The 72,089-nt window shown below is 39.2% G+C and overlaps 2 protein-coding genes across 4 annotated transcripts; one reads left to right on the forward strand and one right to left on the reverse strand.

The window, feature by feature from the left end:
- Nucleotides 1-285: 285 nt before the first annotated feature.
- On the reverse strand, nucleotides 286-20,563 carry LOC112565844 (zinc finger MYM-type protein 4-like). Its single transcript, XM_025241673.1, is given in 21 exon segments — nucleotides 286-2,764; nucleotides 2,766-2,823; nucleotides 3,096-3,225; nucleotides 3,652-3,816; nucleotides 3,819-3,905; nucleotides 4,633-4,758; nucleotides 5,415-5,888; nucleotides 6,662-6,868; nucleotides 8,036-8,165; nucleotides 8,757-8,935; nucleotides 10,042-10,207; nucleotides 10,820-10,893; nucleotides 11,230-11,301; nucleotides 11,858-12,068; nucleotides 12,564-12,926; nucleotides 13,261-13,515; nucleotides 14,084-14,464; nucleotides 14,674-14,735; nucleotides 16,863-16,914; nucleotides 17,447-19,318; nucleotides 20,473-20,563. Coding segments are annotated over 20 exon segments (5,187 nt in total). The 5' UTR covers nucleotides 19,310-19,318; nucleotides 20,473-20,563; the 3' UTR covers nucleotides 286-2,632.
- A 124-nt stretch (nucleotides 20,564-20,687) lies between these two features.
- On the forward strand, nucleotides 20,688-53,081 carry LOC112565845 (non-POU domain-containing octamer-binding protein-like). Of its 3 annotated transcripts, none has more exons than XM_025241674.1 (11): nucleotides 20,688-21,110; nucleotides 22,195-22,496; nucleotides 22,867-22,962; nucleotides 23,127-23,323; nucleotides 23,656-23,743; nucleotides 24,013-24,220; nucleotides 24,702-24,896; nucleotides 25,662-25,844; nucleotides 51,176-51,887; nucleotides 52,444-52,610; nucleotides 53,025-53,081. In XM_025241674.1, the coding sequence occupies exons 1-9, from the start codon at nucleotides 20,754-20,756 to the stop codon at nucleotides 51,608-51,610; spliced, it is 2,061 nt and encodes a 686-aa protein (XP_025097459.1). In that variant the 5' UTR covers nucleotides 20,688-20,753; the 3' UTR covers nucleotides 51,611-51,887; nucleotides 52,444-52,610; nucleotides 53,025-53,081. The 3 variants fall into 3 exon arrangements, with proteins under 3 accessions (XP_025097459.1, XP_025097460.1, XP_025097461.1); XM_025241675.1 differs by having other exon boundaries at nucleotides 24,043-24,220; XM_025241676.1 differs by lacking the exons at nucleotides 51,176-51,887; nucleotides 52,444-52,610; nucleotides 53,025-53,081 and adding an exon at nucleotides 31,710-32,780 and having other exon boundaries at nucleotides 20,690-21,110.
- The last annotated feature ends 19,008 nt before the right edge of the window (nucleotides 53,082-72,089 follow it).

The following is a 72,089-nucleotide window of genomic DNA, read 5'->3' on the forward strand; positions in this document are numbered from 1 at the left end:
TGTTTTCGTTGCAAAGTGCAGTCTGCTCTCATCACCCTATCTCTTTTGCAATAACTACAGGATTTTAAAATATTTCGTCAGGATTTTCCATTACACAAAGACACACCTTCCCTTTGGACAGTTTCAGAAGGCCTCTGGATTGCAAAATAGGCCCCAACAGATTTAATCTATCATTATCAAAAGCAGTGTGTGTGTGCATGCAAGTGTGGTGCTGGGGATAACCTAGAAAAAAGTATTACATCAAAAAGATTTTAAAACTATATATATACACACAAGGATGCAATAACATTTCATTTTTTTAATGTTATGCTCAATGAAAATAATGTATCATAAAAATTAGACAACATACAAGTCAACCAAAAAGTTACTTCAAACTATTTACAACTAAGTAGTTTCCACATTTATGTTAGACATTTATGTAGGTGTAGACACCTCTGTAGAGTGACCATTTTGTGTCCTGTTTAACACGAGACATTCTCTGGGATATAATTTAGATGCTGAGCTGCATGTGCACCTGACAGAACAGCAGCATATAACATAACAAAGCTGTTTTACTAGAAACTAAGTGTGGTTGTTAAAACACACAACAGGCCTAAGCTGAAAGACAAACTAGATGAAGTGTCTAAAGCATAACATGCGTCAAAGACTGGTACATATCAATATCTTTTTACTCAACAACTTGTATCAAAAAGTACAAACTTTATTGTTAGCTGGGTCACAGCTACCAGCTTAATCAAATGGGTGATGCAGAAAAATAGGCTGTACAAAACAAATAGCTGCCTTTTAGTTAGCTCTTTTTTTTTGAAGGTGTCTTTCAGTGACCTAACCCATCACCACCAACTAACAAAAGCACCCTGTAAAAATTGCAGATTACGTTCTGACAAAATTTGTAAGGTGATAGATACCAGAAGCATCTGGAAACCGTTCCCAAACAAAGAACTGTTGATACCTTTTCATATACTCAATGTTCAGTACTTAATACGGACATTACCGACTTAAAAAATTGTATTAAGTAGAGGATGTGCCGAGCTGAGAATGTGTTAATTTATTCGCACCAGTTTTGTGCTCATGTCCAAACCTCAGTTCTTAAAAAGGAAAGTTAAATGGTTAGCTAGGCTTAAATTAAAATTTTTTAGCCTTAATTGTTTCTACACAAAATCTTGGATTATAAACTGTTTAGTTATAATCACTTCTTAATAATTTTGCAATATATCAAGGACTAATATGTTGGTTTTTTTTTTAAATCAAGCTTAATTATGCAGTATGGTAGTTATAAAAGGGAGACAACCTTTTTTTGACAAATCTTGGGGGAATGAAGTCTCATATACAAGAAAATCTGTAACACCATAACATTGTTTCCATTTGTCAATTATATACATTAATTATTTGAAGGTCTGATTTAGTTTTTGTCAAATTTACTTGAATGCAATAAGGACTTTCAGAAACACCAGTTACTATAACATTTCGAGGACACAAATGCATATTCCTAGAGGAAAGAAGCATCAAAGAAAAACAAAATAAACAATAGAGGGCCTTTACTCTCTGTACTGTTATCAAGCACCAGAGCACATTCACTGTAACTTTAAATATATACTTAAAGACATTAATTCTGTCACAACAAGTACAGCATACACTTTTAGAATGTCATGTCTGCTCATACACATATAGTAGGGGGACATAATCCATTTTCATCACTGATGTTCCCAGAGTAATAATAGTCCTGCTAGAGAAGGACACCTTCACACTGTGGGAGATTCCCATTTAAGTGGTCTCACTAAAGCGGTTACTCAGATGTTTTCTTGTCATTCTGCAAGTTTAAGACCATGCATCTCTGCAAACCAATGGTCTTTCTCTTGAGTTTCTTCTGACTAGCTTTCAGATGCCTCATTATCACAATAATTAAATCTTGGATATTCACGTCTGTTTTGTGCAAACTAGAAAGGAGGAGAGAAAGGGAGCCCGTCACTAGAGGAAATCAATGGCAGATATTGAGTTCTGAAAATCAGTCAAGCATCTATTCCCAAATTCGTAAAATCAGCAGGAATTTAATGCAGAAAGAAGCAAAATTACTCTGACACAAAGATCAACTTCCAGCTATAACTACATACAGTCACACAAAAATATTTATTAAAAAAAAAAAAAACCTCCATAACTTAGTGGTCAGATAATGGCTCAGCTTATAAAGTGCTGCCAGATATTGATGACTTTTGGCAGTACATTGAACACATTTATTATTTCAAAGATTAATAAAGTAAAGAGGAATATCCCCCAATTCACACACACACAGTGTACATGCTCACACATATGCATACAGCTTATGAGATGTGGTATGATACAATACTTGAAGGCAGTTCTATAATACAAGCATGAAATGAGGCTTGGTGGTAAAGGTTGAAAAATGAAATATAAAAATGACTGCCATTAACAAGAATTTTTGAGAAAAATTCAGGAAACTTCTGATGTAAAAGCTGTAATTTTCTAATATACACTGGTTACAGTTTCTTTAAGAAGTCACTTACAAACACAAATATCAAGAAAATGATGCAGTTGGTCTGGATACAAGCAGGTAAGTGTGAACACATGAATGCAAATGTATGAAGCAGATTTGCACCAACAGGTCTGTGACCAGCAGTCACACATAAATAGGTTGTGCATGAAGATGAGCTTCTTGAATCTCCCTCACAAGCAAAATGCGAGTTAACATTTTAGTCATTGTATCGACTCCTATGGGTGTAGTAGAGTACCAGACAGGACTGTCTGGCACACAGCTGCGCTTCAGGTATGGGGTAGAAAATGTCACTGCGGTTTTTTATGCTTTCAGGGCTGCACACAAAGATAGCCACAAAATGTTAGTGATCACTTTACAAGGTAAGTGATACAATCATCTATTTAGACAACACTTAATGAAATGTTATGGCATTAACTTCATTATTACTCAAATCTGCAATCTGAAGATTGTAGAGATAATGCATTGCTAGGATTAGCTCATTAAAAACACAAGCCTAGATCTCGGAAACTAAAATGAAAGGTAAAGGTTTAAAAAAAAAAAAAATCAATATGTGTGGGTGGTTCAAACTCTGTAAGACAAGGCTTACCATTTAGATAGATAAAATTCATACAGCTTTACAGGACAGCGAAGTGGGTTTTCCTGATTCTCCGTAACTTCATAAACTGGGATACCTTCCTTACTGCCTTTCTTGGTTGTACTTGTTGGTGCTGAACCATCTGCACATTACAAAAACTTTATGAAAATATGTAAGAGATTACAAAGCAACTCATCCACGTGTACACCTCATACTCAAATAAAGCTGATTCCTCATTTCTTGGATATCAAGTATATAAAGGTCCAAGCAGAGAAACAAAAATTCAATAACCATAAAGATTGGATGAGCTAGCTCTTGGTTAGTAAAGTTGTGGATATGACAGTGCATCCCCAAAATTAAAATTTCACAGCATTGAACCTGGGTCCAAGAGGACTCATTTCCCTCTAATGCGCCACATGTACCCAACAGTACCCATTCATTCCTGCTTGTTTTAGCATAATACACATTTACTTAGCAATCAACCTTTACAATGTTACATGATCAATGGTCACCCTAAATCAACTAGGTGTTGAGGTGTTCACAGCTAAGCAGGCTGACTGGTACCCACCTTTTTTAGCTGTACTGACGCTGTAGTAGCGGAGTGAAACACTGCGTGTTGGCTGTCCTCCTTTACCTGGCTGTCCCTTTTTCCAGTATTTCAGAATGTGCGCAAAAGACAGCTTCATGTGATCCTCTGGGGTCTTGAGCATGAAATACTTGGTGTGGAAATATATAAGGTGTTAAGAAGGACATACGGCGAGTGAGCACCCAGCTGTTTGCACTCCCACAAGTGCTCTTCTTCTATGCGGCAAACCATTTGACCTTTGAATTGGATATGCAGAATGTCAGTATTTAAGTATAAAGAACTGCACGAGATAGGCATGCTTTCAACATCCGAATAGTCCAAACTGTCTCTCATTCTCTCTCTATGTATGGTATTGCTGGCACCTTGTGAATGGTGCACTAGTGTAACGTAATATACTGTTAACGATGCTCATTGATCACAGGTGTGAATCGTAGCGGATAATTAGTGATGGGTTTTGGAGGCTGAAATTTACAGGTTAGCTTTATATCACCTATATTTACCAATATCTGAAAAAAAAAAATGCAAACTGTTTAGGTTGGTCTTTAACATTCATCAGCAGTAATGCTCTATTTAACAGTTTAGTTGTTGGGAAAAACTTTGGACGAATGATTTTCTTTATGTCTGACTTTGGGAGTTCTGTGCAGTGTATCCCAAAGTGCATGCATCCACGTATATGCTCGCATGCATGTTACTGAAATGTGGATGATGCATAGTCTATGCATGTGTGTGTAAGTCCACATTCATTGGGGGTAAGCAGAAGACACATTTTACACATATACATAGTGCATGTAGTGGTGTCTGAAAGTGAGTTGGAAAAAGTGCTAACCATAAAGGTTTGTTGCTCACGATATGCCACTAATCTTATCACCAATATGTTACAAATTCTCATCTTCGGTTTTTGAAGGTTTAGAATGCTTTTGCACATGACAAAAGTTTGATAAAACTGTTGAGTGAGCTTCTTACCTGCTGCATTGAACTTGGGTTGACACCGTGACAGGATGTCAGTCAAGCATTCTGTAAATTTTTCATAGTACAAGTCTGTGAAGATGTTGTCAATGCGTCCATTCTCAAAAAGATACTGCTGTATTCCTGCACCAACAAAACATTACAATAATCTTAGGACTAAAGGACAGACATGCTAAAACTTAAGCATGCAGTTCATCAATATCAATGGCTTGATCAGAAGAGACAGATAAAGTTAAGCAGAAAATGTACTGTTTGTATTTTGTGTGTTTTAAAGATTGGAGGAGGAGAGTAAACAGGGGAAAAAAAACTGTTAAAGGGTTAACCCTTGTCAAACATAAAATTAACCTTAAAATGCTGTTGCAAGTCACAAAAATGTATTGCAATATTTTCATCATTTGACAATGTATAAGCAGTGTCCCAAACTTACAGATATACTAACAAAGTGTAGCTTAACAGTAAACTTACTTTAGTTATGTAGTAAAAACTAAGGTTCTGACATACTACTACAAAGCAAATTGGGAATTTGATGTTTGAAAGTTTGTATTAAAAACAAAACTGACTTAAAAGTTATTTCCTCATATTCTGGACACAATCCCTTCCTTTGAAGAGTTTCCCCATGTTTTTCCTTTATGAATGTCCAGATGCTTTAAGAGAAAAGCCAACGTACAGATGTAGATAGGTAACTAAAACATTTATTAATTAATACAAATCCACCTATGCATAGATATGTTTGCTTGAGTACAATTACCCCAACTTACAAATATGTGAAGTAAGCTCACCTAAACAAAGGTAGTAAATGCTGTCAGGAGAATATTCATCTCCGTTAGGCTTGCGGACCTCCTTGACAAAGAGACACAGGGAGTAATTGAGCTCATCTGCTGTGCATTGAAGTATGTCGGTTTTAAACAACTTGATCCGGCCGCTCGCACGCTTGCCTGCCCGTTCTAGCTGCGCATTTTTGAACAAGACCCAATGTCTCCAGGCATTCACACCATAGGTAAATTTGAGATGATAGTTAGCATCCGCAGGAGGAAGTTGTGGTGCAATAGCTTCTGGAGGAACAGGAGTGGAGTTGACCTCGGGTTGTGGGGCAGTGACTCTTGGTCTCTTTGGTGCTCGACTACTAGATCGTCGACTGGTGTTCCCTCGCTTGTTGCCCCTACCTCGTGATGACCGTGTTTCCATGAATTCTTGTTCTGTCCGAGACACTTGCTCTGCTGGAGATGGAGTTCGGGGCGCAGCAGGTGGAGGCTCTTTTGTAGATTGAATAAAAGCAGTAATGCCAAGGAATCAATAAAAATATATATAGATTTTGATGACTTAGCAAATAAGACCAGCTTCTGAAACTTATTCACGGCCACATTTTAAAAATGAGTTTCATACTCTTAACTCACCTAAGACCAGATACTACTACTTCTAATAATAGGGACTTCTACAGAACAGCATCACACCATATAAATACTAAATCTAAGAACTTTTTCCTAAGCCTTTTATAATCCTCAATAAGAAATGCTTCACCATAATGGAATGAGCTCTGCAGACCGAATGATCTCTACAATCACAGAAAGATTTTTTATGCCCAGCAGTCTCATTTATTACCACAAATTTCCTAAAGTACACCTGATAAGATTTCCTTTCACAGTGCATTTAATCCAGTGGGAAATACAATGTGGCTTGTCATACAGAATATATTTTGTTGGATGTACAAATCTTAACAAAACTGCAATGAAACGAACAAGCAATTTATAGCACTGCTGATTTCCCCTGGCGAATACAAGATTTATGTCAAGGGTTTTCTCAGTGCTGGGTACATCTCTTAACTTTAAGCTACAATTTTTACTTATTTTATGTGTTATGTGTGGATATGTGTCTAGAAAAAAGTTGTGCTTACACAGTTTGTTCTGTTTAGTATTGTAAATTGCAGTGAAAGTGTATGAGGTTGCACTGTGTGGATATCATATATTATCACAGTGGACCTATTTGGGAATAGTGCTATATATAAAAGTACTACCCTGAAAAATCTCACCTGTATTAATGGGAACTGCTTCCACTGCTGACTCTAAATCTGCAATAGGACCAGACATTTCCTCTGCCATACGTTGAGCCATCTGAATCATATCTTCTTCACCCCCAACTTCTCCCTCTTTTGGCCCCGGTAATGGCATTACATCGGCATCATTATCATCATCTTCTTCATCATCATCACCACCACGAATTGCTTTTCGTTTGGATCCTGGAAAAAAAAAAAAATAAATAAAGCCTGATCAGGAGCTTAGGGGAAATAATAAAATATATTGAGAGTTCTGTCTCTTTGCCTAACAGGGTGAGGGATCTGCTCTCCTTGATTTTGTTTCTGTGTTGTGGTCATGCTATGATTTGAATTGAAGTATTGGACCTTCATGTTGTGTGGCTTGTGATGCGTTTACGCCACTCTTCTCTTTTGCAGCTAGATTGTATACGATGTTATTTTGACGTGTGAAATGACTGGATCCATTGGATGGATTTTAACTTAAGCGTGCTTCACTCACTTCAGCAGTGACCTTGGAGTTGTAGGGAATAAATTGAAGTGAGGATACTTTTTGCAGTTACATATGATAACATTTAATATTCTCAAGATTACTCAATATATTCTGAGTATTCTCTTGCTGCTTGCTAACCCTTGTTCTCTGGAGTCATTACCATTACATCTACAGAATGCAGTGAGTCTTCACATCATTCTTCATTTTACATCTTTGTGACCTTTACGTGGATTTTGTTCAGTGCAGTGAGCTTGAATTTGGCTGCAATATTTCACTTTATAAATAATAACTTATTACTATAGCCCCTGAAAGAACAGTAACAGTAAAGCAAAAATGTTAAAGGTATAAAACATAACATAAAATGCATCAAATAGTGAAAACATGCATAATTTATCAACAAGTTGTACTTGACTGTTGAGGCTCATACGTACCAACTCACATCAAATATGAACTGATGAATCTCGAACTTCAGGCTCTTCTCCTACCTCAGACAATATTTGTAAAGCGCATTGAGTCTACTATACAGTGGAGAAATGCGCTATATAAATCTCCATCATCATCATTATTATTTATTAAAACTGGATCAGTAGTTTAGTGGCTATAATAAAATCCCGATTAACAGCTTAGGGGCTATAATAAAACCTTTTAAGTAGCTGTCTAGTTATAATAAAACTTAATTAGTAACTTGGTGGTTTTAATAAAACCCGATTAGAAGCTGCTTTTAAAAAGCAAAATGAAAGATTTGTGTCACTCTCACTAAATATCCAAGGAATAACACTAATGTAACTGTACGAAAGATTCTGAAAGCAAACATTTATCATTAGGATAGGCTACTGCCCTGTCTCACTTGAAAAGATAATTTCTTCTGTTAATTCAATTACCTATATCTTGAAGCATATCATCATCATCTGAGTCACTGTCAGAGCTGTGCTTGCTGTCTGTTGCCACGGCAGCAGCCATCATAAGGATCTCGGCCTCCAGGGGATCTGTAGGGATTTTCTCCTGGATCTCCTGTCACCCGTAATATAAACCACAATAAACAATCCCTTTCCTAAATCACAATAACGCTAACAAAGGTACTTATCTGCCAATGTCATGTCAGGTGTTTAGTCACAGGATCAATGTAAACGACTCATCATTAAAAACATATATGTATCAGCTTTACCAACTTGTAGGTAGCGACAAAACAGTCATAAATCTCAACATAGAACAGATACATGAATGCATTTTCTCGCAGGATGAAGAGTGTTTCCTGATGTTTCATATCATTAAATATCCCTTCGTGTTTCCTAATCTGCTTCTTTGGTTAAATTTTACTCTGATGTCATGGAAGCTTGGACAACTAATGTTGAGGTATAAATATATTAATGAAAGCTAGGGTTCAACTTTTAAAGACAATTGTAAGACAAATATTGCAATGAGCTGATCACAAGCATGTTTTTAACAACTTATTAAAGAACTTCAGAGCAGAAAGAGTTATCTGCCACCAATTTAGAATTATCAACATTACTTACAGATTTAGAGCCAAGAATGCAATGTTTTACCATTCTACAGTGAGAAATTAGCACAAACTAAAATAGAAACCAGCTAGTAAAGTGCTACCTTAATATGCTTCATGATGCCATTGGCAGATCGGCGTGTGGTGGGTATAAAAACTGGAACTGGAATGGGAATGGGCACAAAGACAGGTGTTGGTGTAGGGGCAGTATACATGGCACAGGGCACAGGTAGGTAGACTGGTACTGGTACTGGAATTAGGATAGGCTTGCTCTTCACTTCATCTATCACACAGAAAATAATGATAAAAAACTCACAGTAAATGAATTCAAATTTTTCTTATTTTTATTTCATAACTCTTTATTTCGTAAAGTTGATACAAGTGACACTGATATTAAGAACTGTTTCCATTATCTTCCTATGGAGGCACTGACCAATGACCACAAGAAGTATTACATAGCATATTTCTGCACCTCAAGAACACGAGTTGCATTGACTCAAAAGGTATTTAAAAAAAAATTTCCAGAAAGAGTGTTACAACAAGAAAAGATAAGTAACCATATGGCTTATCTACCCAGCATTCAACCACCGTTAGACAGGACACATTCAAGGGCATGACAAGACATTCACGCATCCTTTTCACTGGATGCCTACGGTCTGTCTACATGTATTGCTGTGACCCAGAGGACAGTCAGTGTCAAACAGGCTGGAAGTGTACACACTGCAATAGTGTTAGTCCACTATGGCAAATCTACAGCCTGATCAAACATAAAAAGTTAATTATGATAATTTTACATGGCCCATGAATGATGTTATAAATATGTGGCTCTTGGCAGAAAAAAGGCCCCCATTCGGATAAAGGCAAGAAAAGAAAAAAAAAAGACTCTTTAAAAATGTTTAAATTGCTAAAAAATCTTTTTGGTACATGGTCTACAGGGCTGAACGCATGCACACTAGCTAATTTGATACTACTGTACCACAGCATACTTTCAAGAGTTAAACCAGTTGTGAAATGGATACCTGACACTGCACAGGGTTGGACAAGAAAAGGCAGTGACAGATGTGATGAGCAACCACTTACTTTATAAAATGGCTCTAAGAAAAGTACGGCCTCCAACCCTTTACTCCCCTAATGACTGAATGACTAGGGACTACCTTTATTTATATCATATCAGCAAAAAGTTTTCTGAAGCTGTTCAAAACGAGTGAAAATTCTATGCAATCATCATGCCAATGCTGATGGGACTAATGTGTTCATGAACTGCCACTGTCTGGGTCCCCAAATCAACGGGTGGAGGAAGGGAAAATACTGCAACAGGCAGACAGATGAGTTTCAAAGATTAACAACGGGAATGCCTTCTGGCAGAACATTTTTTTCAAATTAACGTACCAGTTTGACACTCGCGTGTCTGGGTATGAGGACGACAGGAAGTAGCTTTGGTTTGAACGTATGGTTTGCACAGCAGTGATTTATTCTTCACCACTTTTGGAGGTGGGGGCTGGATTATAATCTGCTGCTGCACTAGGCCTCCTGCTGTGCTTGCAACACCTGTTGCCTACAGGAGACAAAAAATAAATAAATAAATAAATAAAAACAACAAATAAACCAAATTTTACAAAGCATTTAGGTCTTTGAATCTTGTTTTTCACAGATAAAACTTGAGTTAAGATCTGTGAAGATGCTGTTTCTCCAGATCCTTCTCAATAATCCCCCTATTCTCAAGATGCAAGGCCAAGAACATTACCAAACAGGAAAAATGTCAAAACTATTAAAAATATAAGTATATGCTTATGTTATCAATGCTATACTAAATGGAAAATCTGGACTAAATGTTTATGGGACTTTGAAGGCATCACATTTCTGATTTCTTTCCTTGTATGATCTTCAGAAGGCTAGAAAATTGTAACTCCAGTTTGGGAAAATAGCATCTTGTACTAACTTGTACTAACTCTAACCCTCTGGTCATTAAAGAAGAAGAAGAAAAAAACCTTTACTATCATTTCTAGCGAGATCTAAAGCAATCATTCATTCACAACCAAGACTGATGGGACCATGACAACTGATGACAACCAAGACTGATGGAAGAAATCTGACAAGGGAAGAAAGTGTGCAACACCAGTGTGTCTCTTTGAAAAAGAACCAACATCAAACAGCGAGTTGTACTCACTTTGACACTCTGGCTTGACCCACTGACCACAACAGGTATGCCTCCAGGTGATTTGATGTTTACTTTCTGCCCTCCTGTCAAAAGCAGCAGTAAACAATATTCATCAGGAAGTGCATCCAGAAACTGGCAGAACTTACAAGCAATAATTCACTGAAAATACAACAAATGCCAAATTTGAAGACCCCTCATCTTTCAATGGATTATTGCTATCAACTTTTCTACTGACCTCTAACTGCATTATAACACTTCAGAAATCACAAAATACATATATGTCAGAACTCATGAAAATGATATTGCTCTGTATTTTCTCATGCTGCTTCTTTTTTTTTTTTTTTGGTTGCAAAATTAAAAAACTGGCATGTATTTATTTTACAGCACACTGGGTGTGCTAACTAAAGGATGGGATTTACCTTGTGCAGCTAAAGACACAACATTAGAGATGATTGGGAATGATGGCTGATTCACTGCTTGCTGTGTGTTACCTAGGAAAGAATAAAACATTTGGTCAGCAGCACAAATACAGACTATACATCTTAATAGTATGTATCCTGGCAGTGTTGTATGATGCGTGAAAGAATATCAAGTAACACACACTCATATTATTGAAGTACTAAACACAATACCATGCTGACCAACACACGCGTTGTGAAGTGGAACTTAGAAGTTTGCTGTAAACAATAGCACATTGATCTGAAACTAATAGACAGACCTTGGCTGGCTCTGCTCAAAGCTGCTGCCAGATTCACATTCAGCAACACTGTCAGTATCATGAATAACCTACTACTGCATTTTCAAAACACACACTCAGTGCTGCTTTTTATTTTCTTAGGTAGGGTTAGTGTCAATCTCTCCATGTTCATACTGGTTTATATGACAATAAGAGTGGTAAGATAGCTGCTTAGTGGCTTCAGCAAGTTCTGTCTAGTACTCAAGCAGGCTTTCACTTGCATGCCTCCTTAAAAAAAAAAAAAAAACACAAAAAACAACACACAAAAAAACAACACACACAAAAAACAAAACAAAAACAAAACAACTAACCTCTTGTGTTATGCCGATGTTTAGCAGCTGCATGGTCAGGGGTTGACTTTGAAGGAGGAGGAACACCTTTTGATGTAAATTGTGATTGAAAAGTCATAACACACGTGTACGAGCAGAAATTCCGGACTGAAGCATCACTCATAGTCAAATGGTACTGTGCAGGAACAAATTTGAGACACTGGTCGCAGGTCACAGACTGATTTGATTTTGCCTGCATAAAAAGTAGTAAGAGATCCCTTAGTTAATAAACTTGTTTTCATAACTTGATGGCTAAAACACAAGCATATAATAATACTTCATAAATTATACAACACGGGAACCACTCTTTACCACATTGATCTTGAGTAAAGCACTGTGGTGACAAGAAAAAATATCAGACCTACAATCATATCAGCTCCAAAAAGAGAGAAGCAAAATGCCAAGAACCTTTGATAAAAAGCACAAGCAAAATCAGGCTGTAGCTGAATGAAACATTTTATAAAAACTGAGCACTAACCTTTACAGCTGACTCGACTATGTAAAGTTTAAAAAAAACAAAAACAAAAACAAACTTGCCAGTTGACCAAGAAATTCTAAACTGTAAAGAGTTAAAAAGAAAGATCATAATTCCTTTTGTCCTGTTCCTTGGTCTGCTAAATGTTTTTTTTTTTTTTTTAGAACTCACAATCACAACATCACAAAGACAATAGAACTGGAAAAACTTTACCTGTAGATTGACTCTGTATAAAGAAAGGCAGTTTAAACTACAAAACAGTTGGAATTTGTTGTTGGAGTCAAGGCGTTCAATCATATCAAAGTTTGACTTTTTGGATCCACACCATGCACAAGGAGAGATCTTCCGATTCACAGTGCGGAAGGAATTGACACATGTATCTGAGCAAAAGCGCTTCTGCTGGCCTTCAAACTGCACTAGGTGGGGCGATGATTCAAGAGTAGTGCACAATGTGCCACACTGGTCGCAGGAGTTCATGTCGAGCTTGTTGGCATACTGAAATGCTGACAGGCATGGGTCGCTGCAGAGATGATGGATCTGACCTCCATATTTCATTGTATGCTTGGCTATTTCAACCTGGTCAATTGACAATGAAAAGTTCACAACCCTTTTATAATCCAATAACAAAATTGTTTTTAAAATCTACCTTTGGGACAAATAATGCTATTTCCCAAATCTAAGCAATTTTAACTCCATCTGAGGCATTTTATTCCTACAAGGATCAAGGATAGTGTTAGTAAGTTATCATGCACCTACTGCAAAAGTTTCTTCAAGAATTGGAAGGATTACGGACTAAAAATATTCCTTGGCAGCATATTCTTTTCTTATTAAATGATTTAGCATATGTCTGGTCTATGTCAAAGTTTCATAATGCAAAAAATGCAGTTATTTTAGTAATTTCATAGCTTACCTTCTGACACACAGAACATTTGTTGGAGGGTCGTGCTTTCCCCTGCTCTACTCGAATAATTTCGACATCGCTATTCAAAAGGTCTTCATACTTTTTCATGCAGCCCTGGCTGCAAAAATCCTTGAAAGCACCATCAGAACCAACAGGAGCTGAGAAAGAGTCAGAGGCAGAAGACAAATCTTTCTGACAAAAGGCACACAGACGCATGCGCTGTTTGTAATCTGAGTAACACCGATGACTGCAGAAAGGCCGCACCTGCAGATAAATCAGAGTGCAGGAAGAATAAATATTTCTTTACATGCATCATATTCATGACCTTAGATGTTAAATATAAGTCTGTCAAAACCAGTTTCTGACATGCAACTGTTTCTTTAGAAAGCAGTCAAGTACAGAAAAAATAACTTTCAAGCAAAACACTTCCATTTTCACAGTCTGAAGGATTCTTAATTATCTGTTTACCCCTGAGATATCCAACCTTTAATCCCCCATCCCCCCAAAACACAAAAGGCACATCATCATGTATTTAACAAGTTGCAGATCAAACTAACATGTTTTGGTCTTAGCCATAACTGATAATTTCCTATAATGATTATGGAAACACATAAGGGTAAACAAGTCTGAATTAAAAAAAAACAAAGCAAACAAACAACCCTGATTTGCCTGCTGCAAGTAAAAATTAACTCTAATCATAATTTTTTTGAGAGTTTCGGTGAATTTTTAGTTTTAAAACAGCACACAGTAATGAAGTATGTATATTTTTATCATGAAATACTCCTAACACGAGATATTCAACAGTAAGAGAGTTGACACACTCTGTATTCACCTCACTTCCAATGCGCAAGCAGTTGGCTGATCGGGCAGTAAGGGGTATGTAAGTCGTGCACATTGCACATGATGTTTGTAAGCTAGCTTGGAACTTTCCGAGACAATTCTCGCCGCAGAAGTCCAACCCCTTCCACATACAGAACTGCCCCTGTGTGTTAATATTCATCAGCTGACACACTACACAAGTCTTGTACCCAGTCTGTCCACCCTTTCCAGCTGTCGGAGGTTGGGTAAGAGGTGCTGGGGCAAGAACAGGCTCTTTCTTAAGAGTTCCTTTCAAGTACATTGTAGGATTTGTGCGAAAACGTTGAAAACAGGTGTCATCACAAAGATGTTTGATGTCACCATTACGCACAATATTGTACTTGCATTTGCCCACCTGCAACAGATCCACAAGTAAAGATTGCTACTTTAGTAACAGATGCTAATGACAAGCACCGAGATAGAAAAGTAAATGCTTTTACAAATCATTTGCATCAAAGTATTTTTTATGGCATATCTCAGTTTAAAAAAATATATGGCTAATTGCATATCTTCTGTGTTGCATTCACTTGATTCTCTCAGGATAAAATTTAGAAGACTACCTACCCTTTTGCATACTATGCATGTTTGTGTTTTTGGTCCAGGCTTTTTGCCAGTTGTGGAACTGCCTGTCAGAGAGAATGATTTTGAAGATAAGGTTTTCTCCCTACATGAAGTAAATCTTGAAATTTCATATACATCGGATAAACTATGAGATTACAATGTATGCAATTCAAAGAATAGAATAGCAATATTTCTTCAAATTCACTTATATAACGCTAACCATCAACATAATTACAGTTTTCTTTGGTCAATACATTCCATTAGCAGGTCTGAGGAACTTTCGTGCCACCTCAAACCTAGTCTGTAGTTATGCTCAAATGAGGATTTGAAGCGCCCATTCTTCCTAGATGAGAATGAAACCAAGATCACCTCTGATTTTCCTGAGCTGGGTTCAGACTGGGAACAATCACCTAATTAAGACATGGGTCATCCCTGTCAAAAAATTACATTCTACCACGGTGAGAGAAGGCAAGAACCACATATGAGGGTAACTATCCTGATGGTCATGTTTATAGTAATATTATTACTACTTAAGTTTTTGAGAATTGTAAAGCGCACTGGCCCCATGAAAACAGTTCAAGGCTGGGGAGTGCTTGAAAAATATTTTAAAGGGTTGATTCTTAAGTACCCACTTGAAGAGACAGCCTGGTAGAGCTGCAAGGAAAGAGTGTTCCAAGCAGAGGGACCAGTGTCTGCAAAAGCTCACTAAGCAGAGAGTAGTACAAGGAATGTGAAATTGGTATGAAGAAGCATGTGTTGGATATAAATCAAAGTTTTGCCAAAAAGAGAAAGGCTGCATGGAAAAAGTCCAGAATTATCCCAAGATTCCTTAATACTGGACAATAGGGGAAAAAAACAATCAGACTAGAGGAAGAAACAGTGGAAAGGGTCTGTCTAGTGCTGATGATCAATATAGCGCACTGCCAGGCAGGGCCGTGATTAGAGGCAGGCAGACGAGGCATCAGCCTAGGGCCCCGCTCTATTGATAGTTGCCAGGGGCCCCACAATTTTAATTAAAATCATGGTGCTGAGGGCCCAGCACATGACCTATGCCTCAGGCTCCATGGGGGACTTAGAACAGGCCTGCTGCCAGGATATGTAGTGATCCACACGTAGGAAAAACCAGCAATACAGACCTAACCATAAAAGAACATTCACCTTCCTCTCCTCCATCTTACTTGTGCATGCACAAAAACATACACACATAACACAAAAAAGAGTCTGAAAGATGTATGCTGATAATTTGTTTCAAGCTGACAATGCTTGGTCAGAAAAAAACTACATTCATAAGTCTTTGTCTTAGCTAATGGAACTCAAAAAAAAAAAGCCTGGTGTCATCATCAGAACAGATCAATTGTGCGAAAGTACAGAATAAACTCAAGTACTGAGGGCCATGCCAGAGACAGTGGAGTAGGTCAGCGTGGACAGTTTGTAGACTATATGGTCAGTAACTATCAGGCAGTGAAAAGAGCAAATGATGGATGTTATATGTTCAGATCTAGATAATCAACAGATGTGATAAGTTGCACTGTTCTGAAATCTGAAGTTGATCAAGAAGATACTTGAGAATGCTAGCTAAAAGAATTCTGCAATTACCTATTTGAGTGCACAAAATAACAATAGTATTTTGGCTGTATCAGAGGTGAGATAATGACATATGAAACTGATTCTTCAAAGTAACTGAAGACATGACAAATAAGATGCCAGATAACAACCAATCTAACTCTAAGTCTAAGAATGACACCTAAATTGAAAGAAACTGAAAAAAGAAAGGGCAAATTCTTTTGAAAGAAAATGAGGAAAAGAAGAAGGACTACATTCAGTTGTCATCATTTAGTTGTAATCTGCTCTGGGTCAGGCAAGCTTTTACATCTGGCATGCATTTCTGTCAACACCAGCAAAACTTACTGTGACATGGCATGGTGACTGACAATGACAGAAGAAAAGCATACAGCACAAAAAGAATTGGTCCTATGTATCTAGACAGAAGCATCTGAGTATATGTTCAAACTTGTGCTAAGTGCCTCCATCTGGCCCAACAACATTCTTTGCCCTCCTGCTAATAGAACCATCCTCTTCCTGCTGTAAAGTAGAAGTTCAGCTTTTAAGGAAGAAACTCAGAAAGAGTTAAGACTTAAAACTTAAGAAAAATATCTTATTACTATTTATAAATTTATCGTAATGATTCCTACCACTTGATTCTTTCTTTGTATCAACTGCTGCAGCACCAAATGTTCCATTTTCCTGGAAAAGAAAACTGAAGATACTAGACAGTTTCAATTACAAAAGTGTCATTATGTTGCAAAAACTACTAATGATGAAATAAACCTATCACTAAAATGTCGCTGAATTGAAATGCCAAGAAAATGTGGAGGGTCTATTTATTTACGAAACATTATTGATTCTTTTATGCTCACTTCTTTTGTTTAGCTGGATGATGTATCAGACAAGTACATGCATGCACATGTAAAACACACACTCTTTAATTCTGAACTAGCAACCAGTTGTACTCTACAACAGGCATGTCAAATATGCGGTCCTTTGTAAGCAAACAAAGGACACTGTACACTTGTGCGCCCCTCAACACAACACAAATGTGACCCATGTGACCCTTGGGGGACTCTTAGTTTGACATGACTGGTCTACAACACTTACCAGCAACAAATGGTGAAATCTAACATGAAGACACATGCACAATGCCTTTGCCATTGATTAGACTAAGTGTCTGTCTCTGCATGCATGTGTGAACAAGAATGTATGCGGACACAAAGCGTACCTGTCTTGAAGGCTGTTCTGCCAAATCATGAAGTTCATCAACACCACCACTGACAGACTCTATCTGGATGCCCATGTCGTTGCTACTGTTGAAAAGAGCTGTCGAATCTTCAGTCTTATCCAAAACCTCTCTCTTCACAGGAATACTCGCAGCATTTGTTGAACCTATGGTTTCATCATCATCATCGTCGTCATCAAGAACCACAACATCATCATCCTCTTCTGGTGGGGCTTGCATGGAGGTTTTGTTGATAGACGCATGCAGTTCTTCATTTGCTTGTAATTCTTTTTCATCCATGGTTTCACTTTTCTGTGAGACATCATCTGAAGCTTCTTCTTCCTTGTCTTCTGTTTCTTTCATAGGCTCATCTGTTTCCACCAGCGCAGATTCATCCTGCCTTGACTGAACATTTATCTCTGTATTTTCCCCTTCCTCCTTCGCTGATTCTGCATTTTTGGCCTCCGCTCCTTTCACAGTAGACACCACCTCTCCTTCATTCTCTGGCAACGTTTCAGCATCGCTTTCTTGGTGCACTGTTTCATCTGAATGAGAAGGTATTACATCACTTTTATTTGTGTCTGCATCAACTGCTTCATCCACCATAATGGACTCACTGGTTGTGAGATTTTCTTTATCAGCCTCCCTGGCCACTGGTTCCATCCTATCACCTGCCTCTTCCTGGGCAATTCCATCAGTTGCCTTTTCTCCATTGTCAGTATCATGGTTCAGACTCTCCTCTGTTTCTTCCACCGAAGCATCAAGCGACTCATCTCTTTCACCTGTGTCTTCTGGTGCTGGTTCATCTGTATCTATACTCCTCTCTTGTTCTGCTTCCTCCTGTTGCCCTTCTTCTCCTTCACATACTGCAAGAGGAGATTTGGCATCATCTGTTATAGCTTTCTCAGTTGTTTCTGTCTGTTTAACCTCTTTTTCTGTCCAATCATCTTCACTGAGGAGGCGAGATTCTTCTTCTGCAGTAACTGAAGAATCTTCTACCTGTCCAACTTGTCGCAAGGCAATATCATCTTCATCCATATGTTTCTTGGTCTCCAATTCTTGGTCTATTTCCTGTTCACTCTGTGCACCGTCTCCCCCCTCTTCAGACAAGTCTGTTTCACCTCCACCATGAGATGCAGCTATCCCTTTAGAAAACTGCATCTCGACACCAGCTACTTTAGCATCAGTGGACTCAGGGTTAATACTTTTATCATCTTCTTCCTGCAGCTTTTCCACTTCAGCTTGATCACTGATATCCTTCTTTGGCTCATCATCTTTGAATTCAACCACATCTTCTGATTCCTCTTTTGGACTGTCTTCTGGTGAAAAAGCAGCAGATTCCAAATCTGTTTTGTCCTCTGTCTCTCCAACGGCTTCTCTTTCTTCTCTCTCTTCTTCTGCAGCCGTTTCCTCTTTATCACTGTCGTCTACCTCCATTTCACCAGCATCCACTTTCCTATCAGAAAATTCTGTGTCAATGTCATTTTCTGCAGCAGTAGACATATCTTCAGATAATGCAAATGCCTCATCTGCATTTCCTCTTGTTGACTCCGACATGCTCTCTTCCTCAACTCCTGACTCTGGCTGATTATTGGCATCAATGCCTGAGGCATCTTTCCCCGCTTCAGTCACATTTAAATCAACAGATTTACTCTCTTCATCTGCTTCTGTTTCCATACACTCCTCTTCCTGTTCTCCTGTATCATTATTAATGCCACTAATTAAAGAGGGTAAACTTGAATCAGCTAGCAGTGAATTGCGTCCTTCTGCAGCAGAGCTGGCAAGACCCCCTTGTGATTCCATGACCTTGTTAGAATTATTTTCATTTTCAATAATGGCTGACTCATGTTCGTCTGACTGGGACATTGTAAGAACCTGCAGATATATAGACATAAATCATAAAAAATAAAATGCTAAAAAAGCCAATTTGTTTAATATACCAAAAAATTAGCTTTCTGAAACAAATATTCAAATACAGATTTCTAAATTTTCTTTTAAGAAATGCATTTAAAAATTTTAAAGACATGGAATGAGGGCTTTTACTGTATAATACTATTGTTACTGCATTGAAGAACATAATAAATAAAGGTTGGATGTTGACTATAGAGTAAATATGCTATTTTTTTTAAATTCAAAATTCAAAATTTTTAACGGAGCAATAATTTATACATAAATAACCGTATTTCATTCACACGTCAACATACAAACGATTTTCTATCTTTCTCAAACATTTTAAAGAAAAGGCGCCAACATGTATTTAACAACTAACAATCCTGATCGGTGATCAAATATTTCAAATAATGATCACCTCCAAAGCTTCACTACAGGTATAAGTGTTTATCGTGCATTTTATTTTTACTGTGGGCAGCGTTTAAGCTTTTTTCACTCTTTGAGCCTCTGCGGAGAGTGCGCCTAACATATATGATTTATTATCATTATTGGCAGTGCCTTCGTTTACGCTTCTTGCTTGAAATAAAGACAATGTGATTGTGCCTGTACTATTAGATTTCCACTCGCAAACGACTTCCAAACTTGTTTAGAGACGTTTAAAATTGTAAAAACAAAATGACAACAAAGAATTTTTTGTTTTGCTGTTAGCGTCGAGTTAACCCATTGATAAATATTCTTAGACTGCTCCTATCCTCATTTAGTCAAAACCAGAGCCCAACACGAAGGGGAGTTAACCTCCCACAAAGTGATCATAGTTTTAAAATAGTTGCCTAAAAGGAAGGCATCATAATAAATAATAACACACGTTACATTTTAGAATTGTATGTAGAACGTAGATGTGTAGTACTTGTTTGAAAAGGTCTCGATTGTACTCATGTGTATGGAAAGCGATTACTATACTACTACCAGAGATAAGATTTCTGCAAGAGGCGGCCATCATACATCGATTTCTTCAAAGGACTATTCTGACAGATTCATATAATCCGTAGAAGTAATTTATAGAGATATAGACAGGATGAGCTTAGTACAACAACTGTGTTATATGCATTTCAAAAAACTCTAAGCTACTTCATGTTTACCTCGATGTCCCAGATTTCCCGCGATCACTGGAGCCTCGTTTTCAATTTAGGTCACTGGGATTTGTACCGGCCCTTTAAGAAAACACGAATTAGCGAGATTTCTTTAACGGAAATAATTTTTATTAACTATTATAAATAACAAAGTTTCGCCTTATTATATGTCTGCTTATTTTAGTGAAGTGAATTTTTACTTTTAATAATTAAATATTTTTGAACCTCATTTGCTGTGTGAGGTGTCGCCATTTTACTAGTGACATAGGGTGAGAAGGAAAGAATTTAAAATGTCGAAAACTTCGAGCAAGAACTCGGGAAAAGTGGACAACAGAGATCATAAAAGAGAATCTAGTGGCGGAAGGAATGATAAATCTCATAGTAAGTCTGATTCCAGTTCAAAAAACTCCTTAAAGCAGGATGAAAAAGACACAGAGTCTATGCTGGCTTCAGAGGCCAACTCTAAAGACAAAGACGGCGATTCTAAGGCCGCTGAAGAAAAAAAATTTACTGGCAGATGCAGGCTGTTTGTTGGAAATTTAACCCCAGATGTCACCGAAGATGACTTTAAGAAGATGTTTGAGCCCTACGGTGAGATATCAGAAGTTTATGTGAACACAGGTCGTGGATTCGGCTTCATCCGCCTGGTGAGAAATTTGAATTTTATTGTAATTATATTTCAAGTTTACCGACATTTGGCTAGCTACAACATCTATACTTCATAACTCATTGAAATACCAGTAAAATATGTATGACAACTGTTTTAATTTGAACGACGACAGGTAGTACGATAATTGTTAAGTTTTAAAACATGCTTTTTAGTTTGTAGTGACAGCATTAAATATTTGAAGAATTTCTATACTTTTAGGCCATAGTTATGAGGCCGAGTGAAACATTATCGTGGGGCGGGGGCGGGGGGGCTAACTTAGAGAAACTAAGGGCAATGCTTTCTCCGAATTACATCTGATGTGAATCTTTGCTCAAAAGTACATCACAAGTATCTGAGCATGTATTGGAGAATTAGTATAACGTGTGGCATGAATCTCCATTCAACAGCACATCATAAACAAGAGTCTCATCATGTGTTGTAGAATAGAAAGCCAATAATACATAGGCATCTGTTACTTAGCATGCCATGTGACCGCTGATTGTATACTCCACACATGCACAGACTATATTCAGATGCTTAGACATCCATAATTGTAACACCCTCATAATAACTGCAGTTTATCATTTCTTTGTTTTGTTTATGCTTATGCTTCACTTTAGAACATTCATATTTAATATGTTTTAAAAGCATCTTTTGATGGTTTATGACTTTATATTGTTTTGATTTTGAATTCCACTTCTCTTCCTAATTGATCATTCGTTAATACACTAAAAAAATGTTGTCTTGATGGGTGCATTCAACATTCTGAATTTGAAAAATATTTTTTAAAATTCCTTATTTGGTCATAACTTGACTGGTTGTACTTTAGAGTTTTTGCTAATTTTGAGACAAATACATGCCAGCTAGTTTTAGTTTTTTCAGATATGATCCTTGGAGACAAGAGGCCAATTTTGAAAGAAAAACACAATGAAAGATAAAATAGGTTTAAAACCATGAATATTTGTTTTCTGCTATTCATGTTGAGACTGTGAAGGTACATTGTAACTGCAGAGGAGTTTTATGTTAACAAATGGATGGACATTCTCAATGAAGGTGGGTTTTTTTGTTTTTTTATTTTAAAGGATTATCGACAGAATGCTGAGGCTGCTAAAGCTGCTCTTGATGGCCTTCAGAGAAAAGGTCGTATTCTGCGTGTGCGCTTTGCCACTCATGGTGCAGCACTGCGTGTGAAAAACCTGCATCCATACGTCTCCAATGAGCTCCTTGAACGTGCCTTTTCTCAATTTGGGGAGCTGGAGAGGGCCATTGTAATTGTTGATGATAGAGGAAAGCCTACTGGTGAAGGCTTGATTGAATTTGTGCGCAAACCAGGAGCTCAGCAGGCTCTTCGGCGAATAAATGAAGGGGTCTTTTTGCTTGGCATGTGAGTATTTTGCATGAGTTAAGAATAAGAACTCTGATGAAAATTTACAGGAATCAACTAAAACACCTTTAAAGTGTTACATGAATTAAATTTGGTTTCAGGTGATTAAATCCTAGCTTTCTTAAACAAGTAGGGACTAATTGCACAGCAAAATTGAGTTAAAATTATTCTGAAAAATCAAAGCTAGAAATATTTTTCAAAACTGTTCCTGTGGCATTTAGATGCATTGCATAATCACATAAAAATTCTGATGGGAATGAATGTTGTGACTTCAACAGTTGTGGTGTAAATTGTTATAAAATGATTTGATTGGCTGTTTTTAAGGGCTTATTGTAAATTTTGTGACTGTGCAGTATTTTTATCTTTACAGAGATCCAAAGCCCATTGAAGTAGAGCCCTTAGAACAAAAAGATGAAGAAGATGGAATGCCTGAAAAATTCTTACCCAGAAATGAACAGTATAAAAAGTAAGCTACTTATATATTGTGTAAGCTATGAATAAATCTTAAGATAAATAAATCTGTGTATGATGGGTAGGGGAGACTGCAAACACAAAATTTTATTTCCTTATTCTTTATGCATGTTTATAAGTAACTTTCACTAAGAGTAAAATGTTGATTAATTTGTATAGAGAGAGAGAAAAAGAGCCACGATTTGCACCACCAGGATCTTTTGAGTATGAGTTTGGCATGAGATGGAAACAGTTGGATGAAATGGAGCATAAACGAATTGAACAAGTCAAGAAAGACACAGAAGAGGCACGCATAAAATTGGAAGATGAAATGCAGAATGCTCTTTATGAGTACCAGGCAGAGCAGATTAGACAAGGTCTGTTGCTAAACTACCACTGGCTTTTGCTGTTTTTCCTATATGGTGTTATAGCACAGTGTCTTGTGCTACTTCCTAACTGCATTTGTGCCTAGACATTTTTGTCCTTTTCTTTACTATTTGCATATTAATATGCATTTAAAATAGATATATATTTAGTCCTAATGGTAATTGGATCATACCAAGTGTGTAAAGATTTTTTAAAATTAGAATATTACCATTATTGTGTGTGTTGTTTTTTTTTTTTTTAAAGGTTTGATGGGCTTCCTTTTTTTATTGTTTACAGTGCTCAAGTTTACCAAAGCTAATTTCTAGATTTTTCTTTTTTGCAGATCTCCTGAGGCAGCAAGAAGAGTTGAGACGCCTGGAGGAACTTCGCAACAAAGAACGCATGCGACGGCAGCAAGAGTTAGAAATGAGGTAAATCTATTATTTTTGTTTGTGTCATGAAAACGATAGATACATTGTGTACAGTCATTATCTTTTCAGTGGCCAGGGTCCAACTTTATTGATGTTAACAAGGACAGCTCTTAATTGACTAGAGGACATTCACTTTAATCAACAGCCTGCTTCATTGGTATTGACATAATTGCCATTTCAGTCTGATGGGACTGCTTGTTGTTGGCATTTTGTTTTTGGCTTTTTCTGGTGAAAAATTTGATTTCAAAGCATATTGAGCTCACCTACAGGTGGGATGATAGTTTCGTGCAACATTACAGACGACAAGAAGAGGAAAGACAAAGACAAGCAGAAGAGCGAAGACGACAAGAAATGATGATCCGGCAGCAGGAAATGTCTGGACGTCGTGGAGTCCCCCAAGGCCCTCTAGAACCTGGTATGAGAGGTGGCCCAGGTGGTCCATTGGAACAGGGCTTGAGGGGCCGTGAGGAAATGATGGTAAGTCATAGATCTGGTCTACTTTTTGTTGCTGCTTTTGTTTAAGCAACTTTATAATGTCTGATTATGTTGTGATGGTTTGGGAGCAAGAAGGGAAGGGCATTTATAAATTTGGTAAAAAGTAATAATAATGATCAGATTTAAGCATCACATTTCCCAAGCGGAGGCAAGCACAGCGTGTACTTAAAAGAGACCAGGGGCAATGAAAAAAGGCCACAATTGAGTACAAAAAAACATGCTCAGACAGACTGGGGCAAGGCCATGAAAAACACAATAGTGCACAAAAATAAAAATCACCCACTGAAGCTCAGACGTTTGGAGTATTGAGATTTGGGTGGTGAATTTGTGTTTAGCTTTGTCCATTAAAATTTGTGCTCAGCTGCAAGAAGTTATGGGTAGTCCTATGTTGTGCTTCCCTTGTGTGAATGCTAGATTTTTTTAGGAATGTAGGATGCACTAAGAAGAAAAAATTATCCTGCAGGGTGGATTGAGAGGTGAAGGAGGTGGATTTCCTCAGGGACCTGGTATGCGTGGATCAGGATGCAATGTTGCGGGGGGAGAACCTGTTGGCATGCGTGGAGGACGAGGTGCCCCACCACTGCAGCCACCTCCAGCGCCCCCTGCTGGCATGGGTCTTGAACGTGGAGGGCCTTTGGGTCAGGCCAGTATGGGAAGAGTATGTTTCATTTTTCCAGCTAGTTAATATGTTTTAAAATTATATTTAGAATGCTTGCTTGTTTTTCTTAATGGGATTCAGATTTTATTTCGGATATTTTATAGTCTAGTGCATTAGTTTTCTGCAGTTTTAATTGACATTTTTTCCAATTTTTATCATGTGCGTGATGTAATGTCATTGTTATAAAGGTTTGACAGTTTTTCTTGGTGTAGCTCTGGATTATGAAATTGTTCATGTTTGCAAAATACGCATACTAAATGGTTTTCTGAACCTCCAATCAATAAACTTAGGATAAAGGTTTTTTTTCTTTTTTTAAGACTTGTTGACACAAATTCTATTATTTAAAAAAAACCAATTTAGGTGTTTGATGGAAAATATAGCCATCTAGAGTGCACCAGCCTTTTGAGCAGCTGCTCATTTGCCAATTTTCAATAACAGGGTCATTTAATATAACAATTAACAAAATGTTAAGACAGTACAGCAGTTTTTTTAGAATAATAGGAATATTCTTATAGGAAAAAAAAAAACAGAAATCAGCTGACATGACAAATATGAGAAAGGAACCTGAAATACTCCATTATTTTCCTCAGTATCTTAAAGACAGCATTTTTGTTAATGCCTCAGTTTGCCACAGTGCACATATAGACATGGAGAATTACAGACCATTATCTTTACTCTCTACCTGTGTTCCATGTCTGTGATTTGGAGTTAAACATGATACTTTATACCAGATTAAGAAAAATCACATAACGAGTGTTATTGCAGATGCAGGCTGGTGGTGGCCCTGGTGTAAATGCTGGTGGAAACTTTGCTGGTCAGGGTGCAAATGTAAACCAGGCTGGCCACCCAGGAATGGGAGGGGCAAGCCCAAGTAGTGGAGGGCCTGGAATGGGAGGAAGTCCTAACATCAACAACATGGGAGGGCCTGGTGGACCTGGCCAGCAAATGGTGAGTACCTGCATATTATTTGGGAGTACATGACAGGACTGCTTGTGTGTGTGTCTACAGATACAGCAGCCGATAACAGGAGAATAGTGGTGGTTTTTCTCCCTCTTTCTCTTTTTATTGCTTTTTTTTTGTTTTGTGATAAGTTGTGTTCAAGGGTATTTGCCTTATCTTGGACCTGTGTGTGATTGAATTTCCTTCACTGTAGTGATGGTTTCCGCAGTCAAGAGACATTTGGTTAAGGTTGCTGCTGTTTACTTGTATACTGCTCTCCATGGTTGTTGTGAGGTCCAAGTATTTGACTTATATGAACTACACTTAATCTTTTCCATTGCCATACTGCTGTTTGCTAACATTTGAACCCATGCATTTTTTTTATATTTTATTTATTTATTTTTTTTGATTGGGCTGTTTCAGTTTTAGTGTAGAATGTATACCTCATTTTATTTTATCAGATAAAATGGGCACTGATAAGTAATCATATTGATATATGACAAGCAGGATAGGCAGACACTGGTTTGGCATGTGGCCCTTGGCATCCTTGAAATAGAGGACCTTTATGTGTATAATAGGATTGGATGGGCTGGGCAAGTATTTACTGGATTATTTATGTTGATCGCAACTAGATTTGTGCTCAAATGACCTGTCTGTGTTGCTGAAATTTATGAGGCATGATAAAGTGTCTTAATGATCTGAATAGAGGCCAGTACATTTGTGACATTCTTGTTTTGAAACAAAGCACTGACTGCTTCGCTTCCACTCATCAACACTAAGATTTAGAGACACAAAGCTTAATGCGCGCGGGATTTTTGATGTTTGCTGGTTTTATATATGTTAAAATTTTACGTCAGAAGTAGTGGCACAAATTGTCTGTAGTCCTTAGAAGAAATTGTCAGAAATTTGGCTTTTGTAAGAAGAATTTGGCAAATAAGACACTGCTTCATAAAGTATTCAGTACATGCACAGTATCAACTGCTGGTGGTCAAAGCAGAATTTTGGGGTACAGCTTTTAGCCGCTCATGGTTACATTTAAGTGAGACATACAAATGTTGATTGGGGAAAAAGATCATTGTTGTGTGCATCTGCTTTCTCTGTGAATATATGGCTGAAAACTTGGAAAAAAGACAGGTGTGGTTGTAAGCAATACAAAGATCTGCATGATGACAGAAAACTTAGCAGCATGTGGTCAACATTTGATGTCAGGATTTCAGATAACCCATGCATAACAGAATCTTAGCATTACATTTTAGGTATGCAAGTGAAAATATAGAAGTTCGTGATTAACAAAACTACCATTTACAATATAAGCACATTGTTTTTCTTGGAGGAAAGTTGCAAGGTGCAGCATCAGACATTGATTCCAAAATTACGGTTGGTGAAAGGAGCCTTATAAGTGTAAAATTTCCACCATAAATGTTCTTATTACAGGAACAAATGTTTGCAGAGAAGTATTTTGCTTTTAATTTTCACCTGAATGATTTAAGTACATTAAACAAGCACTGTGCAACGAAGTGATTGTTCTTTTATATAAGTATTATTTTAATAGGTCTTTATAATTTTTAAATGGGACATACAGTTATGTTCTCCCCATGATGGGAAACTGTTCCTTTGGCTGGAGTTGGCAACAGAAAACGATTTAATTCACTCTGAATTTCTCTTTAATTCAGGTCTCTTGATTCACTTAAAGTGTAATTTGTGTATCTCGAGGATCCTCACAGTCAAATAATAAAAGTAACAATAAAAGAAACTTCTTTAGTGAAGAATCTCACTTTTGTATACAAGCATGGTCTGGGTGCTTGGCAGAAAAAAGACGACGATGTGCAGGGCATGAAAAAAATAGGCAGTGACGAGGACAAAGATGGTGATCCAGAGACTAAATGGATAACATGTAGTAACAACTAAGAATTAGCTAAAAAGTATACTACACGATTTTGCACAGAGGCAAGCTAAGGATTTTGGTTTACTCGCAACACTCCCAAAACTGCTAAATGCAGATTAAATGTTGCCATAAAACACCAGTAAAAATTAAAAAGCCTCATTCTTGATTTCTCATTAAATGCTACAAGTAAATATTGCAATTAGAAAATCATAAAGTGCAATTGGTAGATGTTCAGTGGCAGAGAAAATCTTAGGTGTGTGTGTGACACGACAAATCAAGATGCCAATTTTTTTCCTTATTCTTGAAAAACACAGTACTTCTTACCATGATCTGAAATAAAAAGCAAAGATAGGGCACTTCACAGTTTTCATTTAGCTGTTTTGTTACTACAGTTTAGCTTCTGAATTTGTACATATGGGTGTAAGCAGAAAGACATAAGGTATGTGGTAGACCAAAGTTAAAGAGGGTGTTAGTGAAACCAAAGCATTTAATGTTGGGTGGCAAGAATTTGTCTTATGAAATATAATGCTGTGCCTCTTTATTTCTACTGATGTGTGCTTAGCTAGAACTGACCAGCTCAGATTCAACACAAAACTTAAATTCTGTCTTTCGTGTCTCACATGCATGCACACACAAACACTCCTGTGTTGCTTGCTGGATTTATATGTAAAAATGTCAGTTGCTCAATTGTTACCATTTACAGATGTTTGCTTACCAATTTAGTCACCATGTTGGGTTTTTCTTTTTGCTTGTTCAAGTAGGTGGCTGATTCCCCTTTCACATAGCTGTAAGACAGCTATTTGCTATAATCCATACCTGCATATGTCATTGCAAGTCTACCTTTTCCTTCCTCCACCTTGCAAAGAAAAAATAGTCATGCACTTTTTCATAAATATCTTACTGTCACCCATCTCAGGTAGAAGATGAATCTTACTATTAGAGTTTTGGTCCTTGGCTATTCAGTACAGTCACCATGCTTATTTAGCAATTTCGGAGAAGCATGATGTCTGGAAGGGGGAATTTGTTGCTGGTTTGGGAGATGTGCTGATAGGTATTTCTGTTGACAGGATCAAGGGCCACATGCTTTGGATAAGTAGTTATCATCGTTGTGTTTTCTAAGGATAACAAATTTGTATTGGTGTTGCACTCCATCTTGGTATTTGTTTCAAAAACTTAAGTCATGAGTTTAGGCTGTAATTACTGAGGCATGTTCTTATTTCATAAGTATTTTCTTTTAATAGTTGTGACAACCTATCAGTAACCTAGTATTCCGTTTGAGAAAGTGCTTGTATTTAAGGATTTATGAGCCTGAGTCTGGTGAAAGTCCCTAAAGAATTTGGTCGTAAAGCTAGTTGGTACCTAGCTGCATTCCACTGAGCATCTGCGTGGTTGGAGTGCCATGATCTTTGTTTGTATCCAAGCTACCCAAGAACGGAATATATGCAAAGCGCACCCTTCTTGTTGGCTGTTTTGTCTTGGCTTAGTTTTTGCCTTTGCAGCTCAAGACCTTGATTACATTTACAACTTATTCACAGTTTTCTGAGAGGGTTGAACTTTTTTTTTTCTGTCTTAGTCAACACCTTTTGTATTATTATATTTGCTGAAAAAGACCGTGATTTTGTGCTTTAGTGGCTGAGTTTTCATGCTTCGTATTAGTGATTAGGGTGGTGTTCTTGTATCCCACAGCAATTTTGAAATTATTAAGGTTATACGCTTTTGATAGATTTGCAGGAGGCATCAAGCATTTGTTTTCACACGCTGCACATGAGCTAAAATCCAAAATATTTATAACAGATTTTAAAATTTGCTCATCACACAACCTTTTTAAGGGAAAGAAATGCCTTCCCCTTCCCACCATTGTTGTATGCTGGAACTGTTTAAAACTTTCACACATGTTTGCATTATACATTCAGTTCTGATAATTGCATTAGTTTCCCATTATAACATAGATTTACATTACAAAAAGGAAATAAAGCCAGTTACACAACACTAAAGCCAAAAATTGCATAAAATTAAAGATTTTAAGTGATATTTCTTTTTCTGCAATAGTGTAAAATTTTTTTAACCCTTTTCCCAAGCTCTACGACTAGTGATCTTGGATACACTCAGTCTTCCACTAAGTTTTATTTCTAGAAAAAAAGCCAGTTCATGCAGAATGAAACATATTGAGGTTTAAATAATACTCTTTAAAAGTTACTGCAGCCTCAGTTGCTTTGCTAGAGGAGTTGTCTGACTAATTGTTTTGTTGCAAATGTCTGTTACAAGTGATATTAAAAAGTCAACATGTACACAGTTTACATAGTTCCAAATAAATGACATTTTTCAGAATAAAAGGTGACTGAAGGCTTATTCAGTATATTAAATAACGACCCCCACCCCCCAAAAAACATTCACAGCATTCAGACATTTACTTATAACAAGCAAAACAGGACACCATTATCTACAGCAGACTTTTGTAGTAGTCATTAGCGAATGTCTTTACTGCAGATTTGACAGGCTGGTGCCTTGCTTTGTCAACCATAATTTTGCATTTTAATACGGATATTTCAGTGAGGTTTTGGCAAGTCCTGCTTATTTGTTGAAAAGTTCATTTACATAATGCAGTTTTTTTCCTAACATTTGTGGTTTCCCTGCTTGTCTGTCATAAATTTGTGAAAAGAACTTGAGTGAAAGTTGTCTTTTAAAACATCATGTACTTGATAAATATAATGCAGTTTCTTCATCTGACAACTTGCACACTATAAAGCCAAGTGAAATTCGGCAGCTTTACACATTTATACAGATTAACAACTAAATCATACCAAAAATTGTGAGAGCATTTTTTTAAATATTTTATATCAACTACCACTGTGTTTTCAATCATTTACACCAAAATTTGTTGAAAAAAATCTGAATACCCTAATGAAGATGTATATTTATTATCATGGTATAATTTACCAAACAGGTAAATATCTAAAAACTCATGCTTTCATATATTGCACCCCATCCCCAATATTTTTGTACTAATATCTTTTACATACTTTTTAACATAGCTTTAAAGGAAGTAACTCTTTGTGTATCAGAGAATTCTATGGTGATAGCTGTACAAAGCTTGTCATCTCATTAAATATTGTTTTGTTTTAAACCGTATTTAGTGAAATCGACAAAAGTGGCGATAAAGTAATTTAATGGTTTCCTTATTATTCATAAGTTAATGAATGGTTGCAGAAAATCATTAGTGTTTTGTATTTTTTTAATCTGCATGGTAGTAAGTTAGGCATGGATGCATAACCAGTTTTATCAAAAGAGGTATGACATAAATTCTTAGCTGTTTGTAGAAGTAAACAGTGTTTGTTATCAACAGCACTTTATCTTTAAGATTTTTGCAGTCATTGCTATTTCTTGCATTCATTCATGTGAAACTGACGTCGCTGGTTTTGCTGCAAACACTGTACGTTGTTTTCATACACACACGCCTTTACACTGTCTCTCTCTCTCTCTCTGAATGATGGGGCAAATATAGCCGATTTAAAGAGTGCTGACTCGTGAAATAATTGCTGTGTGACCTATGATGATCGCTAAATTATTTTTTATTGTTAAGGGTTTTTAATTGTTTTATTTGATGACAAAAGGCCTGCTTTGAGCAGATGGTAGGTAGTTGGAAAATAAAAGTGTTTAGTAAATAAGTTCATGCCTCAGTGATTACGGGTAATATAACAATCATTACTTTTTTTGTGTGTGTTTTGTTTTCAAGTTATCTGGAATAGATTTTACTTTGAAGTGATTTACATAATCTACCAAGATGCAGTGCTACCTATTGATGATCTTCAGAATTTATTCGCTTTTTCTAATGCACCCATTTTTCCTTTTCCCTTTCGCATGATGTGGATCCTTTTGGCGGCCATCTTCAATCCTGCAACACTGAAACATACAATATGGTCTTCCACATTTACAAAAATTCATGCTGTCCACCGATGACTGGTGTGTGTGATTGGACAAAAAAACTTCAGCGCCAGTCGCGTTTTGACCAGGTTCCGAGCCCGTTTGATCCTAGCTTTTCCAGCCGTGGTAGCATGGGGGGTGCTGCTGGTGGCCAGGGAGGGGTTCCTGGGGGTGTGGGTGGTCCAGGTGGCAGTCCAGGTATGTTTGGCTCTCCAAGTCAAATGAACCCAATGGGTCGCCCTGATCGTGGCATGATGGACCGGCGTCGTGATGCACCCATGCAGCATGATGATCTGGCAGAGATGAAAAGGATGCGACGCTTCTAGATGTTATTCCACCTTCAGCATTGGCATCCTTACAGCTGGGAAATTCTTGTGTTTACAACAATGTGGAATTGCTCAGTGTAAGAATAGAGACCAACCTTGTCTCAAGGGAGGTTGAGTAAACCTCGGGCTTGTGCCGTCACTCATTTACCATGTACTGTTTGCAAAGGGCTCAAATTATCCAAATATTAAGATTGAAATGGAAGAATGTGCATTTTATTGGAAAAACAAGCTTTAGAATAACTAAAATGGCATGCCTTGTGGTATGTCAAACAATATTTTATTGTCTGTTTTGTAGTAGAGAACAATACTTGTGAATCAGGGGTGTATCCAAAACTGCTGGAAGATTGTATGGGTTCAGCACCAGTTAAAAGTACAGTTTACACACCTACGTTCACAATTGACTTCTTAATGCTTTGAAGAAACTAAGGGAAAATGTTTTACTTTATAGAAAAAAATTGCATGGGCAGATTGTAGTTTTTAATGACTTCGCTTTTCTTTCATGTTGGAGTTCTCGGGCTGGTGGGAGTGTGAAGACTTTTTGAATGTAAAGCAATCTCATTTTTATTTTAATGTTAAGCATTTCATTTCACATAAATATATGGCCATAACTGTGTATTAGCTTGAGCCCTAGTCTTCATTTATTTGTACAGGTGTGCGTAACATGGACTCTATTTCTTTTTTTCAACGTGTCATAAATTGCCAACATCCCTGGGTGTCATTTCCAAAGCTGTTCTTTAACAGCCACATCATAGTTACATGGTCTTTCTCACTCTGTCACTGTGTTGGTGAAATAAATGTAGTCCAGTACAACCAAGTCTTGCTTAATCTTGTAAAGAATGAAATTTATGTTCACATAAGTTTGTCTGTAGTATTTTTTAAAGGGAGACATGCAAATTTTATCAAATTTGAGGAGAAAGTTGTTACTTTATAAATTTTTTCACATGTACATGTAATCACAAGTATAACATGCATGCACGCTATACATGTTCACTTCTCACATTATTGCACTCTGGGTATCTGTTAATCAAAATGTTTATTACAGTATGAGCACTTTTATGGTGCCTCTTGTCTCAGAATTTAAACGGCAGTAAGTCATTTACATGAAAGAAAGATAAGCTACCATTTAAAATTTGTATCACGAAAATGTGAAGTGTAGTAATGTGAAATGGGTTATCAGTAACCTCTTCATGTTGACAACTAAAATAGTTCCGTGATGGAGAAAGCATCAAACTTGGTAAAGAAAAGTCTGATTTTAAATCAGTGAAACATTTCCCAGAGGAGGCATCAGAAATGTGGACTGAGAATATAAAGTTGGTGTCTCTTGTTGCACACACCATTACTTAATACCAACCTGTTTACCTTTGCCCTAATGGGTTAGTTTTAATCATTATGGCCATTCCTCCCACCCACTTTCCATTTTAATATCTTCAGTTTCATTTTCACTTTCTTTTTCTACAGTTCTTGAAAGATTTAGATTGATTGGTTATTGTTAAAGTAACAGTTAATGATTAAATAGCTGGTTCCTCTTTTGTTCATTACTTCTCTGTAGCCCCAGCATGCCAGCTGATTGAAAGCATGGTATCACCATCTTCTCTCCCTCTCAGAAAATTGACACTGCAAAATTATTAAAGAAATTTGCAGCATGTCCCTGAAAATTTGGAGTTATTATTGCAATGCTTGAGTACATAGTAGTAGCTTTTATCTTATGGATCAACATTCAAAAAAGATCTGTTAATGGGACTTTCTCTCTTGCATTCATATAAACTTAAATTACATTCTCAGCATAATGTATACATTTGTCAAATTATGAAAGCAAACTAAAGGCAGGTATAAACTGTATGCTGAATTTGGCAAATCAGACGTGGGATTTCTTTTAAAAAGAATTGTATGGCTTTTTCACACCTGCTGTTTCAAGTATCAAACAATTTTAAGTAATCATAAAGAAAACGGTGGTCTAGTGCATAAACTACAATTGTTTTCGTGATTTAAATGTGGTAGAGGGCAGGTCATATATTGTAGCTGGTGCCATGTCTAAAAATTTGATTTCAGTTTTCCATTCAGGATCTTTTCCGTTATTATATATACAACAATACTGTATTAAGAGAAAGATTGCTGGTTGCTACTATCAATAGCCTCACTTTCAGAATCAGTTTTTTACTTCTTGTGTCTTTGTTTCCTTTTCCTGACTCGTATCTATTAGCATGTTCAACTCCACCCCTTACTAACTCAAACTTTATGTGTTAATAAATAAAAATTAGCAGTCACTCTACCATTCAACCAAAATTTCTGCTTTAGGTTGCTACAGTTTTGCCTTTTTAAAAAGCAGCAATGAAAAGAAATATTTCTAACCTTGAGGCATGACATTTTTTTTTAAGCAAACACATATCAGATTACCACAATATGCTTTTTAAAAATGCATTTTCGAAGTAGAGCTTCAGTGAAAGTTTGATATGTATGTCAAAGCTTTCAATCAAGTCACTCTATTACACTGAAACCAAGTGGAGCAAGATTATCCAGATTAAATAGGAATCACAAGATATATGGTAATTCTGATGACCGTAAATCAAAACTGTCAAAAAATATGAAACATTGCTCTTGTTGAACTTTTTTTGCTTGTTTTGCCACAAAGGAATTTGAAAAAGTAGCCTGTCGTTAAATTAAAATAAAGCAAAGGGAAGTCACTTGAATAAGTGGTTCATTTTAAATGAAGCATTGACTATTTGTGAATAAATAGAAAAATCAAGTATCTTTTTCTGGCATATATGTTATGTTCATTAACTGCATCTTGTATTGTCACTAGCTGTGACAGGCAAGGATGTCTCTGAATTGTAGTAAACAATTTGCCAGTGCTTTTTACATGTTATCGCAGTTAAAAATCTTTAGCCCTAATGGACACAACAACAGCAAAAATAGGAAGGGGAAAGATTTCGCAGGAGTTATGTAAGATGAGAAGCCACTTTGGTTCCAGAAAACAGCCATGAGTTATAACTCGTGTCAAGGAGGAGAAGCAGGATCACATGATAAGGTTTTACATCCACTGAGAAGGTATGGTATTTTGTGAAGATACTCTAACATGCTGTGGAAGTGCTCATTCTGCATAATTAAATGTTAGAGAGTCAGCAGGATCATTTTCATTATGGTGGTCTGCTCGATGGAAATATTTCCTTAATATAATCTGTTTTATATAAATCCCACTTAACCACATTGTATTCCCACATACAAACAGTTGAAGTTATTTTTAAAGTTGTCTGCTCTTTCACACTTGCTGGAATCTTCATGAAGATAGTGTAAATATGCAGGGACCGTGGTTGTAGTCCATTCCTATTAGGGTGATAATGTTCATAGTAAAAGATGATCCAAAGGATTTGTGGCCATTATTATAGCCTTTCCACTTTGGCTTCTCTAATGATGGTTAGAAAATGTACAGACAGGCTATCCCTTAACTTTGGTGCCAGGGTGTGAAATCATACTTCATCGTTCTTTTGTTCTTTGACACCATAATTTTACTCCTTTTACCGTTATGATGGAAACGGGTGCTTGGAAGGTTATGGAGAGGAATCTTATTTGAAAGATAAGATGTTGCTAAATCCTAGAAATCAGAGAATTCGTTCAGGGTGGGTTGCCACATGTGGAAAGATAACTACCAATCAATGTTCACAACATAATGTCTTGGAAGAATTAAAATTAAGAAGTGAGTACAAAATAGAACAAAAGTTTGAAAGGAGAATCCTGCTAGCGAAAGAAAGCTTTAAGAAACACAGTGGGGTTGTTCCGTAACTTTGCATTGATAACTGTGTGCCGTTGCTAATCAGTGCAAATGGAAGATTAAGAAGGAAAGCCAGGGATCAGTTTTGTTAATTTTAATCATGGCACTTCTATTTTCAAATTATTTGTCTTAAACCATCAGTTCTGCAGTTAATTGTGATGGGATTTCCTCTGCTATATTACCGCCAAGATATGTTTCCTGACAACAAGAATCTGGCAAAATTGCAATGTGACGAAGATAGAACATGAGTGTGAATGGTGATTTCTATTTTACCCTATTTTAACGGTGTCATCTGTTGTAGTCATCACAGGTTGACCTGGTTTTGCAGAGAAGTAGAGGTGCAGGTAAGTGAACATACCAGGTAACGTTTTTCATAATATGGAGGAAAATTTGTTGATGCACACCTGTTCATCTGTACCAATTTGGTGTGTTTTGCATGCATGAAGCCATACCATAAGCACACTGTGCAATAAAAAAAAAATCCAGGATGTGTCATACTAGGTTGGTTGACACTGCTATGCTTTACATCTTGGATTAAAGCTGAAGCTGCTTTTGAAGACTCGATTTGTCTTATCGCTTGTGGAAAAGAACAGAGAAGCTGAAGCTTGTGATATATTCAGTATTGAAAATTAATCACCAGCACAATTATTCATTTGGTTTTTGTTAAAGGTGATTCTGTTTATATGGGAAAAGCTAGTAGGTATTAAAGCAGTAGTGCTTGTGGAAGCATTGCTTATTCTTTTCTACAAGTAACAGAAAAGTTCATAAGTCTACAGAAAAATAGCCAATAATTCATTTGACAGGATTAACAGTCAGTAAATCCATGACGATTAAATGATTTATAAAATTTAAAGTCTGTTCACCATAACTGAATCGACACGTGAAAATGTGCTGAGCTTTCGAAATGTTGGAAATCTTTTACAAGGGTTAGTGTTTGAAGGGAAAAATCTAAAAGTTGCCCATATTGACTGACTTCAGATGCTTTAGATTTTAATATTTTGCCCTAGTTTACCATCTTTATGAAAAGTGTAAGGCTGGTCATCTTCTGGTTGACTCAAACGTAAGTGATATGAAGTGGCTTGCCACTGCATAAGAGATTGAGGAAGTTGACAGTTTCACCTATCTTGGGTCCAAAATGTCAAACACCGGGGATGCGGAGGTGGAGATTGGAGCCCGACTCGAAAAAAACAGCCAGGCCTTCGTCTCACTCAGAGCACATGGACGGCAAAAAACATCAGTCAGAAGTTCAAACTGAGAATCTTCAAATCAAACGTGATCAGCACCCCTCCTTTACTTCTCAGAATCATCGAAGATGACCAAAACGATCAGTAACAAGCTTGACGTCTTCCAAAACAGATGCCTTAGGTGCATACTTAACATCTTTTAGCCAAATACCATCACCAACGAAGGACTCCACAGAAGAACTGAAACCGAGTCCATCACCATGCAGGTTCAACAAAGGTGTTGGCGATGGATTGGACATGTGCTCCGCCAGCAGACAGCAGACCTCTCCAGAGTCACCCTACATTGGACACCAGACGGCCAAAGAAAACGAGGCTGCCCAAAGGAAACTTGGAGGAGAACAGTGGAAAGGGAGATGAAAGGAAAGGGCTGGACATGGGGTCACCTGGAGCGGGTTTCAGCCGATCCACATCGGTGGTGGACTCTGGTCGAGCTCTTGTGCAAGCTGATGTATGAAGAGGAATAGATAGAGTCACTGTACTGTGAATGAATTAAGACTGAAAAGGTGAATTAAGTCACGTGTGGTTTCTTGTACCATTTATTTTGGCTGGGTTTTTTTTTGTTTTTTTTTTTTATGGAAACTCAACAGCCTGATGAATAAAGGTGAAAGTGTAAAGGATGCTTCTAACATCACAAAGTGATTGCCACAGCTTTATTGACTGTTCTGTGGGAGAGACATGTTTCTTCATGCGGTTTGGTTAGCTACGAGGCTGTTTCCTAAGTTAGATATGTCATCACATTTTTGCTTACTTTTATGTGGCCACGAATAAACACATCCACATTATCAGTTGCTCTATAACGTGCTGACTTTAATCTTTATCCAGAATTTGCTCTACTGAAATCAGTAGTGCACTTCCTACACTAAATTTCTGCATGTCTGCCATCTATAACTTCTCTGCAACAGCCATTTGGATCAAATTTATGCTGACAGTTTTGTTTTTTGGTTTCTTTTGTGTGTGTTTTTGTTTTTTGCTTTTTTTTTGTTAAAGATGGCCTCAAATTGCAGAAGTTGCACATATATATGTGCATGTATGTTTGTGGATGCTGTTGAGGCTGGCAAGTGGATTTAGAGACCCTTTCTGCTGTCGTTGTGTTAGGCTTAATGGCTATGTTGCTGTGCTCTTAGGACCTAATCACCATTGAAAACCTTTATTGAAAAGGTCAGGATGGAAACCACTGTCTTCAAATTTCTTTTAAAGCTGAATTACTTAATGTAGTGTTTATTTTTAAAAATTGGCGCAGTTCTCGTTTTGTAATGGGAGATGTTTGTGTGAATTTCTTCTTTAATCACTCAGCTGATGAATTAACTTGAGATCGAGGTGCAGCTTCCATATAATATTGCTTTGCCCGCATCCTATGTTATTGGTGGCACTGGAAAATATGAGAAGACTGTACGCCTATTTGTGTAAATGCACTTTATTAAGGCCATGAGTGGTTACTGAAGTCATTCACAAACCTTTCCGTTGTTCAGCTATGATGCAAGTGTTCTGAAAACTATAGTCTTTTAATCTATTGCAGGTGTTACATCATTCATACTGCAAAAAAAAAAGGGAAAAAAAAAGAACCCATGACCTTTCAAGTCTTACACACAGCTGCTGAGGTGTTATTAATTTGATAGTCTAGGAACCATTCATATACATATGCAAGAATTTCTGAAATAATGACACTGGTTTCATTGGAAATTTTGTATTTTAGAACTTAGGCCCTTTATTCAATGATGCTTTGTATGTATGATTTGTTTAGATCTGAATGATGGAAACAGGAAAATTTTTAATGTTTGTTTTACATTTTGTGCTATTGACCTCATTTGTAGTCCTTCTTTTTGACAGGTTTGATAAAGTTCTTAACAGGATTGTCCTTAAAGATTGGCCATATTCATTCAACAGGTGAAAAGGAACCTTCATCCCAGGTTGATCAATTAAATGGTACTCAGCTATATATAAAGCCAAGTACCACAGTTACCAATATGATTTGGCTGTCGGAACCGGGCTATTTTCTTTTGCAGCTTTACTATCATCTGTGGATTCCACTGCAGTAGTTTTTCTCGCTGTTATCAATACCATCGATAACAAAATATAAAGACCGGAAAAAATATAAAGACTAAAGCTGTGACCATAAAATGTCGGAATTAATAATGTTAGGCAAGACATTGTATTCTTGAATACTATCTGCAAACTTGCACCATGTGTTGCATTAGAGAAAGGAAGAAAACAAGTGGCTTGAGAGAGGTTAAACACTCGAGAAGCATATGGAGGTTTAATGGTTGCTATTAAATCATAAGCTGAATTTCATATACATGGTGATTGATTTTATAGACTACTATAGAAAGCATAACATAGATATTCACATTTTGCCATTCATGCTGTAATGCATACAAGACAACATAAGAAAAATGTATAAATGCAGCAAATCTTTTTTGACAACCTCACAAAAGATAGGTGTTGAATGAAGGTGATCTTTTCAAAAGAGAGGCTTTGAAACCAAGGAAATTGATATCAGAATCTGTAATTTCATAATCCAGTACAAACAAGCCCATAGCTAACTTTTTCAGTTGAAGATGAGTGTTAGATCTGTCTCAGCATTTTATGTTGGCTTACCAATCCTTGCTTTTTTATTTATTTTTACGTATAGGATTTTGCTTGGGTATGGCTGATGAGTTCATTTGGTACATCTCCAGTCATTAAAACAAATGGGATTTATTAGTAAGGGATTATTAACCATAGAAACTATACCGTCCTCTAACAGAATGTTGTTATAGGAAAATTTAATTAAGGAGTGGTAGTACAGTTTCAGCCATTGTTGGTACGCTTGTCTGCTTGCACAAAGCTCTATAAAATATTCTAATATAAATGTTCTCGCCATTCAGTCACTTTTTATGATAATGCCTGACTCTGTGTGCAAAAAGTCTGAAAGGTGGTCAGAGAAAGGTCACTTTTACAGAGCTGAGCTAAAGGGAGGTGTGAGGAAGGAGGCAAACAAGTAGCCGAGCAAATAGAGCATTGCTTTTACTGTAACAATCATGCGTAAAGCTGCCACTTTTGAAGTCGGACAGACTGAGCAACACAGGTACTACATCGTAAGTATCGACCTTAAAAGTCTGAAGCTATGGTCATGAGAAGAGGACCATAATAGAAAACGGGCTGTTACATCATCTGGTTTGTTGGGCTGGGTGTATGTCAGGATTGCAATGAAGGTGACGTTGCACAAATAAAACCAATTTCCCAGAAATTTTTGTTTAATGCGTGATTGAAATAGGTCTTGGATGTGTAATCGTGAGATCATAGCTGTGGCTTTTTACATAATAATTATTATTAATTTTTGATTGTTGGTGAATAATGAGTGCTTTCCAAGAAGTAGAGATACCTGCCTGATTTGTGTCATCTGATAGCTGGTGCATAATATTTTTGTGCACATTTATAGATTGTGTAGAATTGAAAAAACAAATATGAAACATGTTTAATGTACAGGAAGCAGTATGCTCTTACTAGGACTAATTTGTCTTTTGTTGGTATCAGAGCAAAGCAAGATTTGTAGACCCCTTTCAGCTATTTGTCTAGTATCAGTGTAGTTCTTTATCTCCAAATGAAAGGGGTCATGGTAGTTGATACAGCACAAGAAAAACAATCATGAAAATGTAAACCGTAAAAACTAAGTTTGTTAGCTGATTGCTTTATATTAATCATCCTCTTAGTGCCTTCCGACGTGATGTACACCTGCTTCTAGGGATGGAGTGCATCCATATTCCTCATTCCTTTGTTGACATGCTTGGCTGTGTGCAAATATGCAGGCATTACTTTGTTAATCTGCTAGTCCAGGGGTGGACGAAATTGAGAAAATTCAAAAATGTCGCTGATGACAGTTTAAAAGAGCTACAGACATTAGGCATCTGTATCGTAGTCGGCGAAAGTGGTAGTGGTTGATTGATGTTGTGTTACAAATACATGATGTCATTTCACCAGAATCATTCGTACTCAAGCCTGTATAACAGTGATCATTTCCCGAAACTTGTGTCCAAGGATGTATCAGAGCGAGTTGACCAGCCAGGTCCAGTACGTGACAGCTAAGGTCATGGTGACATAGTGTAATCCCTGTATATAAGGACTAGGAATCTAGGAGCAGAGATGAGCGACAACACACCAAGAAGGGCCGAGCGGCGAGCTGACAGGAGGATATCCGCTTTCGATGGGAGTAAGGTTAGATAATTAAGTTAAGCTTAGTGTTTGGGCATGTGTTTGTAGTATAATTAATAAGGTGTTTAAGAAAGTACGGTTTTGTTGGGTTATAGATAATGGTCATTCGATGTTTGTTGATTGTTACTCTTCGAGGAGCAATGGGCCGCAACGCCACCTCACCAGCGGACCCGGTTTTGAGCACACCTCCCCCCACCTTCTCGTTCCTACAGGTATTGGGAAGGAAAATGGTGGGGGTGGACAAGGGGAAGGGCTGGTTTCCATTCTGTATGTGTTCAAAATGTCTCAGTCTGTTGGTGAGGTCTTGCAGTTGTTTATTAGTGTCTGCTAACAAATCTGTGTCATCTGCAATCTGCGTTTTGCAGATGGACCTTCCACCAGTTGACATGGAAGTATAATGATTGTGGAGGGTTTTGAGCATAATGTTCTTCTGGATGTTAAACAGCACTGGTGATAGGTTACATCCTTGACGTGCACCTACCGTGGTGCAAAAGTAAGGTCTTATTTGGTTATTCAGCAGTACTGTACCCTTATATAGTGCTTCGGTGGCTTGAACGAGACCTTCGGTATTGAATTTTCGCATCACATTCCATACCCCTTGATACCAGACGAATGCCTTTTTAAAGACATTTAAGTTATTGTAGAGGTCCTGTTGATGCTGAAAATGCTTTATAAGGATGCGACAGTTGAAGATCTACTTTATTGTGCTCTTCTGCTAGCAGTTCCTCTGCAGCGTTGCTGATGTGGTTCTATGTGACCTTCAGCATGACTTTGCTTAGGTGGCTGATAAGGCTTATGGTTCTGCAGTTGTGTTTGCTGTTTCCTTTTTTTTCTGGGGGTTGGGGAGGACTGGCTGCCTTGCTGTGATATGTAAAAGACCAACCTCCCCCCTCTCATTCGTGTGTGGGGGTATTACTAGTGACTGCATCCATTTTTTGCTTTCTCATACTTTTTTTTGCACAGAACAGTGAGTGCCTTTGTAGTTTTTTCCTCCATCCTGCTTGAGCTGCTCACCTGGCACATTCAACGCCTCGGCGACTTTTCTCCCTTTGGACTGTACAGCTCTTTAGACTGATCCCCCACCAGTAAGAGAAAAGTAGTATGTACTTTCCGATGTTAAGTACCTAAATCTCGACAACTGAAATTTGTGGTTGCAAGCTGTATGAAGAGATAACGTGGTACTGACAGCAAAGTCAACAATATGCGGTCAACTTCATACCAGGATTTCACATAAGTGACACGTGTTTAGTCAACTGGTTTCCAGTATTACATCGTGGGTAATAGTGAAAACATCAGTGTCACTGTGACGAGCAAAACAACCGCTTACAGTGTAAGCTCAGACTTTTCCAGGGCTGGAGAAAATTAGTGAAAAAGACGCGTGATGCATCATTTATTCTGAAATAACAGTTGGCAGCGAGAGAACTGTTGCAAGATATACGTCGATTTAGAACCATAAATTTGTTGCACAATAGATATTATTACAGGAACGAACATTTTGTTACTATCATATGGACAGGGGTGTCATGAGGTTGGAAGTTCCACCAAGTGAGCTCTGGTGTTGCTACCAGTACACACAGGAAGGCGAGATCATGAACTCGCACTGACGACTGCGAGCTGAGGAGTGCTATTCTCTAAGGGCGAAAGGGCTTCAATAAGAGATATATTAAAAAAAAACTGGGTGCAGGATTTGGTATCTGTTGCCATTTAGTATTGATAGAGATTGGCTTTGTTAAACACTTGTACTGACTTTTGTTCCATCCAGCTTACCATAAAATGTGGTTTGCAGATTAGGATATTTCAGGAAACAACGGTGCTGCTGTTCTTCAGAGCTCATGAATATTGATGTGGTAAAATGGATATTAGCATAATGTGGTTGGGGGAAAAAAAATGAAAGTATGCTTCACAGCAACAGCAACAACAAAAGCAAAAAAAATTTGCATAATCTAATGCTTTTACAGCTTGTCTTGAGAAGGGCCTGTTCAGATCCTACATTTCTGACTTGATGAAGAAGAAAGCAAGTCGTTCGCACTCTTAAAAAGAAATCACAAGATAAGGACTGAAGTTTTCTTATGAGGCCTCAGTTCTAGACACTGACAGACATCACAACAGTGATGAAAGATCATTTTCAAATTATTGATCTTGTTGCACCCGAACTGTTGTTAGTGTAGTCTGCACATCATGAAGACATCCTCGAATTGTTTTTCAGTGTTATTAAAATTTTCGTACAAGGCCCTTATTTTCAGTTTAGTTAGAACTGAATAACCGTGTTGGTGATGGAAGCACATTTATGTCAGCTGTTAAATGTGGTTGTGACGATTCACCGCATTGATTGCTCTTGAAACATTGAGGCGGTGTAGAAATGAGTATTAGCCATAGAGACAACAGGTCCGTACAGTTAATTACATTTTATTGCTTTTTTTTATGTGACCAGCTTGAGAAAAGGTAAGTCAATAAAAGTTTGGGTTTTAATTCGTGTCGTGTTCAGTTTTAAAGTGGAATGTACAAGGCACCTGCCTGCCCTCCCTACCTCATTCATTTTAAAAGTCTGAAGGAACAATTTGTTTCCAGATCAGATCGATTTCAATTCAGACCACTGTGTGTGTGTGTGCTTGCGCGCCCTTGTTTCAAATCTCTGCATGGTGAGGATGAACCTGTGTCGAAAACATGAGACCGTATCAAAACTTCACCTAGATTTGGGAAAGTAATGTCTTGTACTGGTCACACCAATCACTTTCAAGAATTTAGCACTTTTTTTAAAGACATTTATTTGATGTCGAAACCCATTAAACATTAAAAGTTGTGGTGATGTCTAAACATTGTGCTTGAACGGTAAAACCGCGTGTTCACAACTAAAAATACAGTACTTCTAATGGCGACAGGAACGAAACACAGGTTCATTAAGGTGTACGAAATACATGCATCTTCAAAGCTGCAAGCTGTAGGGAAGTTCCGGAGTCGCGACTTGCTTTCTTCAGAATTAGTATTTTGACCTTGTTCTGAACATAGGTGAGGAATACTTGATACTGATATAAAATTTGCATTTTCATGGACAGTTTTTTGGCCAGAACGTGAGATTTATACAAAGGGGGTTAAACTCAAGGTGGATGGAGAAGCAAGGTAAGTAGAAGAATGAATGGTGGCTGGCTTAGGGTCCCAACGACAAAGACTGATTGTGGAAACTGGATGATGAGTGGTCAGAAGGTTCTGTCTCATTGGTATAGGCAGAAAGCATTCTTCATAACTGGGCACAAACACAGATGTAGACACATTGAGGGACGAGAGGTCCTAGCAGGAGTGTGAAGTTAACTGCCAACTGTTATTTGCTTAGGTCATGCATTGCTTTTGGTAATTTTTTTGTTTTTACCTTGCAGAATGAAGATTAAAATAAATAGCAACATAGCAAATTAAACGTTTTGTTGCAATGGAGTGTCACATGGCGTGTGGTGTGCATCTTGACTCTACAAACGCAATTTTAAAACAAATCTTTGCCTTTTTTTTTTTTCCATACTCAGTTTTCTCCTCATACCGAGGTTTACAGCGACTGGTCTGTTTCTAGTTGAGTAACATCAGAGTACAGTATAATGAAAAATGTTAACCCATTGGAAACTTATAAAAAAAAAAAGGAAATCAGTCTCCAAACTTCTTAAAATTGCTAATTACTGTTTATATATATATAACTTGGACTAGCAAGTAATTAGAATTTCAACTGTGATCTTGCAAGGACCATTTTCTTCAAAATGTCGAGCACAATTAAACAAAACTAAGATCAGGTTGCAGAACCAGCACTGATCACAGATAAGGAACTTAGTGGTGCCTGCTGCCCCTTCCCTCAATCTCATTAAAGATTTTAACATGTGAGAATTTCACTGCTGATGCCAAGTATGATGTGTGGTGACCGTGATGTTTGACAATTGACGGCATCGAGATCAAATGGCAGCGAGTAGTGACAGCTGATTATTTACATATATACTGGGGTTGGCGGGTATATTAGGCGAAGTATCTGTCCTGGGTAAATATCACATCAAATTGACTTATTGCTGACATGTTTACGAATAAGTTGTCTTGGTAGGAAAACGTCCCAGGCAGGAGACCCTAATCCAGTCTTAATTTAAAGAAAATGTATGTTTGATAAACAAGAAACCAGATGGAGTGTTAATATTTGAGAAGCAGGATAAAGCAGATGTGATTTAGAGCCAATAAACTGTAACAACAGACTTGATCTCTTGTACCTCCATCAGTACGGTGACTGTTTTTGTCTTCGTCTTAATGGCTAAACCGGAAGCTTACTCCGCTAGAAGCCTGGTTACAAAAAAAGTTAACTCGGAGAATTTGTGTACAAGCAGTTCAGAGAGATAACGACTGTCAATAAATGCAGCAGCTTAAATGGACAGTAAGTCAAATACGTTACTTTGTTGTCTCCAAAAGCACGGTTTGTGTTAATCATTTCTATCATAATTATTGTTGCTATAACAATTTTTATTCGTGTTAAAGCGACAGATCTGTGTGTGTGGTTCCCGCGACATGTTTGCATCGCTATGAGGGTTCACTAGCGAACTGGTATGATGACTTTTATTGTAGGGTTAAGGAGATGAGCTTACATTAATGTTCGTGTCATGAATTTTAACCAACGGCGAATACATCTTTAATAATTTATCGTAACTCAGGCCAACCTTAGTATACTGCGTTGAAAGGACAACACGAACGCTGTGCAAAAATCGCTGAAAATGGAACATATAGTATCACAAATACTCCGGTATTTTATGACAAAAAGGCGCGAAAATATTATATTCACGTTTTTTTTTCTTAATCACCTGGGAATGCCGGGAAAACAGACTAAAAGGAACCATTTCTAAAAATAAAATCTGTATTGCAAGAGAGAAGATACCATCGTCGGTGAAAGAAAACGGCCAGGGCACAATGTTCTGTTGCTGTAATGTTCTCATCAACATTTAAACGGAGTTTGTACTTATTTAAGAACAAGTGGATTAACTTTGTTCCGAGATCTGTATATACTCAGCATTGTTGAAACGTTCTCACACCATACTCAAGAAACAGTTCAAAATCGTTCTTTATCCAATCACTTACACAGTACAGACAAGTCTTGGACTAAAAGTAAAACCAGAAAGATTTTCCTACAACAGTGCCAACGAGCTCTTACAGCTAACTATGCTGTTTTTTTTTTAAAAAAAAAATGATAAAGGTCAGGCAGCACATATGCAACATTCACGACTTATACACTGATTTGGGTTACAAGTAACACCAGTGTAACAATGGACGGGCGGCGTGGGAGCAAGTTGAAACAATAGGTGGGTGACGAGTGATCGCCGATGGGGCGGGGGGGGGGAACGGACGACAGTCCCCCTTGATTGACGACACGGTCACGGCCCCGGGGTCGCAGGCGAAGTTAGAGATAATAGCGCAGTCACCACTTCACAGGTGCGGGTGTTAATTGAAAGACCTGTGCGGAATGTGAGAACCAGACTGATGCAGGCGATCGGGGCCCGGGGTAGAGGGGGGGGGTGTACGATGGAGCAGTAGTGGAATTGCGCAGTGGTCAGTAGTTGCTTCAGTATTAGAGCGATAGCGTCAGAACCAGGCAGATTGAGTGGCGAGTAGTCACGTGTTCTCTTAGTATGTAGTTTAGGGTAGATGTGTAGTCGGGGCCTTTTCCCAATCACACGTGTAGGGTCTTTGAGCGTCGGAGAGTGAAAGTGTGTTGTGTCGAGGTTCGCCATGTGGCATTAAAATTCAACTCGAATACGCAAGATTAGTAACAGAATGATACAACGTAGGCTGCAATAACCGTCATTTTTGTCCATTAAATTTTGATCTAGAGAAGGTTTAGTTTTTTTAAGTGCAGTGTTCGGTTTGACTGGAAGACGTGCATCAGTTTGCTGAGCCAGACTCACTGGTACAAATACTACTTGTGCAACTGAACTCTCCAGTACTTTTCTTCTGCTCTCCTAGCGGCAGGCGAGAGTACCAATATTTGAAGGCTGATATTTTGAAAAGTAAGCGTAATTATGTGCTTATATTTGTGGAATTAATATTTTAAAATTAACTTAACCCGAACATAACGAAAAAAATGTTCGACGTGTTGTGCCTTAAAAAGAATTTTTTTTTTTTAAGGGTAGTCATCAAATTCAAGCGCGCATACACATGAACGTTGGGGGTAGGGGGGCGTATTGGGGAACCAAAGAAAACCACCATCTGTCAGTCCAAATATGGTATCGCCCGTGCGAGGGAAGGTAGGAGTACAGGCTGTGTTGACTAATTGTGTCCAGTCGTCTCAAATTACTACTCGGACAAAAGGCGGGGTAGAGATCGGAGGCACCGCCGACTCGCCTGGCAATAAAACGTGTTCCTCACCCAACCTTTGTACTTGCCGTAGGGTCTGAGCGATGAGGCGAAACGACTTCTATCGGAACATACTGTCACAGGCTCTAACCTAGCAATGCAATGTCTTTCTGAGCCGAGTACTTGGTGTTGGCATTTAGAAAGCAGAAGTGAAACGGTTTCCAACTGAACAAACTGTCAGGGTTAGGACTGAATATATTCTCCACAAACATACAAAACTAGAATATACAAGGGAGAGAAGAATTAATAGCGCAAGTGACACGAACATTAAAACAACTGAGTTTTCAAACTTTATTTTTATTGCTCTTTTGTCTTTCTCTCTGTCTCTTTTCTTTCTTTCCTCATTAGCGGGGATATCAATATTTGGCTTGTAGTCCATACTGACATGTACGATCTATGCATTCCACCTAAGTTTTGAGTGCGACGTGCATGTAGGCTAGTGTCCATACTGTAGTATTATTATTTTATTTTCCATTTTTTATGTATACTTTGTTTTAAAATTCAGTTGTGTGTGTATCATTTCCGCTGTTCATCTTTTTCTCCTTTTTTTTTTTTTTCTTCATTTTATGGAGAATACATTCAATTGTCGGCCCTAACCCTAACAGTATGTTCAGTTCCAAAACGTTTGACTTCAGCTTTCTAACCGCCAACACCAAGTACTCGGCTGAGAAAGACGTTTTTATTGCTCGGTTTATCGCCTGTGATCTCCACCCTGCCTCAGGGCCAGAGAAGCAGTTAGGGAAATCTGACCGCTGGTACACCACCTTTGCACCGGCAAAACCATTTCAAAAATACGCCCACTTCGACTTCACCTGTCACTCTAGCAGACGCTTACAGGTATTTAATTCGCACGCGTTTTCTTGAGGCCTAGAAAGTTACATGTAAATGTATGTGGGCATTAAAAGTACAGAGTGTTAATTTTAACAGAATGAGTATAATACATGTAGCACTCTAGAAGTGTACTGAGTATGTAATTGTTGTTGTAAGGTCAGCGTCGAGCGACGCTGCCATATTTCCCACGCTGGCTGCGTCCGTAGGTAGCCAACCTTGTGTCCAACCGCGACCACTGGCCCTTTCCCATGCTGGTTGAGTTCAGGGTAGCCGACCTTGAACTGCCCACCCCCCGGCCACTGGTCTATTGTTACACCCGCCTGAAAACTTGGGTGGAAACAATGACCAGACAGGGCGAGGGGGGCAGGGGATGGAGGGATCGACATTCTAGAATGTTCTGAGGGTAGGGAAATAAGTAGCGGGGCAGACAGTGGCTTGGATGCTGTTGAGATTTGAGAGAGAGAGAGGAGGCAGGCCTGCAACCGAGAAAAGAGTTGAATAAAGTAACTCCAACGTGAGTAAATCCATCTTGTGTTTTCCTGTACAACGTAGCCCAACCCTACGTAGCCATTTGGACGTATTGGTTACATACAAATATAGCAGGAGAATATTAGGGGTGATAATAACCGTCTGGACAGCCTGGAACATATAAGGGGCGGAGGTATTACGGCGTTGGCACAAGGTTGGAAAATAAGCAACAGAATATTAAAGGAGGGGGGAAATAACCATCGAGCCTCAAGAAGTGACGGGATACTTTGTTCCCTTGGCATTGACCCCACGTCCGGCGAGCAATGGCGATCTTCTCACAGTTGTCAGATGCAGAAAAACAAGGAAAGAAGAGCACACCGGTACGATATGTTTATGGGAGGGATGAGGTCTAGAAACCTTACAACCGTTTTAACAAGGAGTATGGTAATGTTATTCGCTTGTAAGCCTGACTGTGTATCGTCAGCAGGTACATGTGCTTGTCAATGGTCCATTGTCTGCTCCACGTGCCTGGGGCAAGTTGCACACGCCACCGACGCATTTTTTTTTTAAGCATCCCGGCGTGCTATACGATTGGCCACACGTTAGTGACAACGATTTACACTATACTTGGAACAAAGTAACATTAATAGACAAAACATCTATTAGGAGTAATTAAGTGGAAGGAACCGCGAAGGGAAGAAAGGAAAATGTTTCAACATCAATAATAACTTACAAAATTTAAATCAGCTTTCGCCACAAAGCAGCCCTGCGTACCTATGGTGAGCGCACGCGTACTTGCTAAAAAGATAAACTGGATCTTCTAAAAATAAGTATTTTGCAATAGATAGCAACGACAAAGAAGGATATTTAAAGTTCAGATTTCATCGTCATGGAGATGGTAGATGATTTGCGACCTTGAAACTTCGAATCGGGACGACAACATCTAACGTGATATGCTTGATTACATTTTTGTCGTCGTTGTCAAGCCGCCATTTTACAGGCACCACGGTGGGCAGCTCGAAGATTTAAAAAAAGGCGCAGTGGATCGTTTTTAAACAGGGAGGTAAAAAAAGGTCATCGCTATTTTAGGACGTTGGGGAGGGTGGTGGTGTCAGTGACCTCACTTTAGTGGGAGGCAGCTTCCTTGTCCAGGGACGCGGGACTGAAGACAACGAACGAGCTCCCTACTCGGCCGCTGGCGCCTGCGAAAGCGTCACGTGATGTGGAACTGCCAAAAATAGACCTTTGCTCTCGGTGACCGCCATATAAGGCTGGGAAGCCGCCATCATTAGCATAGCGTGGCAGACAGGTTCAGCAGGACGGACGTTAGATTTCGAGTTTGCATTGAGGTTAGTGTTGGCTTCGATTCTTTTTTTCTTTACTGCAGGCAAAGAAGGTAACATAGCAGCAATTCGCCGTTTTATTTTCCACTATGTTCTTTTCTTCATGATCTCCTTCAGTCACTTTTTAAAAACAAATATTTACTCTTTGTCTTTCTCACCACCGGGTTTGGCACCGGTTTTTTTTTTTTTTTAAACATCAGGTCGACTTCACTGAAATAGGTTCCATCAGGCGATATTTCTTTATGGAGTCAAACATTTGCGAACCAAAAAAGTAACAGCCAGTCAACAAGTTTTCTTGTTTTGGATGTGAGGTTTTCTTTCATGAGTGGGTTTGATAATCACACAGCAGTCGGTAACGTCTCGTGATTTGACTGTGGCGGGAGAAAGTTACACGCGTGGCAGATGTGACTTCGATGGGATGTGAGCGCCGCAGGGTTTTCTATTTCTATATTCTTTCAAGTATTGTATTTATGTTCTCTTCATCCTTTGATAAACTTCATGTATAATCATTGTTGTCAAACCCAGGCATGTCAAACCGAGTAAATCCCACCTGAAGTATCTTTCGTGCTGGCAGCAGGCCGCATGCGGCCCGATGTTTGATATGCCTGGTCAAACCTTTAAAAATTTTCCATTCATTGTATCTGTATATATGCCTCACTAATGAATGTAGAAGGAATGGGAGTTTTATTATAATTTTTGTCATGCGTTTAAGATAAAGAATTCTTAAATCTAAAACATTTTCAAAACAATGTTTGCTATCGCTGGCAGTCACAAAACAGTGCATATATGCATATGCTTTTATAACACAGATTTGTTGAATTTAAACAATTTCACATTTTCGTATGGCTATGGGGGGGGAGAATAGTTGCCTGTAGTTTTAGAATATATCTGGAAGGTACCTTAAACTTTTTTTCAGGATAAGTGTATTTGTATAGATGTTGCTCTGTGTGTGTGTGTGCGCAATACATGTGTACTAAAACCAAAAAATATCTTTTGTATGTGCTTGCATAGGAATTGGATTCCATTTCCAGCGCTGGTGCACACCATCTCCCCTGTTTGGATTTCCAATATGCAGGCCAAGAAGACAGCTGCACAGAAATACCTGTGAAGTCTGAAGTAAATGATGATGCTGCTGCTGCAAGACGTGGATTGACAAAGCTACCTAAGCAAAATGGAACTGACTTCATGTTTTATCCTGAAGATTATGATCAAAGAGTGCTAGATGGGGACATAAGCTGCAAAGTTTGGGAAGATGAAGATAGAGAAATGGTGTCAGATAGATGCAGAAATGAAGTTCATCAGAAAGTTACAAAATCAGCATTAAATTTCTCAAGAGATCCAGCTGGTTATGAAATTATAGGTGCTTTGGAAAGAAACGGGGCTCAAGCACAAACTCCGAAGATGTTGATCAGGGATTTGAGAATAAATCCCCAAATACAGATCTGACTAGCCACCACCCAGGAATGTCTTCAAATTATCAGCCCTCAGCAGTTCATCCTGTGGTTCCCTTAACAGCTCCCATTGCCAGGGTTGCCTCCAGTTTGGCCCATCCCTTGTCTACGGCTATGCCCAGGGTAGTTTCTGCTGCACATGCTGCTGCCGCCATGTTAGCACAAAGACAACAGCAAGCAATGATGACACACATGATGCGGCAGAGATACATTCGTCCTGTATTACTTCCTGGGCGTTTACTACCAGTCCAAGGTTCTCGACCTGCAGTCAGGTAATCAAGGGTTTAGCATCTGAACTAATTTATCATTTTACGCCAACATTTAGCTTCAACAGATGTTAACCTTTAATCTTGTCAGATACTCTGTGTACCCCTAGTCTCTCATTTAGTGTATTAATAATTTTTTTCTGAAGTATACCATGCAAGGTCAAGTGATGCTATGGTTACAAGATGTCATTCCTCATCATGAGCTAAAGCCTTTTCAAATGTTTTTAGTCTCCCAAATACAGGGATCAGAACTGTTTAGTCATGGAGGGAAAAAAAATGAATGCTTGTAATGAACACAGCATATGTCAAGGTACCAGTTAATCTTTGACAGTGTAAGCCCATTCATTATTCAACACCAAAGATTTTCTTTTCAAGCTTACCTTATAAAAAGGTGGGAGTTTGGGTGATAATGTCCTGTTAAGAACAACTTTATTAAATTTTTGCTTATCTGGTTGTGCACATTGAGACTTTAGGTTGTTTTATGAAATCATCTGCTTTGAGCAAAAGTATTGTTAACAATTCAAAATATTGCTAAACAAATCAAATACTATTTGGTGTGCAGAGTTCGTGTGCGGTGGTCTAGACGGATGATGACTCAGAGGAGTATGTATTGATTGGACATGATGACCTGACTACCATTCATGAAAGTGCTGCCTTCATTCAACACAAGTATGATTGAACCCAAGCCAGTGCTAACAGGAACATCAGGACATTGTGCTCGTTCACAAGGTATGTATTGTTCAGATGAAAAACTCTTTACCCATCATGAGTTTTCAACCCAAAAAATTGGAAGTACGATTTTACAGCTTTTCATAAGTCTAAATCATTTTCATCTGCTGTGATGGCCAGTGGACAAATTTACTAGCATGGGTTTAAGTGGAAAATATTGAACAAAGACATTCTTTTCATTTTTTTAGTTTTCACCACTTTCCCTTATGGGTGACTTGATAAAGTAATGTATTTCAATGCCAGACTGCAAGACATAAACGAATTTATTGAATTTATCATCAGTTTTAAATTTTGCAGTTTCTATAGTGCCTTGACATATTTGGAGATAATGGATTATTTTGTCTTTGCTCATATGTAATATATAGGTTCAGCTCCTTTAAATTTTACAGCGATAATGTTTGTTTTGTCATGCAGAATGCTGTTTGACAGTATGAAGATGGAGCAAAATTCTTCTGAAGAGCAATACCTAATGTATGTGGGTTTTTTTAATAATCATTGTGTTTTCACTAAGGTGTGCCCAGCTTAGCTAATCTGGGTGTTTAAATCGAAGAATTTGTTTTTTAAGTCACATTTTCAGTTTGCTCAAGTCACCCACATTCCTTAAATCATTGCTGTTCAATTTGTTGCTTCTGTTGGGAATAGAAATGATCTTGTTAATGTGTATGCCTATGCACACACATGCAGAAAGCGCGTGTTTTGTAAACTTCTGATGTTGCTAAAATTATCTTTTATGCAGTTTTCCTGTTGTTTAAGGGGGATTTTTTTTTTTTTTTTTTTACACGAATGTTATTACTTGGCTTCAAAATGTCGCTGTGGAATATTTTGGAGATAGCAGTGTATAAAAATCCACAATGTCACATGCATTATGTACATTTACAACATGATAGTAAGAATCCAGAGGCGACAGATCCAATAGAGTAGTTGCAATGTCGATGAATTTTTTGTCCTGAAGAGTGGGAGTGCTGGACAGTGGGCAGGCTACAGTCACACCATTAAGGTGGACAGTTATTCCCTGACAGTACCTAACGTTTGTCTTTTCACTTAATCAGGTATACAAAGGATGATATATTACAAAAAAAGGTCTTTCCAGTAATATAAATCATGCATACTCATTCTGTAAAGTAAACTAGCCAATAACCCTAGTGTGATTAAATGAGTGTGGAGAAGAGATGGCTATTTAGCCAGAGGGGAAAGGGGATACTTTACTGGCTCCCTTCACACCTCACCCTCTTGACCTCCACTCACCTTGTCATCTGCACTCTACAGTGCCTTTCAGACTAAATATAAACAATTTCAGTTTTGAAATAAATAAAATTTAAAGAAAAAGAATCAAAGCAAATAATAATTTCCCATCCCACAGTCAGAACACAGCTTCTTACACTGTCTCAAAATATTTAATGTGCGGTGATTCTGTCGATAGTTTTGGCTATATGCCCATGTGTTCACCAAGTAAACCCTCATGGGCGAGCCTCATCACGTCTTGACGCTTAGTCGCCGGTACACACAGTTGTTTGTACACCTGCTCTTCTTTCTTCAAGTGTCGGTACAGCATACCCTTCTTCAAGATGAATTTCACCTTGTCGCGCTTCGTCGGCTGCACTTCGTTCAGCAGCGCTAGTTCCCTCAGCTTCGTTAAGCTAGCGTCACATCTCAGTCCTGTCTGTGTAGCTCTTGTTATCTCTTGTGATGTCGAATTCCGGCTGCTTGTGTGGTTTCCAGAGGTTCGGTCTTCCTCGTAGCTGCTTGTGCCCTGGTGACTGCGTTTACATGGTTTGCTGGTGTATCTAGTAAGACATAGCAGCATCCCAAAACAAATCATGTGTCGATCGTTCTAGAACGGCCGCCTCTATGTTTCCTGATACATATTTGCTATCTACCTCGACGTACGAACGAACAAATTCTTTATTGAAAAAACCTTTTGGTTTGTTTCATGGGGGTTAGGCAATTTCAGGAAAAAAAAAAAACATCATCAGCAGTATTCCTAATAAATTCCTAATCAGTGCATATAAAAATTTCTTTATGTACTTATTTCATTCCAAATCTAAACTTAAATGCTTCTCTAAAACGATGTATTCTCAGTATATTTACACATCTCTCAGGTTGTACCTAGCTCTTAAAACTAGAATATAGCTCAAGTCTTTCACTTGTGCATACATCATTGTGCCATTCTTGCTGGAAACAGTCTATAAGTCTTTGCTTAAAGGTTCTTAAAAACACATTCTGGTTACCGACACTTTGCTGAAGCCAACAAATCCAAAGCCATTGACACAGAGAAGTTCTTTTACAAAGAAAGCCCAAGTACGTTTGCCGTTTTCTTGTAGATAATATAACATATTGTATGCTTTTCTGGGTAGTCTGGTGTCATTCATATGAATGAGTCAGAGCCGGTACTTAATGCATCTAACTTTTGTGGTCACCAATATTGGTTACTGTCCTAGGTCACCATAGATCATTTTGTTTGGTGTTTAAAGACCCACATTAAGAAACATTTGCAGCTGAACATTTGTACCTTTTCAACGCGAGTGGGAGAGTGGCCAAAGAACTATCGGCGAACTTAGCTTGGACCGTTCCCTCTGTCAAGTTTTCGGTACGCACGAGCTCCTGGCACACCATTGCGGGGAGGTCACAGCCTGAATCGAGCAAAATGGCGCTCTCTTGACTGTTTTCATGACCTGTCGTCATGTTAGGTCTCTGCCCGACTACAGTGGAGACAGCGTTCACTGTCCCCACTTGACCCTTCCTACAGTCTTTTGCGTAGTGTCCTATCTTGTTGCAATTGTAGCAGACGATAGCTCCTCGCGTCCATCGTTCGCCCGTCGTGTTTTCATATTTTTTTTACGAGGCTGCATTTGGTCTGTGTGGTTACCTGCAGTCGCTGCAATTAAAATGTGTTCACAGCGACATGTCATTCATAAACAGTGACAAGACGCAAGACAACACACTCTCGCACTTGCGATCTCTTCTTAAGACCTGGAAACAAAATAGTCACCTAACATAAACATTCAATCTCGTGACGAGCACCCATTTGTGATGGAACAAAGCGGTGCAAAGAGAAGGGCCTCACTCGCCCAAGGGGAAAGGGGTTACTTCAGCTGGCTCGCTCCGCCCTTTTCACCCTCACACTCAGTCACTCGCCTGTTCACACGTCCGTACGTGTACTAACAGTCACACACCTGCGTACGCAAACACAACTGACAAGACAGTTGTACATATTGAATAATTATTATTAAAACAGAAAAGCAAAATTAGGTAGATATGAAATTGAACATACATATAACTATTTAAAGCAGCCCGGCATCATCACCTGTGATCAATGGTTACAGACTTAAGATGATAACTAGTTGATATATACGTCCGGGCTTACAGTTCACAGTCTTGGAGTCTGAAGCCCTCCTGGAACACGCACTGTTCCTTTACACTGGCATTGGTAGCACCACTCGGTTAACTTGCCTTTGGTTTTGTAGGTGACTGCACTGACGGCAAACACCTCGCCTCCTCCATCCGAACACTCTGTCCGTTCTGGATTTAACAATCTTGAGTTAACAATCTTTAAAATGAACTTTTCCGCGGTAGAGATGACTTGTTTACTGCTCTCTGAAAATCACTCAGAGAGCGACGTCACTGCTGGAACATGTCCTAACCCTCCCGCAACTCCGTGACCCCATCAATCAAGGTCTATCGTAAAACGGACAGAAAGGCCTCCATTTAAAGCTCAATGTCTAAGTGTCGCGTAGCGCGATCGGGCGTCGCGGGACTCGCTGTCTCACAGACACGCTCGCAATCACACAAACTTCCACGCCTCCAACGCAAGCAACGAAGCCAATCGCCCCTCAGTGGACACAAAATACGCACACAAAGTTTGAACACAAGATTAAAGTTTATTGGCAGTCCCCCAAATACGACTCGCCAACTTAAAAGAAAAAAAAAACAAACATTACATCAAGCACTACATCCGATCTACAAAGTAAACCAACCGGAGGCGAGTCCATCCTTCGATACAAATGTAACAGGGTTAGATGCGGTTCTCTTCCCCAATCTTTCCTCAACAACAAAACAACACTTTCGTCGGTTCTAGATCATTTACTCCCACGCCAGTCGATGGTTCTGGCAATGGCGAAAGTACATATCACACACTAGCGCTCTCTGTGGAATGTGCTCCCACCTCTGCGCTGTCTCCTCACTTTCTCCCCCTCGCCTCTTCATCCCCAGTTGCCGACTGCAGGTGCCAGCAAGCAGCGCAATAAGTTGTCGTAGAACGGGCCCCCACAGACTTGCTGCCTACATCTCATGTGACGCCCCGACTACCGCTCTGTCCTAGCCTATATACCACTGGAGCACGTGGTCCCTCTGAACTACAACGAACTTGTCCTGACGCTATTGATCTTTAACTGAAGTGACTACATCCCACTGCTCACTCCGCTATTTTGTAGAATTATGCATGCATACGACCTTCACCCAGCATGTATGTTAGGCCACTTCCGGTTTTGCTGTTTGCTCGTTGCATTCTTCAAGCATGAGGGCTCTTACAAATTAAAAAGATAATCGAATTTACTGTGTACCTCAGTGTACAGTTAAGCTCTATAAATGTCCAACATTGTCCTTCCATGACATTCCAAAGGATGACCAAATGATTCCTTTGACCTTGTGTGGTATCTTAAATCAGTTGTGGACTGTAGCTGTTCTGCTTACAAACCTAAAGCCTCCTCTTGTGACCAGATATGCACCCAATGCCTCCTACGATCCCAATACAGAGATGTAGGCTTTATTATGCCACCGGTTATACGTCTAAAAGTAATACCAAGAAAATGTTTAAGGAAAATATATCTGTATGTAATATAATAAAAACTAAGTGAGCTGATGTACTGATTAATGGAGGCTGACTTAACTCTTAAATTCCCTGCAAAACAGATGTTTGTTAAAGGTGATAAGTAAAAAAAATCATATCAACTGTTTGTTTTTTTTTTACCCTATTCCAGAAATTTGCATCAAAGTGTATTGTTTCCAGGTCGCAAGCATATATGGACCACACAAAAAAGTCACACCATTCTAGACCTGTTACAGCCAGCTGCATTTGTATTTGATAATAATAACGGTCATTTCTTTTAAGCTGAAGCTTTCCGTTAATGTTTTCCAAATAAGGTAGTTCCTCCAGTGAGCCTCTTGTTGACATGCTTAGACACTTTATTTCTAATAGTCCAAAGGGATCTTGTGGTTTTGACTGGTCGTACACTTTTCTACCTGGACTTGCAGCCAACCAAAATGCATCTGGATGTATAACAATGCCTGCTGGATGTAGGCTGACGATATTTGTGTTTGCGAGGTTGTTCATCAGCGTGGACAGTTGCTTGCATGTTTGCTGTATGCGTGTGCTTGTTGTGGCAGAAAGCGCACATCTTTTGTTTGGTTATACCTCTGCAGTATAGGGTGTCTGCGACTGGGAGGATGTCGCGTGCTATTTTGAAGGACGTTTCTAAGGTGCTTGGGTCTACGTATTTGTTGCTGAGGCATATGTGTCTGAAATCCCCCATGGTCATAATAGAAGCTATTAAAATATTTTAAAACAGCCGATGCAGCAAACTTAACATATAAGATCACACGTCAGCACATTTAAAATGATAGTTTATACACATGATACCATTTGTGTGCATGTATCCAGAAGCAAATATAGATCATTTCAGAGATATGCGACTTTGATTAATTAAATGTACTAGTTGATGGATATAAATATTTTAAATTTAATGTTTATGTGCATACCTTCAAACTGAAAGTTGTCAATGAATTTGTTCTCATTTTGTCCACTCATTTCACTTGTAGAACTGCCTGGATTGTTCTCGATTCCTTCCATTGCAGTGTTTTGATTCCTCGTGTCATTTGAATTCGTCCCCGAATTACGACCAAGCCATTGATCTGTTGGAATTTTAATCTTACGTGTTCTAGATCGTCCTAGTTTATCGCAACCATCTACGTCATATATACCCACTTCCTTCGCCGAAACGTTGTCTCGGGGTAAAGCAGAAAACAAAACTCCTTAAGGTGCCAAGCGAATAAGGAATGTTTTAAATCACACTATATACTGCTTGTAAAGTACGGTGACGTGGGCCCTGCTGCGCAATGGATACTCTTTCGTTCATACATTCTCCCACACACCTAATTACAACAATTCACTGTAGCTTGTGATAATAATTAAAGAATATTTCAGAAATACATGGGTAAATTTATACACATCACACATCTGGTTACTAAATGACTTATTACACTTATCTCGCTGATGGTCCTTAGTATTCCACAGATTACACATCCGCATGTAAGAGCTCACAGATCCCAGATCCTAGTGAAGTTTAAGTTCAATAAAATGCAGGTCCCTGCTAATCCCCACGTTGGAGTTCACACACTCACTACCGAAGAGGATAAAACTTAAGGTCCCTCGGACCCTTTAACGTCTGTTACGAGACGAACTTTGTGTCGTGGCCACTCTCTAGCCCACTGCCTGGAAAAGTGAAGCTTCTTTCTCTCCTCCCTACTTTGTTCGTTTTTTGGTGGGTTTTTTTTTCCCCTGCTGAGGAGGGTGGCCCAAAACCACTACCAAAGGCCGTGGAACAATTCTCTCCCCTGGCTGTACGTCAAGCGCGGCCGTCCACGTTAAGTGCTCGGATGGAGTTGACACAGGCACTGGACACCGGCAGCGAGATGGGTGTCGCGCCAGCCAGGGGAGATGTGCCGGCTTGGCCCGCACACGATGTTTTGTCCAATTAACCAATTTAACCACTCTAATCAAACATTACAAAGTAACTAAACACAGTAAACACACTACACCTTAAAAAAAGACAATATGTAGAAAATACATTTTCTTCATCAGCCCTTCCTCCGGGGAAAAATTGTGCCTGCTAAGACACAATTTTTTTTTCAAAATAAAAATCCATGCGGTAGCCAAAACGATTAGTACACATGCCTAAATGCATAGCATAACCAAAATCAAATATAACAATTAATCATCAATAAAGCATAGTCACCACAAACCAATTCACCTCAAAACAAAATTGATTGTTGCTAAGACTACTCTACATAATCGGACATTGGCTGTTCACACGTACAACCATCTCCTCGTGACAAAAATGTGCGTTTTACACAGCCTGTCCAACAATCTGTTTCGTACAGCAATAAAGGCCCTTTTTTTTTCACACCTGTCTAGTCACTGAGACTCTGACAGAGCTCTCCTTACCTTACCTTAAAGCAGAAGAACGCCACTCCAACAACTGTCACAAGGAGTCCTCCGCAAACTCCAGCAGCGATCCATCCAGCGATGTCACATCAGCTTGTGGTAGCACAGCCTGTCACAAAGTGATGGATTTATGCAACAACAAATCCTGTGAAATTCCGCCTACCAGCATGTGGAGAATTTATGCCTACAATATTACAGAAATCCACACAATAGTGATGTGCAGTCATCTGACAGCAAGGCATTACACGACTCTTGCAAGATCTCCAGGCAGACCTTACGAAACAAATTGTAATTACTCAAAATTTGTCTAACCTGAATGTTTCTAGAAAACATGACCCACTCTAACCACTCGCGACTCTTTTGACCGTATACATCTCTTTTTTCCCCCTGTCCAACAATCTGTTTCGTGCAGCAATAAAGGCCCTTTTTTTTTCACACCTGTCTAGTCACTGAGGCTCTGACAGAGCTCTCCTTACCTTCCTCTCAAGCAGAAGATCGCCATCGCAAGGAGGAGTCCTACACAGACTCCAGCCGCTATCCACCCAGCGACGCTACATCGTCTTTTGGTAGCACAGCCTGTCACAAAGTGATGGATTTATGCAACAACAAATCCTGTGAAATTCCGCCTACCAGCATGTGGAGAATTTATGCCTACAATATTACAGAAATCCACACAATAGTGATGTGCAATCATCTGACAGCAAAGCATTACACGACTCTTGCAAGATCTCCAGGCAGACCTTAAGAAACAAATTGTAATTACTCAAAATTTGTCTAACCTGAATGTTTCTAGAAAACATGACCCACTCTAACCACTCGCGACTCTTTTGACCGTATACATCTCTTTTTTCCCCCTGTCCAACAATCTGTTTCCTGCAGCAATAAAGACCCTTTTTTTTTCACTCCTGTCTAGTCACTGAGGCTCTGACAGAGCTCTCCTTACCTTCCTCTCAAGCAGAAGATCGCCATCGCAAGGAGGAGTCCTACACAGACTCCAGCCGCTATCCACCCAGCGACGCTACATCGTCTTTTGGTAGCACAGCCTGTCACAAAGTGATGGATTTATGCAACAACAAATCCTGTGAAATTCCGCCTAACAGCATGTGGAGAATTTATGCCTACAATATTACAGAAATCCACACAATAGTGATGTGCAATCATCTGACAGCAAAGCATTACACGACTCTTGCAAGATCTCCAGGCAGACCTTAAGAAACAAATTGTAATTACTCAAAATTTGTCTAACCTGAATGTTTCTAGAAAACATGACCCACTCTAACCACTCGCGACTCTTTTGACCGTATACATCTCTTCTCCTCCCCCCCCCCTTTGAAATTATTTTCTGTTTTACGGATGATCGGGTGTTCCGTCAGCATATTTTTACATAAAGCCCAGAGATAAAAGGCGTTGGCATTGAAGCCCTCTATGTTTTGTATGGGTTTGCTGATGTTGCAAATAAATGTGTGAAATATTTCGTGAGGACGGTGAAAAATGATGGAGGGACCGCCTGTGATGTTGTCAGGGCTTGTACTGTTCAATATTAACATGCGGGAATACTTCATCTAACATATATAATCTATTTGATAAATATTAGGTAACAATGTCCCACCTGTGGCTAAAAACCTTAACGTCACAGCAAGCCTTTCTCCAGGCGTTATGCATTTGCGCATATTGGTGTTTTGTCTTCTGATGTGCGGTTCAATTCGTGACCGCAGAAATTCGAAGTGATGATAATCCATGCACACAAATTTGCGGTAGATTCCCCGTCATCGGCGGCCATCTCCTGCATCAGAGCATAGTAAGCACCATGTTCCATCCTTCGCTGGATCCATGGTCTGATCCACCACTTTCTTTGTCTCTCCTTTCTTTTCCTTTATTTTGATACCAGCCATAGCACAAAAATATCCAGTGTGTCCGACATTGTAGTGAACAAGGGACGGAGGGTGTACCCTGATAGACCCCGCCTTGATACGTCTCTTTGACCTTATCCCCCTGACATGTCTTTTCGTGTCGCTCCATCATCCAATTTTTTTTTTCCAAAGTTTTCCGCACTTGGGACATTTAAACGCGTGCGTGAGCTTGTCGATGTCGATGATGTGCATGAAATGTTGCTTGTAATGTAAAAGACGGAGAACGTCTGTATACTTGTACGCGCTCCGCTGGAGGGGGACGAGAACGGGAGGAGACTGACTTTCATCAAACTGAAAAACATCGACATTTACTTTAAATTTATCTTCTAAACTCGGCAGATCTAGCAGGGTCACTCCTGGAAAGTCAGAAAAAGAAGCAGACGCGGACCATTGGTTAAACAGTTCTCAAGCAGGGGGTCTGTAACGAATGTACGTTGGCGCCACGGTGTAATGCGAGGGCTCTAAAAAAACAAAGATTGTCACGGTACGCCTGCCCGTGGTGTTCGTCTGTTTGAAGTTTATGCAGGCTTGCGTTATTTTGTATGTATTCGGGTAAAGCATCCTCTGTACAACAACCGATAGGAAAGTCGTCGATGGGGTTGACATAAAAGGAGGTGGACATGATGGCCTCCACCGCCACCTTACTGTCGGGACGTTCGTTTTGGGCGTGCTCCAACGCGTCGTGGTCTTGAACTTGATGTATAAAGTCCAAAAAATCTTGTTTATTGGAAATCAGACGGGGTCTTTCTAGCGCTCTGTGGTTGTTGGCAGAGGCATGAAAAAATGACAACTCATTAGAAGTTTTATTTTTTAACAAAAAGGAGTGGGAAAAATTAATTTTAAAACGCTTCTTTTGAGAATCAAAAAGATCAACGAGACGTTGTCTCCATAGAGGAGTGGCATTGGGAGTCCAAAAGAACGTAAATACCGACTGATGTTTCCCGTTCCGTTTATGTGTTTTGACTGCGCTCCAGTTTTTGCGATACACTTCTTCAACATCAGGGGGTAACTGTGATAAAAGCTCTTCTTCTTCTAACCGACCCTGCGCCTGGGTTTTTTGCTTTTTAGGCTGAGGAGGAGGAGCCATCAAAGCAGTCGAAGGCTGACGGAGATGAACCTTTTCATGGCGGCCAAGATGCTCTTTGCGCGAAAAGGTTCGAAAACACAAAGAACATGGAAAACCTTTTATCTTTTCGTGTATGGCTTTCATATGCCGATTTAGGTTCTTGACCGCCGTAAATTGTAAACCGCACAAAGTACATTTCTGAAAAAAGAAAAAGAAAAAAAAAATCCGTGATGCATACTCGGTTTAAAAAAAAAAATATATATATATTTAAAAAATAAACAAACAGTCGTCAACTTACGATTTCCATCGTTGGTGTGAGAGAGAGAGAGGACGACGTGTTCAATGTACGTGTTTTGCTGCTCGAATAAATAGCTCAAGGGAGTCTAAGGGACTAAAAAGATGCTAAAGGCAAGGTGATTGGTAGTTCGCCAAAAGGTAGCTTCACGTGCGTTGTGATTGACGGGTCTGAAGCACAGAGCTAGCGAGAAATCATACAGAGGTCATTTTCATAGTGGCGGCGATTCACTGGTCATCTGGGTAGCCACAGAGGTCTGCCAGCATCATGGGTCAAAATTAATCATGCCGCTCATCACCGTAGTGGCGGTGATTAACTTGTCAGCTGGGTAGCCGCAGCGGTCAGCCAGCGTCATTAGCCAACATTCATCTTACAGAATGAACGTCCGCTACTACCAGCATGGTACCATTTCCCACCCACCCCAACCACTCTTTGTTTTACACACACACACACACTGCACACGTGTAATTTTTCCTAAGCGTTGGTATGTGAGGACGCTTTTGTAAGCTGTGTCTTGTTGAATCCTAGTTGCAGAGATCTGCTTATTTTTACCCGACCACCCCTTTTTGCTTGTATGGCTCTCGTGTATGTTTTTTCCCCAAGAGAGAGAGAGACTAGTGTTTGGTTTGGAGGTTTTCTTTTAGCCTTCTTCGTCAAAAGCTCACTCCAAAAATAATCCTGCATCAGAATATTTCAAAAGTGAGCCTTTGTCCAGCAGTCACCAAGTGGAGGTGAGGCTAAATCGACTGCCAAAAAAAAAAAAAGAGGCGAAAGAGGGGGAGGCTAGGCGTTGAAGGGTTCCTCAAACATCTTTTCTATTTGGTCTTGAGTAAGTCCATCAAACTCTTCTTGTTCGTCGGAGGAGGAGGGGAAAAACAGCTTTCTTCTGACTTTTTTGGTCTTTACGCCCTCTTCTTCTTCTTCTGACCCTAGCCGCCTCTTTCGCTTTGGTGGTGGCACCACCGCCGAGGAAGTGGAGGGTTGAGGCGACTCAAAGAGAAAAACATCGTCGTCGCTTTTTTCCTCTGTGTCACTTAATACAATGACGGGTATTTCGGCGACGAATTGCTCCTGCGCCTCGAGGAGCTGGTCTCTTAAGATGGGAAAGACTTCCCCGGCCAAAAATTTGCTGTCCATCTTGGCTAAGATCTTTTCTAGATAAAAGCCGACACCCTCCTCAAAAGTCATGGTCAAGCACGGGTGCTTGTGCTGGGAGGGATGGTTGATAATACATCCATTGCAATGCTCCACTATGGCCTCGTTGACCATACAGACGAGCGTTCTGAGAAAACTTGACCCACTCGCGACTCTTTTGACCGTTTACATCTCTTTTTTCCCCCCTTTGAAATTATTTTCTGTTTTACAGATGATCGGGTGTTCCGTCGGCATATTTTTACATAAAGCCCAGAGATACAATGCGTTGGCATCGAAGCCCTCTATGTTTTGTATGGGTTTGCTGATGTTGCAAATAAATGTATGAAATATTTCGTGAGGACGGTGAAAAATGATGGAGGGACCGCCTGTGATGTCGTAAGGCAGCAAGTGGATGCCTTTTGTTTTGTTATCGAAAAGAGAAAAGTAGATTCGCTTAACCACAAACTTAAATGGTTTTTTTTTTCCTCATAAGCCTTTCATCGACTATTTTCTTAATTGCAGTGGACAAATCGTCTAACGAGTTGTTGATGACATTAATGGCTCTGAGGGCGGCGATGGGAATTTGAATACTATCCTGCGAGTTGTTTTGTTGTTGATCGACAGCATCTAGCTCTGTAAACACGTCACTAAATCGCCCGCATAATAAAAGAGAACACTGGTCCTAAATTTTTTCTAGATGATCGACCATGCGATCGATGGAGTCTTGAGAGTCGCCGTCGCTGACGAAACAAACCGGCAATTCAAAATCTGGAACGTTACTGGCTACTGACAAGGACAAGGGAACGTGTTGTGCTGTATACACGTTGAACAAGGAAAACCTTTTATCTTCTCGTGTATCGCTTTGATATGACGATTTAGGTTCTTGACCACCGTAAATTCTAATCTGCACAAAGGGCATATCTGACAAATAAAAAAATCTGTGTATGCTCCTTTAAAAAAAAAATTTTTTTTTAAATCAAACGTAGTCATCAACTTACGATTTCCATGGTTGCCTAGAGAGAGGTCGAGGTGTTGAATGAACGTGCTTTGGTTCTCGAATGAATAGATCGAGATAGTCTACTTGACTGAGGATGTTATTGGATATGTTTATGCTCTTTCTTTCGTAGTGTGCTTCCATGTGATGTACAATGAAATCCAGCAACTGCTGTACATTGAATGCTTTAGTTCTGTTTAATATTTTTTCTTTAAGTACTAGCATTGCTGCCTCAGCATTTCTAAAGCAGCACTTGGTGCATAGCCCTGTAACATCAGCTGTTCTAGACGTAACTTTGTTGTTTCAGACACATCTCTGTGCTTGATAGCTGAGGCTGCAATGATGGCATGGTTGTGACAGTGACTTATTTGTACGAGGGCAGGATAATCTGCTTGATGACTGTCAGATGACCTATAAAAACAGATAAAGAAATGCAAAACAGTTTAACATGACACAAAACAAAAAGAAATGTCCACATATTAAATAAAAGGAGAAACAGAAATACAAGTAAAAAAAATGACAAAACATTATTTTACAGAAGTATCTATGTTTGAGTGTTAGAGAAAGTATGTCAGCCGCATATAATAGGTTGTTACTATAGTTTTGTGCACGCAAATTCTTTTTCAAAAGGAGCGCTAGTCCTTACCTGCTTTTCCTTTTGAAGCCACCAGAATCAAAAATGTTAGTCTGATAAAGTGTCAGGCATGTTATGGCAGGGCAATTAGTGTTCTTTGAGCCTTTCCGAGCATCAGCAGTTGATGATTTAGGCTGAGTGGAGTGCTGACGCCTGTACACCACCTAGATAAAACAAGACCCACAAAAGGAAGCAACAAAAGTAGAATCCAGAGTCTTTGTGCTTTGCAAAGGCCATTTAGAACCTTGATATTCATGAATATAATGTATTGTCTCGGCCCCAAAATATTTATATTATGGTAGCCCCAGATGGTATTTGATTCTAGAACTCTCAGTTGTTAACAAGTGCACTTAATTATATTATGCTTAATGAGTATAGCATCCTATCAAAATTAAGACTAAGCTGACCAAGATTAAAAATTGCAAATACTGTTTGTTCAGTGGTAATATCTCCAGACTTATCGCCGCTGTGTTGATCTGATTTTAGTAATCGTACAGTTATCGCAGTGAAAAGGTTTGGGTCACACTGACCTTTTATTGCATATTTTGTGTGTGCTCCGATTGGCTGAATTCCCCCCCCCCCCATATTTCAGATGGGAAAAAGAATTCCTCATACGGGACTAAAATGATGCTAACGGCAAGCTGATTGGTGGTTCGCCAAAGGCAGCTTCACGTGATTGACGTGCTAAAAAAACTAAAAATCTTTTCTAGTTGGTCTTGAGTGGGACCATCAAGCTCGGAGGAGGAGGAGAAGAAAAACAGCTTTCTTCTTACTTTTTTTTTTTATTGTTTTGTTTTTTCTTCATCCTCCTCTGGCTTTAGCCGCCTCTTTCGTTGTGGTGGTGCCACTGCCGCGACGACGTAGAAGGTTGCAGCGATTCAAATTTAAAAAAGTCATCGGCGCTCTCTTCTTCCACGTCACTTAAAACGATGACGGTTGTTGACTGGGCAGCGAGTTGCTTTTCAGCCTTGAGGAGCTGGTCTCTTATAAACGGAAACACCTCCCCAGCCAAAAATTTGTTGTCCATCTTCGCTAAAATTGTTTCCAAGTAAATGTCTACCACCTCCTCAAACGTGATGGATGTGCACGGTTGTTGATGCTGCGATGGTTGATTGATGATGCACCCGTTACAGTATTCCACTATGGCCTCGTCGACGATATTGATGACAGTTTGGAGAATTGCTGGCACCAGTGTCATTACACATGTGACTGGCCATTGTTGTCATTGCTGCAGTACTATAAAAAGAATGCCCCGGCTACCGCTCTGTCCTAGCCTATATACCACTAGAGCACGTGGTCCCTCTGACTACAACGAACTTGTCCTGCCGCTATTGATCTTTAACTAAAGTGACTACATCCAACCGCGGGTACCTATGACATCTTCCGTTCTTCTTTCTCACGGTCGGCCACATCAACCTCTGACTCCCGCGACACTCTCGTTCAGCACCGGTGTCCCGGTGGTGGCAAAGAAAACAAAACAAAATGTGTTCACACACAGGTCCGGCGCTAGGGTGTGTTGCACCCTATGCGGAAGAAAAATTCTGCGCCCCCCCCCTACCTCACAAAAAAGTGAATGTGGTGGTGTGCAGTCCAAGATGACAGAACAATATTTAGCGTGACTAGCAGCTGTTAAAATTTTCTGCTTTATTGCATTTGCCAGCAGCTGTATTAATTCATTCTGTATATCTGTTCCAAGATAGTGTATAATTTTTTCATTGTCTTTATTCTCCACAAATGTTCATCACAGGGTCAAAAAGTGCTAGATATTCGACAAACTTCAAGAAATTGCCATTTCCTGCACTATGAATGTTGTCATTTGCACCACGGAGAGCAAGTTTCTGCATTGCTAGTATCCTCACCAAAGCTATCAGTCGTTCCAGTATTTGGCGCCAGTAGACTTCTTAATCTTGTGTTGGTTGACACCATCAATGGTTTTACTATGTGGTAATCATAGCTCAAGTTCTCTCCATGTCTGGTGGTTTTCTAAATGTGCTACACTTTTCTCATGTGAAGACAGTGTGGTCGTAATTTTTTCCAGTCCTTTGATCCAACTTTCTGCAGAGATGAGCTGTCAGACTTTTTGCTGAATTACTTGCAGCAAAAACAAAATACTGCATCATTGAACTTTGAATAAACTAACCACTGGCGTTGCACCTCTTCCCTATTAGCCAGTTTCCTTTTGTAGTGGACTGTAGAGAACCTCCTCTAGTTTTCATTTTTAGGAAAATTATAATCATGTACCTGGTGTGGGCCATGCTGAACAATGAGTTCAGTTACCTGCTCACCATAGGTTATTTTCGCTATCTATTTAAACATTATCCACACTGGTTTCGCTATCATTGTTGTTTTGACTCTGCTTATGAGATTCTCGCGCAACAACAGTGTGATTCTGACATTCTGCAGTGGAAGTTGTGGAAGCTACTGGAGCAGTGGAAGTAGTGAAAGTCACAGGAACGCTGTAACTTGTCGAGACCACAGAATTGCTAACATTTGTTGAAGGCACCGAAACAGCGGCAGTGCTGTGGCTCTCAATGACACTAATTGCATACAGTCAGTATTTGCATCGAACTGCTGATATTTTCTAACTGTACTCAAAAAAGTATAAAACTTTACTGCCTGTACTTACCATCTATATTATAGATTATCTCCTTTACACTATCAGATGTGCAGTTATCTGACGGCAATTTTAATTGCAGAATTTTAACTCAGAAACAAATTTATCATACACACAAAATAATACTAATAACATTTTACACACCTGCACACCCACATTTTAAAAAAAAGATTAAGAAAAAAAACTTTCTTGTGCACACACAAGAGAAAACAACAGTTTAAAAGAAAAAAGGGGACTCAGCACCCACATGCACTGTGCTCTTCAGTTTGTCATAGTCACCGGCGTCCTCGTCGTGTTAGGCATAACGTATTACAAAAAGTAATGGTGCAACTGCAAATGATTTGACTTGATAAAGAGGCGTTTTATCATTCAGACATGTTCCTGGTGCAGTGTCACTTGGTGATTTATTTTCCTGCTGAAGTGAGTACAACTGATGGGCTCCTACTTTTAAAAAAATCAGTTCTTTAAATAGAATTACTGATGAAGCACCCAACAGAAACAGACTAAAACATCATATAAACATGCACATGCTATACAGAATATTAACCCCTGATGACTGTCAATAGAGTAAAACTAGGATTAGTACTTGTGAGTTTTAATGTCAAAAAGTATAACACATTTTCATTCTTCCCAGTGTTCACTAGATGCTGTTCAGTGAAAACCTATAGCAACCAAACCTACCTTCAAATATTGATTTTTAAGAGCTGCAGTTATTGCTTTGCATGTTTCAGGGATAATCTTTCCCACTGTTGTTCTTTCAAGCCTATATAAAAAAGATAAAGAATGGTAGCTGTCTACTGGAAAAAAGTGTGGAAAAACACATTAAGACAAATTTTGTTATGACTAAATCTCTGGATTTTTGTCATATGTGCCATTTAATTATGACGTGTTATACACAATATAGCAAAGAAATTTACAATCTGTCATCAGGGCTTGTACTGTTCAATATTAACATGCGGGAATACTTCATCTAACATATATAATCTATTTGATAAATATTAGGTAACAATGTCCCACCTGTGGCTAAAAACCTTAACGTCACAGCAAGCCTTTCTCCAGGCGTTATGCATTTTCGCATATTGGTGTTTTGTCTTCTGATGTGCGGTTCAATTCGTGACAGCAGAAATTCGAAGTGATGATAATCCATGCACACAAATTTGCGGTAGATTCCCCGTCATCGGCGGCCATCTCCTGCATCAGAGCATAGTAAGCACCATGGTCCATCCTTCGCTGGATCCATTGTCTGATCCACCACTTTCTTTGTCTCTCCTTTCTTTTCTTTTCCTTTATTTTAATAGCCAGCCATAGCACACTAACATCCAGTGTGTCCGACATTGTAGTGAACAAGGGACGCTACCGAACATTGTAGTGAACAAGGGACGCGACTCTCGCACAGTGCTTCGTTCATGCTTCGAAACAGCGTTCATGTGTATGACCAGCCAATCCGCTTTTAAATTGTTTGTGCCTATATTTAGGCCATCTCGAGTCCCATAACTCACTATGGGAGTTGATTAGTTCTGTTAAATGAATGGTCTGGTCCTCGCTGAGGTTTGCCAGAGGCGCTGTTGTTTTCACAGCCATGATCTACAACTTGAAGCACGCGTGGAAAAGTAGAACAGGTTCTACAGCGCGAAGCAGGCCGCAAGCTTAAGCCAAGCAGGGTTACTAAGCCGTTTGGGGATAGCTTGCAGTGTTGGTCACACGGCAAGCAGGAAAAGCAGGGTCGCTACGGAGAAGTTTTGTGCTTTTGGCTTCTCGTGTGCCCGCCGCTTAAGGCTTACGTACACGTCCAGCCCTTTCCCCTTCAGGAGGACGCCTAGCCTCACTGACCACGAGTTCTACATCCTGTCACAGCATTCGAAAATCTGTTGTAATTGGTCTTGATCGAGACCATCGAACTCTTCGGAGGAGGAGGAGAAGGTAAACAGCTTTTTGTTTCTGTGATTCGAGGAGCTGATCTCTAAGAAAGGGAAACACATTTTTAGCCAAAAATTTGTTGTCCATCTTCGCTAAAATTGTTTCCAAGTAAATGTCTACAGCAAAGAAGACCTTTTGACTTCTCGTGTATCGCTTTGACATGACGACGCCGTAAGGCGACTCAAAGAGAAAAACATCGTGGTCGCTTTTTTCCTCTGTGTCACTTAATACAATGACGGGTATTTCGGCGACGAATTGCTCCTGCGCCTCGAGGAGCTGGTCTCTTAAGATGGGAAAGACTTCCCCGGCCAAAAATGTGCTGTCCATCTTGGCTAAGATGTTTTCTAGATACAAGCCAACACCCTCCTCAAAAGTCATGGTCATGCACGGGTGCTGGTGCTGGGAGGGATGGTTGATAATACATCCATTGCAATGCTTCCACTATGGCCTCGTTGACCATACAGACGAGCGTTCTGAGGAAACTTGGATCCTTGCTTTGCGTTGGAAAATAAACACGGACTAGCAAAGCTAGGAAGTTGGTATATATCCTATTCTCAAAACTTTTAAGTTTGTTCGGGTCTGGCTGCGAGTCAGAGAGGTGTGGTTGTACATGCAAGTCAGAGAGGCGTGGTTTACATGCGCTGACGTGGTAAAAGTTGGATCACAGATGAGTGCTAGCACTGGAAATCATACAGAGATCTGCCAGCATAATGGGCTAAAACTAATCTTACAGCTATTAGTCCCAGTAGTGGCAATTAACTTGTGTCAGAGACGCAGTTTTGATCACACTTTCACTCACTACTACATGCACGTCCCCTTTTGTGTTCTTTAAATCACAAATCACATAGATTTGTCATGGGCAACAAAACTTTATCAATAAATCGCTGTCTCCTTGGCGTCGCGCGCTGGTGACCATGTCGCCAAAAGCCCTAAAGCAAGGTTTGGGCTGGTATTCTATCACCAGGTAAATGGCAGTGACTTTGAGCCCATTTTCAAGATACCATTTCAACAAAGGAGTCGCTAGTAAAACTTTGTTTCCGACATAGCTGCCGATGAAAGTTTTTGTGGATCTGGTCAACAGTTTATAGTTTTCCGCGTACGCTCGCATGAAAGGACCAATGTCGGAGCGCGTGACGTGAATGTTTTTGAAGATGGGCGTCATCTCGCTAAACCGCTCGCGCAAAGCCTCGGGGACGTGAAGATCGCACTGCACCAGGCCAAACAGCGTTATGTCTCTTACGGCAGCTAAAATGTCGTTTTCGGTGGGATATCGTTTGGAACTGTAGGAGGGGAGCTTTTTGCAGCGTATAACGGTGGAGATTTGGGGGTTGGTCTTTTTTTGTCTTTCCCAATCGCACTCCCACATTTCCTGCACAGCAACACCGACGACGTTTTGTAAGTACGCGGTGATCTAGCGCGTTTTTTCCCGCAACTCGACGAGTGGCTTTTTGTTAAACGGGTTGATGACGTGACCGCGCGTGAGGGAGCAGTTTTCGTGTCCGTGAAAAAGACAGCCGTGAAACTGATAGACGGTCTGCGTTTCCGAATCCCACCCATCGACGCGAATTCGCCTTTTCCCTAACTGTTTTTTTTTGGAATTGAATTTATGCTGAATGTGAATGAAAACATAACCCACTCCAACCACTCGCGACACTTTTGTCCGTACACGTCTCTTTTTTCACCCTTGAAATTATTG

This window comes from Pomacea canaliculata, linkage group LG6 (assembly GCF_003073045.1).
Source record: "Pomacea canaliculata isolate SZHN2017 linkage group LG6, ASM307304v1, whole genome shotgun sequence".
Lineage (NCBI taxonomy): Eukaryota > Metazoa > Mollusca > Gastropoda > Architaenioglossa > Ampullariidae > Pomacea > Pomacea canaliculata.

Bases quoted from the DNA above. Each gene is read 5' to 3' on its own strand.
- LOC112565845 (XM_025241674.1), top strand. From the start codon at position 20,754: ATGTCGAAAACTTCGAGCAAGAACTCGGGAAAAGTGGACAACAGAGAT. The intron at 21,111-22,194 runs GTGAGAAATTTG...TTTATTTTAAAG, and splicing joins GATTCGGCTTCATCCGCCTG to GATTATCGACAGAATGCTGA. The intron at 23,324-23,655 runs GTCTGTTGCTAA...TCTTTTTTGCAG, and splicing joins GGCAGAGCAGATTAGACAAG to ATCTCCTGAGGCAGCAAGAA.